Below are 71,798 nucleotides of genomic sequence, written 5' to 3'. Positions count from 1 at the left end.
TTTGAAGGTGTGGCACAGGAACGATAACTTGTGATTGTTGTAGGTCCAGGACGGCTTGTCGTAAGGCTTGATATTTGTGTGGAGGCACCACGGATGGAACAAAATTTCTTGGAGGCAATTTGGTAAAATGAATTCTGTAGCCATTCTGGATAATTTGCAGAACCCAATTGTCTAGGACATGAGTTTCCCAGCATGACAGGAAGTTTGACAATCGACCTCCTACTTTTGATGCTGGGTCGAGGTGGGGGCAGTCAAGTAGAGGTGGGTTTAGTGGTGGTAGGCTTCCTGTGCCTATCCGGTTGTTGCCACTGCGTCTTATTGCGCCTTGCACCTTGGTCTGAGCCGGTGTTACGAAAGTTGGGTGAGCGAAAGGAACGAAAATTGCGGGTAGGAGTGGACCATGTCCGCCTATTGGTGGATCTGTTGGGTTGATCCATGCGCCATCTTTTTCCTGGTGGAAGGAAAATACTCTTCCCACCTGTGACTTCTGTAATGATTTGCTTGAGGTCAGGGCCGAATAAGGACTCACCAGTATAGCACAGTTTCAATAGCTTATTCTTAGAGGCGGTATCCCCTGACCAGTGACGAAGCCAGAGAGCTCGTCTGGCCATCACAGAATTTGCGGAAGATCTTGCTGCTAGCCGAATAATTTCTAACGCTGCATCGGCTAAAAAGGAAAGGGCCGTGTTCAGTCTACTCATGTCCCCTGTTAACTCCTGCGCTGAAGTAGGAGGGTTCTGGGCAATTTCTTGTGCCCAATGTCTAGCTGTACGAGCGAGGCCTGCTGCCGCTGTGGCTGGTCTGAGGATTGCTGCCGTTTGAGAGTATGCTCGTTTGAGGGAAGACTCAAATTTTCTATCCATGGGGTCTTTAAATGCGGACTCTTCAGTTGGTAGTGTAGTTTGTTTGGAGAGTCTAGAAATGGCCGAATCTACCCTAGGAGGCTTATCCCATACTTTGCGCTGTTCCTCAGGAACCGGGTAGGTGTCATAAAAACGTTTTGATAAGGTAAAACGGCGGTCAGGTTGTGACCATTCTGTATCAATAGTTTTAGTGATGGATGTAAAAATAGGAAATGCACGGGATTTCTTTTGATGGACCCCCAGCACCTTATCTGCCTTTGAGACTGTCACAGTTTCATCTTTTATTTCTAAAGTTGCCATCATCTCCCTCAGGAGTTTCTTTGAAATATCAGGTTTAGCAAAAGTAGGCTGTTAAGTGTCTGAATCACTCTGTGAGTCTGAGCTCAACTCCCCTGATTCTGGTGCAATTGAGTCCAAACAGGACATGGCATCTATGTGGGAGGAAGGACCTGCCTCAGAATCTGAAACATCAGGTGGGGAGTCCAGCGCCTTGCGCTTAGTGGTGTGTTGTTGGAAAGTGGGTGGCTGAAGTGCAGTCTTTACCCATTCTAAAAATTCCCCTAGTTGTGGAGGGACTTGTGGTGCTGCACTGCCTGTTGTTGGTGTATGAGGCAAAGAATTATCATTGCTGTGTAATTCCAACAAGGGTGAATTGTTACTTGTGAGCTGTTGAGGAGACAGGATGGGCGGGTCCATGGGGCTGCAGTCAGTACAGTATATGGATTCTGACTTACGAAGAGTATGCTTACATTTCTTGCACTTGGCCCCTTTTACAGGCTTTTTAGCTGGTTTCTTAACAGATTTTGCAGCCTGTATATCCTCTCTCAGTTCTTTTAAAGAATCTGATCTCTCCATAGTATAGAAATATAATGCCTTTACCAGATGTACTCAGATGGAAGCTGGTGAGATGCTGGAATGCTGCTCTTTGTGCGCAGCTTATCTGTGTTGGAACAGAGCCAGAAGGTGGAGAGCACGCTGCGCTCCGTGTAGCTATGCGCTTGTGAAGGGACAAAATGGCGGCGATGACGTCATCGCGCTGCGCCATATACGGAGAGCCGCATGTGTGGGAGCTAGGCGCGCCAACCTAAGACGCACTGAAATGACGTCACTGTCGGAAGGCGCGCTCCGTACGCAGCTTAATCCTAGTAAGGGTGCTGCTAGTTCTGAGGAACGCGTCCTTAAGGAAGGAACCATGCGATTTAAAGTGAGGCATTAACAGGGATTGTGCTGCCTACCTAGAAGGGTACTGGCTGAAGTAGCGCCCTTTGCAAAACCCAGTCCACGTTGCTGCAACTGCCAGCAAGGAGGGACAGGTATTCCTGTGAGGAGATAGCCATACAGACCTCTTGATGCCACTTGCTGCAATATGCTAGCAAGGATGGGGCATAGTGCTGTATGCTGCACAAATCAGTCAAGGAATGCGTGGCACTATTCCACTTCCACAAGAATGGAAAAGGCATGTGCTGTACACCGCACTAAAGCATTCAATGAATATGTGGTCAATATTCCACTTGCTGCGATATGCCAGCAAGGAGGGAACAGGCAAAACGTTGGGAGACAGCATTGCATGCCTCCATCTGTAAAGGAAATTAAAATAAAAAATAGCAGAGAGATTTCTATCCTTCACCTCCAAGGCAGGACAAAAGAACTGAGGAACAGAGGTGGAGCCAGCCTATATATCCTGAGGGAGGGGCCAAGAGACCAATTCTTCTGTCCTGCCTCCAGAGGTGAACCTGGACATAACCCATACGTCTGCACTGACAGGAGGGCCGACTAGAGAAATACCTAGACGATTGTTCATAGAATTTCTCACTGAGGGTTTCCATAAGAGGGTTACGCACTCTAAAGACTCAAGTCTCAGCTCTAGCAGTCTTAACACATACTCGCTGGGCAGAGGATACCACAGTTCAACAATTTTTCAAAGGGGTAACCAGAATCAGACCACCACTCAGTCTCTGCCTACCTGGGACTTACCCTTAGGCAGAAGCACTACAACAACCACCATTTGAGCCCCTCACGACATGTTATCTAAAGTGGCTTTCTACTTTACATCTTTAGTTATAAAGGTGTAAAGTTATAGTAATACATATATATATATATATATATATATATATATATATATATATATATATATATATATATATATATATATATATATATATATATATATATATATATATATATATAGTCAAATACAAGAGTCCTCTGCAGAGTGCAGAGGACTCTTGTATTTGACTATATGTATTTTGTGGTCACACCCTCATTGCACCCCCGCCTAATGGTTTTAAAAAATAGTGGTGAGCACAACTTTCCCTTGTTTGTTGTGAAGGCCCATTCAACCAGGGCACAGAGCACATCCTGGGCGCTTCAAAATTTAGCAACACCAGTACAAATTTGCACAGCTGCCACCTGGGCTTCACCCAACACTTTTGTTAGGTTTTACAAGTTAAATATTTTTGCCTCTCAATCGGCTGTCTTCGGCCGCAAAGTTCTTCAGGCTGCAGTTGCACAGTAATTAATTATTGGACCATACATTATTCTAGTTGCCCACCCAGTTTAAGGGACAGCTTTTTTACGTCCCATAACGTCTGCACTGACAGTAGGGCCGACTAGAGAAAAAGGAATTTTGTACTTGCCGAAAAATCCTTTTCTAGTAGGCCCGAACTGTCAGTGCAGTAAGTCCCACCCAGGCTGATTTTAGTATGGGCCACTGGACCTCTTCATCGCTATCCTTTCTGCTTTTTGTCTCTTGGTCTTCCTTCTACCTATACATATATATAACCGGTACGAGGGGCCAAGAGGCATCAGTCCTTCTGTCCTGCCTCCAGAGGTGATGAAGACAAAACCCTAATGTCTGCACTAACTTATGCACTGACAGTTCGGGCCTACTAGAAAAGGATTTTTTGGTGAGTACAAATTCCTTTTTGGGGTTTACTTCCCCGTTTAAAGTGTTTCATGGCAATTTTCCAATAATGTGATTTATTACGCCTCATTTGAAGTGAGCTGGGGTTTGCCCACTGAGTCAGTGTAATGGGCCCGAAGGCGCAGCAGTAATAGTAGTGGACCAAAGAGGAGACAAAAACCAGGTTCGAGGTACAAAAGGGTTTATCCGGAAGAATAGTCAGGGTACAGGCAAAGATCAATTCAGGCGGCAGACAATGGAGATAAGAAAAACAGGCAAAGGTCGATACACGGATAATCAGAATTAGAAGTCACACCCAGGAACACTAGTCAAAGGAACCTATAATTGGGCAATGAAGAAAGGGGCAATGGGGTTTAAATAGTCCAAGTCTTGGCGCCAAAATATTGACGCGCTGGCGTCAGACGCTGACGCCAGCGTCCTCACGCTGACGTCCTGACGCCGGCGCCCGATTCTGACGCCGGCGTCCGTTCCGTCGCCGACGACCAATCCCAGATCGAGAAGGCGTTGATGTCACAGGACAGCGCCCAACAGGAGCCATGCGGTGGAGCAGAAGGTTGCCATCTTGGACGCCATCTTGGGTGAGTGTTGAAGTTTCCATTACAGTACCCCCTTCCCTAGGGGGGGCCTCAGGACCACCGGGACCAGGACGAGAAGGAAACTGTTTGTGGAACCTGCGGACAAGGATGGGAGCATGAACGTCAGAGTTCTTTACCCAGGAGCATTCCTCAGGACCGAAACCCTTCCATTCAATGAGATATTGGAGAGTACCCCTGGAAATGCGGGAATCCAAGATTCGATTAACTTCGAACTCCAAAGAATCATTGACGACAACAGGAGCTGTGAAAGAAGAAGAGGGAGAGGAGACTGCAGGTTTAAGAAGAGACACATGAAACACATTAGGGATCCTCATCTCAGGCGGAAGAAGAAGACGGACAGCCACAGGATTGATGACCTCGATGATGGGGAAGGGACCGATGAACTTGGGACCAAGTTTAGGAGAGGGAATCTTGAGACGAATATTACGAGTAGACAACAAAACCTTGTCACCAAGAGAGTATGTTGGAGAAGCAATCCTCCTTTTGTCGGCAAATTTCTTCTGGGAAGAAGCACTCTTTTCTAAATTAGCGGCAGTAGCCTGCCAGATGGCCATCATATGAGCTGCTTGATCATTGGCGGCAGGCACGTTGGTAAGTAGGAGGTCCTGAGGAAATGCCAAAGGGTTTAAACCAAAAACACAGAAAAAAGGAGACTTCTGGGAAGAAGAATGCAGGGAATTGTTGTGGGCAAATTCCGCCCATGGAAGAAGGTCTGACCAGTCATCCTGACACAGGGACACATGACAACGTAGGAACTGTTCCAATGCTTGGTTGACACGTTCGGCGGCCCCATTGGACTGAGGATGGTAAGCGGAAGAAAATTGAAGAGAAATGTTCAAAGCTTTACACAGAGACCTCCAAAATTTAGACACAAACTGAGGACCACGATCAGACACAATTTCAGCAGGAAAACCATGGAGACGAAAAATATGTTTAATGAAGAGTTCAGAAAGTTCCGGGGCAGATGGCAGTTTGCGGAGAGGAGTGAAATGAGCCATCTTACTAAATCTGTCAATCACCACCCAGATGACAGTGTGGCCGGAAGAATTTGGAAGATCGACAATAAAGTCCATGGAAATATGAGTCCAAGGTCTAGAAGGAATGGGTAAAGGCAACAAAAAACCCGTAGGGGGGGAATGTCCAGACTTAGAAACGGCACAGGTGGAACATGATGAAACAAAATCTTTAACGTCTTTCCTTAAAGATGGCCACCAGACCAAACGAGACAAAAGTTCGGTAGTCTTTTTAATCCCAGGATGACCGGCCTGTTTAGAATTGTGAGAGTGAGACAAGATGGCAGGACGAAACTCTGGAGGAACAAAAGCTAAACCCAGGGGAGTCTCTTCAGGAGCCGAAGCTTGAGCGGAGAGTAACTGAGGAGCGCAGGAAGGAAACAAAGCTGCGATGATCTTGGAAGAAGGAACGACAGGTTCAGGATCTTCGGAGCAAGAATCTTCAGGAATAAAGCTTCTGGATAATGCGTCGGCCTTCCTGTTCCTGGACCCAGGGCGAAAAGTAATAACAAAATTAAAACGAGAAAAGAAAAGTGCCCACCTGGCTTGCCGGGGATTGAGGCGTTTGAGAGACTGGATAAATTCGAGATTTTTGTGGTCCGTAAAGATCGTTACCGGGACCGAAGAGCCCTCTAATAAGTGTCTCCACTCTTCCAAGGCCAGCTTAACAGCAAGTAGCTCTCGGTTGCCAACGTCATAGTTCTGTTCGGGGGAAGAAAATTTTTTGGAAAAGAAGGCACACGGATGAAGTTTACCGTCAGAAGAAGATCTCTGGGATAAAACTGCACCAGCACCAATGTCCGAGGCATCCACTTCGATGAAAAAGGGTTGAAGAGGTTCGGGGTGTCTAAGGACTGGAGCGGAGGAGAATGCTTCCTTGAGAGATTTGAAGGCTTCCAAAGCTTGAGGGGGCCAGTGCTGAGGTTTGTTTCCACCACGGATCAAGGCAAGAATTGGAGAAAGTCTGGAAGAGAAGTTTTTAATGAACTGTCTATAGTAATTGGCAAAGCCAACAAACCTTTGAACAGCTTTAACACTGGTAGGAAGAGGCCAGTCCAGGATTGCAGAGACCTTGGCCGGATCCATCTTGAAGCCTAGGGAAGAAATAATGTACCCAAGAAAAGGAATAGAAGAGACTTCGAAGGTGCACTTTTCCAACTTGGCGTAAAGGTTTTTTTTCCTCAGTCTGGATAGTACTTCACGTACTTGGTTGCGATGTTCCTGGAGGTTTTTAGAAAAAATAAGAATATCATCCAAATAGACGACCACACACTGCCCCAATAAATCTCGAAAAATGTCATTAACGAATTCCTGGAAGACCGCAGGGGCATTGCAGAGACCAAAAGGCATGACTAGGTACTCATAATGACCATCACGAGTATTAAAAGCGGTCTTCCATTCGTCCCCCTCACGAATCCGAATGAGGTTATAGGCCCCACGAAGATCCAACTTAGTGAAGAGACTGGCACCCCTAAGCTGATCGAACAGTTCAGAAATGAGAGGAAGACGGTACCTGTTTTTAATGGTGATTTTGTTAAGTCCTCTGTAGTCAATGCAGGGCCGCAAACTACCATCTTTCTTTTCGACAAAAAAGAACCCCACTCCTGCAGGGGAGATGGAAGGACGAATAAATCCTTTCTGCAGATTCTCCTGGATATAGGATTTCATTGCGGAAGTCTCCGAGGGAGAAAGTGGATAGGTGCGGCCGCGAGGAGGCATGGAGCCGGATAAAAGTGCAATTGGACAGTCGTATGGGCGATGAGGTGGAAGGTTTTCGGCAGAATTCTTATTAAAGACATCGGCAAATGCTTGGTACACGGAGGGGAGAGAAGAATTTGAAGACACAGAAGAAATTTTGACGACAGGAACAGCAGGTAAACAGTTCCGTACACAAAATGGACTCCACCTGGAAACTTGTGTAGAGGACCAATCGATAACAGGATTGTGGAGACACAGCCAAGGTAGACCTAAAACAACCGGAGTGGAGGGGCAATCAATAAGAAGAAAAGACAGTCTTTCCAGATGCAAAGAGCCCACCTTGAAAGAAAGTTCTTGAGTGGACTGTGAGATGATCGCAGAAGATAAGGGCCGATCGTCGATTGCCAGGACTCGAAGCGGAGTCGTCAAGGATTGGAGAGGAATGAAGTGGTTGGCAGCGAACACACGGTCCATAAAATTTCCTGCGGCTCCGGAATCAAGAAAGGCCTGAGAAGAGATCTCTTTGGAACCAAACTGGATCTGCACTGGGAGGAGGAAACGTTGAGCAGAAGAATGGGGAGAGCGACAAATCCCACCCAGGTAAGTCTCCCCAAACTTACCTAGGCTTTGGCGTTTCCCTGCTTCACTGGGCATTCCTGAGCAAAGTGAGCTTTGCCCCCGCAATAGAGACATAACCCCGCCGCCCTTCTCCGATTCTTCTCCTGTTCGGAAAGACGGGCCCGTCCGATCTGCATCGGTTCCTCTGCTGGTAATGAAGAGGAAGAAGCAGACGTCGCGGGGGTTGGAGAGGACGAGGTGTAAGCAGGGTCGTAGAGTAACGGTCTCTGGAAGCGGGGGGCCAGGATAGGCTGAAATCGGGAACTTCTCTTAGAGCGTTCACGGTCTAATTCGACTTGGAATTCTCGCTGGCGAGTATCCACTTTCACGGCCAAAGCGACCAGGTCCTCCCATCTGGGAGGGATTTCACGGATACCAGATCGTTCTTAATCCGCATGGCTAAACCATTGTAAAAGGCTGCATGGTAACCGTCGTTGTTCCAAGAAGTCTCCGCCACCAGGGTGCGAAATTCAATGGCATACTCGGAGACAGAGCGAACACCTTGCTGCAGTTGAAAAAGCCTAGCGGAGGATGCAGTGGCACGACCTGGAGCATCAAACACGGTGCGAAGCTCTTGGACAAACGCCCTGGCGTTGTCAATCAGCGGATCCTCCTTTTCCCAAAAGGGTGATGCCCACTCCAAAGCTTTTCCCTGCAGACGAGTGATTATATAACCCACCTTTGCTCGTTCAGAAACGAACTGACCAGGAAGCAGGGCAAACTGAATCTCGCATTGGTTGATAAAGCCTCTGCACGCTTCAGGATCACCACTGAAGAGAGGTGGAGCAGGAAGACGAGGTTCGGAAACCTGGAGCGGAATAGGTATGGCCGGAGCAGGCACAACCGGCGGAGCCACGGGAGACAGAGCAGTCAACTTCTCCAGGATCGCCTCGAGGGCCTGGCCAAAATGGGATTGTTGAGCTTCATAAGCTTCATCCGAGAAGCTAACCCACGAATAGCCCCTCCGACATCAAGAGGTGCTTGGGCCTCCTCCGAAGGGTCCATGGCCCAATTATACTGTAATGGGCCCGAAGGCGCAGCAGTAATAGTAGTGGACCAAAGAGGAGACAAAAACCAGGTTTGAGGTACAAAAGGGTTTATCCGGAAGAATAGTCAGGGTACAGGCAAAGATCAATTCAGGCGGCAGACAATGGAGATAAGAAAAACAGGCAAAGGTCGATACACGGATAATCAGAATTAGAAGTCACACCCAGGAACACTAGTCAAAGGAACCTATAATTGGGCAATGAAGAAAGGGGCAATGGGGTTTAAATAGTCCAAGTCTTGGCGCCAAAATATTGACGCGATGGCGTCAGACGCTGACGCCAGCGTCCTCACGCTGACGTCCTGACGCCGGCGCCGGATTCTGACGCCGGCGTCCGTTCCGTCGCCGACGACCAATCCCAGATCGAGAAGGCGTTGATGTCACAGGACAGCGCCCAACAGGAGCCATGCGGTGGAGCAGAAGGTTGCCATCTTGGACGCCATCTTGGGTGAGTGTTGACGTTTCCATTACAGTCAGTAGCTCATCTGAGCAAGGAAAAATCAATTCCTCTGCACCTTCCAATTAAAAAGAAGGTGTGGTTTCCTTTTTAAGGGGAACTATAGACCAGTTATAAGGTTTTTTTCCCACTTATTCCTCTTAAATTATTAAATTAATGCTCTTATTATCAATTAAAAACAGGTATTACTTGGGGATGTATTTCAACACTGGGCAGTCACCCATGGCAGATATTTGCGCTCATGTTTTACCTACAGCCAACTGATGTTGTGGGTTACTGCCCTGGTGAGCAGCATTTGCTAATGTCCTTAATTTTTTTTTCTGACAGTACTTGGTAAAATGGGGAACATGGGCGCCAATTAGGTAAGTTTTGCAAATAACTTTTTCCCTCATTTTCAAGATATAGGCAGTTTTTACAGTGTTAATAGATGAGTTTGAAACAACATGGTTCATAAATAAGGCTAGTGAGAATGTGAATTTTTATTGATTTTAACAAAACACAAAACAACAGTTAACCGTACAGCGTCTGGTAATGTGGCATATGAGTGATGTCGGGTCAAGCTCAGGCTTATACTGACAGAAGGGTCTTGTCACTAAGTGAAGCAAGCAATTATAGATAACATTATAAAGATAAAAGCTGCCGGGAGACCGATATTGCCCACCTCAATGTGGGCATATCGCCAAACAAGTGGATCTCCCTGTGTATGGCCACTAGGGATGCACTGAATCCACTTTTTTGGATTCAGCCGAACCCCCCGAATCCTTTGTGAAAGATTCGGTCGAATAACAAACCGGAACCCTAACTTGCATATGCAAATTAGGGGTGGGTAGGGGAAAAACATTTTTACTTCCTTGTTTTGTGACAAAAAGTCACGCGATTTCCCTCCCCGCATATGCAAATTAGGATTAGGGTTCGGCCGCAAGAAGGGTTCAGCCAAATCCGATTCCTGCTGAAAAAGGCTGAATCTTTGCCGAATCCCGAACCGAATCCTGGATTCGGTGCATCCCTAATGGCCACCTTAAAGCAAGTTACCTCAGGTTTAAAGGGACCAATTACCCATCCACAGAATCACGGTCGCACCAGTCCCCCCCCATATTTTGCTAAACTTGTCATGTGCCACCCTCATTTCATAAGTTCGTATTACAAGGGGAAGAGCTTCATCGATCAGGTGCCTCCAAAAGGTTAGGGAGTGTGAGTTCCTCCCATCCAGTGCATGATCACAGTTTTTTTGGCATAGAACATGACCGTTTGAAACTGAACTCTGTCCGCAATGGTGGGTCGCACCTCATCTATTATTCCCAGAAGGCGAGGTAGCACCTCATCTATTATTCCAAAGAAGAGTGTTGGGTCCACTATCTGTGGCTTGTCCAGTTCATTTGTTAGGGTCTCCACTATTTTGGACCAGAATTCTTGAATGTATGTATGTATGTATAACTTTATTTGTAAAGTGCTTTTAAGGAGCTGCAGTGCTGTACAGTGCATAATATATATATACTGTATATATAAAAGTATACATGGGGAAGACAAATCACATAACAAATATATACAGAATCATATTAGGACAAAGAGCTTAAGTGCTATGTGGTAAGAAACATAGTGGAAAGGAGGTCACTGCCCCATAGAGCTTACAGTCTAAGTGGATGGGAGGCTAACATACAAGCACAAATTGTAGATGAAAAAGTGCACAAGGTAAGGAATAGTCAGTAGGCACAGGGCTAGGCTAATGTTCTAGTACTCCAAAAGGAAGGCTCTTGGTTTTTTCATGAAGAGATTGAGAGAGGATTCCTTACGGAGGAATTCAGGGATGGAATTCCAGATATAAGGAAAGCAACATTGAAGGGTTTGAGAGGAGAGGTGACAGTGGATGTGGATGGTGTGAAGAGAAGGTGGCTCTGAGAAGAGTGGATAAGACGACCAGGAAGATACAGTGAGGCAAGAGAAGAAATGTAGTGAAGGGCTTTGAATGTTAGTTTATATCCTATCCTTTGCTTAACAGGCAGCCACGCTAAGGATTTTAGTTGTGATAGAGCAGGTTCCCTTCTAGGAGAGAGCAGATGGATCCTGGTAGTGGAGTTAAAGACTGATTAGGGGCAGGACCTGGCCATATGGATAAAATTGGCCCCAGGAAATTTGCATCGTAGGCACAGGTCATCCTGCCTCCTGCCAAATTTCTTCAACTTGAGGGGCATTATGTAGGTTTGGTGGTGGAATTTGTATTGTATGAGCCTGTGCTTTATCTATATTAGGAAGTTATAGGCATTGTCTGTAGCTTCCTCCCATTGGTCTTGTTCAAGTCCTGCCTGTGTCCAAAGGGGGTAAGCTCGGTCAAAGGGCGGCTTAACAGTATCCATAATTCCTCTAAAGAGCTTGGATAGGAGTTTGGCTGGGGATGGGGACTAGAAGATATCTTCTAGGTCTACAGTGGCCACCGTAGGGGAGAGATTTTGGAATTGCAATCGTGTCTAAGTTGGAGGTATCTATAGAGTTGCACCTGTTGGCCAGTAACTCTTTCTTGCAATTCTTGGTGTGTGGGAAACTGAGAGTCAGGTATGAGGTCAGAAAGTTTAAATTACATTTTAGTATGATGTAGAGCAGTGGAGTAAAAGGTAGATCGGGATCTACCAGTAGACCTTTAGTTGGTGATCAGTAGATCTCAAGACCAGGACTTGTATTTAGGTCTGATGCTGCCCTTGGCACCGGACCTAAACAAACCCCCCTAGTGACATGCGTGACGTCACTTCCGCCAACCAACCCAGCCCCATAGCCCTCACCCCCACCAGCTCTTTCACTGGATTTCCTATGAAAATCAGTGAAAGAGGCTGTGCAATTTTTCTTTTTCAATTTAAAAAATACATTTATAGGCACCCGAGGGCCGCACCCCATTGTAATTGTAATAAGAGCCTGAAATATAAATAGGAGAGGCCTGAGTCTAAAGATGGGTAATAAAAAGTAGCAATAACAATAACTTTGAAGCCTTACAGAGCATTTTGTTTTTTTAGATGGGGTCAGTGACCCCCATTTGAAAGCTGGAAAGAGTCAGAAGAAGAAGGCAAATAAGTCAAAAATTATAAAAAAGAAAAAATGAATGCCAATTGAAATGTTGCTTATAAATAGCCTTTCTATAATATACTAAAAGTTAATTTAAAGGTGAATCACCTCCAGCATGATATTCTTTACAAAAAGCATGTTGGGAGCAGTATTCCAGCAACATTAGGTTTAGCTACTGAAGGCAATGCTGTAGTAAAGTATTTGCAGCTTTCCAGGGTTGGTGGCCCACCAAGGGGATCCAGCAATGATGTGTAATCCCAGACAGACATCCGTTTGTCATATTACTGTGAGCTGCCATCAGCACTTGTTATCCATAAACTGCAAATAAGCAAGAGGCACATAATATTCTGTATGCTTCTAAGCTCCACTTGCCATCCTTGTTGGGGGACAATTCATCATTATGAGGTAGGGACTGTGATGCCGAACGGTTTTTGGATACTTTTTATTTTTTCACACTTGGAAAAAACAAAAATAAATTAGAAATAAAAACATCCCATCTCTGTGATTTATTTACTGCTGAGCTGAGCTGTAAAGCCCCCCCCCATGACTACGTATCTGCTGATATGAAACGCGTCAGGGATCTGATGTTTTTAACATAGTTGGAATAAAAGCTACCTTTTAACCTGTACGGATAGAAACGGAGTGCTCGTTTATTTTTGAAAATTAAAGGGCCACTACACCCACAAGCATTCTTGCAGGATTACAAAAATAAATATACGTATATCACCAACATGTTTCCCAGGACTTTACAGAGATTATACATCAACCCCCCTGTGGACCTTATACTCAATTAAACAGTTAAACTGCCTGTATGTTTTTGGAAGAGTGAGAGGAAACCAGAGTAACCAGAGATTGCAAGAACTAATATGACTGCTAGCCACGGAGCTTTGCAAGTACTGGTGTTCACCAGTATCATTTTTGGGGGGGTCCATCAGTGACCTAATTTCACTTAGGTTACCAGAAGAAAATAAGGGCATTTATCTAGGCAAAATGTTGTAGTGTCACCACCAGTACATTGTCCAAGAAGACACTGGCACACAGAGGCTAGTAACAGCAGGGTTATACCCTTGCGTGTTTATTCTGCAAACGTGCAACGTTTCGGGGTCAGACCCCTTTGTCAAGCATAGAAAAAATGTGCAAGTGCAAGCAATTTAACACCCCTCACATCATTTTGATTGGTCAATCCCCACATTTACATACATAATTGGCAACACAAAAATTAACCCTTAAAATTCCATGTGTAAAATCACATTTGAGATAATAGAAAGACCACAATATAAATAGTAATGCCAGTAGTGCAAAAATCTTTATAAAAATTTTTTTTTAAAAAATTCAATAGAAAAATTGGTAGAAAAAATGCTGGTTTGTATTCACAAAACCAGATACCTAATAAAAGGCAAAAATCCAAAAATTGATACAAAGGGAAATCCTGAAAAATGTATAAAGTCCAGCACTGTTCCAGTCCTGTTAGTCCAGAGATTTGCAAAACAAAATATAATATAAGCAACGATATATCGGAATCAGAGACAACCTGTTAAGCGCAACAATATATCCAAGTATTTGTCATATCAGTAAATTGAAGCATCATGCAACAGTGTAACAGAAACAAAATTACAAATGGGAGGTTTGAATCTTACCCTACAGATGAAACTAGGTTCTGTCCCTGCAGGGGAATCATGCAGCATAATTATCTGAAAAAAGGTGGAAGATGCATTAGTTAAAAAATCAGAGATAACATGTCATATTGAAATCCTCGTTTAACCCTTTAGGATGCCTGGACTGTAGTAGCCAAATCCAGTAACATTCACGCTGCAATAAAAGCTTTTTAATATCAAATCCTTGTTTGTGTGTTACTTTTTCTAATATTTGCCAACGTAGTTGGGATATTCTATGGCCATTATTAAAAAAATGTTTAGCAAGCAGTGTTTCTTTTTTTGATTTCCCTTTTTCAGCCAACTTCACTATACCACCTTGTTCAGCGGGCAAAGGCTTATAATTACGAATTGTGGATTTCGTAATTATAAGCCTTTGCCCGCTGAACAAGGTGGTATAGTGAAGTTGGCTGAAAAAGGGAAATCAAAAAAAGAAACACTGCTTGCTAAACATTTTCAGAGCAGGCACTGAAATGTTCCTTCTGTAAACGAATTGCTGTGTTTTTCCTAACACTTTTATGTACTGTACAGCGAACAGGAAAATAGAAAAGTACAGTATTAATTCTCTGGGTTTCCAAGAATTGGAAAAACAAGATTGGCCCTATGAGGGTGTTTACTCTGTTGCCCTGATCTGTTTACTCAGCTTCATTCTCGGTTTACTCAAAGGAGATCATCAGTGTAGATTCCAAACCAAGTTAAAGCTGTTCAACTATTCATATTTCTCATGGCTCCCAAGCACCTGCTTGCAGGTCAGCCAAGGTCTTGTGTGTATATAAACCCAAGTCTTCTCTCAGTCTCCAAGCTCCATTTCCTGAGGTCCATCTCTTGGTAACATTGCTCTCCCTCTAACCATGAAGGTCTGGTGTCTTCTCCTGGCTTTGATTGGCTTGTGCCATGGACAGATAAAGCTAGGTACAAAAATGGGCACTCATTATTTCTCTGTTAGAAAGGCAGTGCCAGGCTGGAAAAATGGGGGGTCACTAGGAAACCATAGATGCAGGGACCTCTAACACTCTTCTTCTCATTTCATTCCCCTATCGTCCCTTCTTTTGGCTAAAGCATAAAAGGTAACACACAATTAAAGCCAATTAGTGGCACTTATGAGTCAGGCATATTTTCCCATTGTTCCAGATTATGGATCCCAAGATGTGGAGCTTACAGGGGATGTCTCTGGGAATGAATGGGAACAGTGGGGACTGGCATGAAGTGTCCTCCTGGTTTCAAATAATTAGAGGGTTGGTCTCTACTCTCTGGAATATCACTATTTGTGTCTTTCTCCTGACCCTCTGAATGACGGCTGCCTACTCTCTTTTTCTCTCTCCAGGTACTTATAACCTAGAAAGTGTTCTGAGCGTGTCTGGCTTGTCTGCTGGAGCTTATATGGCCAACCAGTACCACCTTGCCCAGTCTAAGATAATGGTTGGAGCTGCATTTTTTGCTGGAGGTACATTTTTTTTTCAGCAATATTGCTCAGTAAAGCTGTATTTTCTTGTATTTTCTCACAAACTCTTCTAATTGGTGGTAGTGACTCTGTTGCAGGTCCTTATTACTGCGCCCAGGGAAGCATGCTTACCGCCACCAATGCTTGCATGAAATTACCCTCTAGCATTAATGTCAACACCCTGGTCAGTAAAGCCAAGAGTTATGCCACCTCCATGCTCCTCGACCCCGTGTCCAACCTTGCAGGCCAGAAAGTCTTCATCTTCTCCGGCTCCAAAGACACAGTGGTTGTCCCAGGTGAGAGACCCAAGACCATGGGGCATGATCTTCAACTTTCTGGTGACATCTTTTCAGGGGGTTACCTGGGGGTTTGTGGTGTTCAAGATGGATTGGGTCATGGAAACAGGGACACACAACCACATCTGGAAGGCATTTGTGATTACTGAGATCCTAATGGGGACAACCACAATGTTCTCCACCTCACCAGTTGCTGCCTCACATATACTTGCATGGGAAAAGCAATGCCTATGGGAGATACTTCTGCCAGAAGGTGTGTAATGCCAAGCTATCTGCCTGACCCATAGCCCTCCATTCTTTTGACCATGGCCAATTACATTTAGGCACTCGCCACCACCTATGCACTTCCCCCTTATTCCTTTTTGGGTCTGCTAAATGCCCATATGCAATTGTCCTCGTCTGTTATTCCCTGGTCACAAAGAGCTGCCACTGGAATTCCAGTAAGTAAGGGGAAAGGGGAAAGTTCTCCTCTTCATTCTCATACCTTAAGATAAATATTGGTGTTAGAAATCATTCCCCAGTGCCTGAACACAATAATATATAACATTATGGATTAACTATTCCTTTCTATTTCAATTTGCAGGGGTGGTACAGAAGCTGGAAGAGTTTTACACATCTTTTATAACTAGCCCTGGAGCCATCAAAACAGTTTATGACATCCCAGCACAGCATGGCATGGTGGGTTTTGGGTTCACTGAACATATACCACAATAGCTGTTTGTAGCCACTAGGTGTCCTGCCCTATCACTGCCTATGGAGAATGCATTGCCCCACTATTCTTTAACAGCAACTGGGTTTCTATGTGATCCTGCTGCTGATTCGGACCTGACTTTTAATAACTTATTTATGTTATTGGTTTCTTTATTTAGCCAACCGACAGCTATGGCGGCTCCTGCGGCTTAACCAATTTAGATTACATCAACAACTGCGATTACAATGGAGCCTATGAAGCCCTGAACCACATCTACGGAAACCTCCAGGTAATGACTAGTTCTACTTACATACCCAGTGTATCTGTTACAGGTTATATGGAATAAATGGACAGTAGTTTACTAATATACATGAATTCTCATAGCCTGTACAGAGAGATTCCATAAAACAATGCAGTATAGGTATTCCCCTGTACTAAGCACAATTCTGCAGGAACAGCCCCTAAGTTTGCTCATAGCCTGTACAGAAAGATCCCATAAAACTATGGTAGATAGGTATTCCCCTGTAATAAGCACAATTCAAGCCCTAAGTTTGCTCATAGCCTGTACAGAGAGATACCATAAACTATGGCAGCATAGGTATTCCCCTGTACTAAGAACAATTCAGCAGGAACAGTCTCTAAGTTTGCTCATAGTCTGTACAGAGAGATACCATAAAAGTATGGCAGCATAGGTATTCCCCTATACTAAGCACAATTCAGCAGGGAAATATAAGTGCAATGACACACTAATAAAAAAACTTCTCTTCTTTACCTACAGAAGCCAAGCAGTTCTGCAACACTCACTGGGCAGGTAATATTATGGCTGGCACGGACCTACTGTTAAATCTTCCAACATTTATTTAATGTATTTATCAAGCTTTTGGATCTCAATGTATCACTTTAGTTATTCATTTTTGTTTTTTTTATATGTACACAGTTAATACTGTATGACCAGGCTGAATATTTTAACTGGGCTGCTCCTTCCACCTATGGGATAGACACAGCTGGATATGTGTATATTCCTTCATCCTGCCAGTCTGGAGCAAGTAAGTAGACAAATATGGGTGAGCGAAATAACCCCACATGGTTGTTCATAGTATGTACACAGGGCCGCCATTAGAAATCACGGGGCCCCGTACAACAAAATTTTTGGGGCCCCCTGGGCCCCGCCCACACTGACGACCAAGCTCCGCCCCATATCCCGCCCACATCGCAGTTAAAAGACCACACAGACATCAGCGCTAAAAAAGTAACCCCCCCCACACAAGTTGTAAAAAGCTATTGATGGTCAGGGCCCCCTTATAAAAAAAATTGGGGCCCCAAAAAAAAAAAAATTTACATTTTTTTTTTTAAAAACATTGGTGGCAGGGGCCCCCTGTTAAAAAAAACTTGGGGCCTCAACAAAAAAAAATGTAAAAGAAACTAAAAAATAAACAAACATTGGTGGCAGGGGCCCCCTTCTAAGTTAAAAACAAATTGGGGCCCCAAAAAAAAATTTGAAAAAAAAATTAATTTTTTTTTGAAAAAAAAAAAAAACATTGGCGGCAGGGGCCCCCTTATAAGTTAAAAACAAATTGGGGCCCCAAAAAAAAATTTGAAAAAAAATTAATTTTTTTTTGAAAAAAAAAAAAACATTGGCGGCAGGGGCCCCCTTATAAGTTAAAAACAAATTGGGGCCCCAAAAAAAATTTTTTTGAAAAAAAAATTTTTTTGAAAAAAAAAAAAATGGTGGCAGGGGCCCCCTTACAAGTTAAAAACAAATTGGGGCCCCAAAAAAAATTTAAAAAAAAATAATTTTTTTTTGAAAAAAAAAAAAAACTGGTGGCAGGGGCCCCCTTACAAGTTAAAAAAATTTGGGGCCACCAAAAAGAAAATTAATTTTTTTTTAAAAAAAAACCCCAAAAAAAAACAATGGTGGCAAGGGGCCCCTTACGAGTTAAAAAAAAAATTGGGGCCCCAAAAACAAAAGTTTTAAAAAAAAGATTGGTGGCAGGGGCCTATAGAATATTAAAATAATACATTGGTGGCCAGGGGATTAAAAAAAAAAAAAACACAAACTGGTGTTCAGTAGAATTGAACTCATGGCTTCAGTACTTCAACTTCGCCTCCTTTCGTGACTTCGGGTCTTTTCACTGCTTCAGGACTTCGGCTTCGGCTGTTTTCGTGACTTCGGGTCTTTGCGCTGCTTCAGGACTTCGGCTTCAGCTGTTTTCGTGACTTCGGGTCTTTTCGGCGCTTCGTGACTTCGGCTTTTTCCGTGACTTCGGGTCTTTTCGTCGCATCGGCTTCGGCTTTTCGGCACTTCCGCATTCGGCACTGAAGAGGCAAGACGTACGGCTCGGGCGCTCGTAAGGGGGGCCCGGATCTTCAAAAAAATGCAGCGCTGCCGGGCCCCCCTTCATGCCCGGGCCCGGTACGCTTGTCCCCCCTGTCCCCCCCTGATGGCGGCCCTGTATGTACAGATATATGTTATAACACTATGCCTTAAGCAGGCTGTTCAGCAGGAACAGTCCCTATATTTGTGCATAGCCTGTAGAGAGCCAGCATAGGTATGTATTCTATTAAGCACTAAGCACAGTCTGACCAGAGTTGCTCCTGTCATTTTGTTCATAGCCTGTACAGAGAGACACTGCGTTTTTATGGGATCTCTCTATACAGACTATGCACTGATGATCTGATGGGACTGTTCCTGCTGAATTGTGCTTAGGGGAATACGCATGCTGCCATAGTTTTATGGGATCTCTCTGTACAGGCTATGAGCATACATAGGGACTGTGAATTGTGCTTAGTATAGGGGAATACTTATGCTGCTATAGTTTTATGGTATCTCTTTTTACAGACTATGTGCAATCTGATGGGACTGTTCCTGCTGAATTGTACTTAGTACAGAGGAATACCGATGCTGCCATAGTTTTATGGGATCACTCAGTACAGGCTATGAGCAAACTTTGGAGACTGTTCCTGCTGAATTGTGCTTAGTACAGGGGAATACCTATGCTGCCATAGTTTTATGGGATCTCTCTGTACAGGCTATGAAAAAACATAGGGTGTTATTCTTGCTGACACGGACCCTTTATGGCCCTCTTTGGCTAGCCATGTCCCATGCTCGTTGGCCAGTTAGATTATTTCCTCTTTTTGTTTCTTTATTTATTGAATATAAATATTTCTGACTCAATTCTGTCCCATTGCTATTACAGTGTGCAAACTCCACATTGTATTTCATGGATGCCTCCAAGGAAGGTAAGGTCACAGTGTATTTCTTTATCATTTATAGTTGGGGGGGAGGGCAGTTATATTATCCTTTTGGTGAGCCATGTGCTCAGCATATCTAAAAGCCAGACATGTGCAGCTGTATCTATGGATGAATTAACAATACTAATGGTGTTATGTACTACTATACACTGGCCAATAGCCCTTGGTGTCTGCAGTCAGATACTGTATGAGTAGTTATTCAGTGCCTGCTGGGGTCTTAGTAGTGTATAGGCTTCTGGGGGTTTCAGGATACAATTTGGGGGTTCTAAAAAGGCTAAGGGACTTCTACTGATGCAACAGACTGACCTGACTCTTTGTATTCTTATTATTGTGTGTATGGTATTGATTTCCAGTGTCAGGCCTCCTAGTTCCTACCAGTGAACCCAAATCCGAGGGCCCACTCTATGCACCATAAGATATATAAAATGTAATCCACCTTTAACAATGGTAGAAATAAAAGAGCTAATGGGATTTGCCATATATTGGGACCCTCCTGGACACCCCTTGGTCTCCTGCCTTGCCTTGCAAGATGAACGTAATATTTTTATAATTATTTGTCAGATACAGTATGAGTCATATTGCTGAGAATAAAACCGTTTTTGGTTGTTCTGCTTTTTAGAGAGAAAGTTGGGGACCGTTTTGCCAGAAATGCCGGTTACAATCAGGTGGCCGATCTGAATAACTTCATTATTTTGTACCCTCAAGCCAAGTCCAACATGTCCAACCCCAATGGATGCTGGGACTGGTACGTACATTTATGGATTAGAATTGGTGGGGGGTATTACAGGAATGTTGGAAATAATTAAAGTAACTAAAGGATCACTAGGAGAAGCCCCTCAATAGGTGTCAGCAGAGCAGTTGAATAGGAGTACTAGGAGTACTAGTACTAGGAGACTGCCTTTCAGGTCAGTGATTGGTTGGACTTCAGTAACTACTAATGAACCTGCACGGCACGGTTGGTTGTCCAGTTGACCTTCCAATCACATTCTTCACAATAATGGTTGCCCTCTCCGATGGCCTATAAGCCGTCACTCAAACCTGTTAAATTATTTGTGAAATCAGCTACAGGAACTGGGTGCTCTCTTCACACAGGCCAGGTGAGAAATGACTCACAAGAGGCATCAGAATACAATTCACTAAATATTGAGGTACAGTGCACATAGCTGTGAACGTAATAAGGGGTGAAACAACTGCTAGTAAGCAATAGTCACCAATCAGCAGCTCTATTAAAAAATAAAAATTGTTCATTTTGAGTTACTGGACCTGGACCAAACTGTCTATTATGATATGCCCAGTGGACTGTGAGAGAGCAATTGTGTTCCTATAGTATTGGACATCTCTCTCTTCCTTGTACTGGGAATAATGTTTATTCTTTTCATTCTAACAGGTGGGGATTCACTGGAATGTATTACGGTAAGAAGCCTTGAGTTGTATAGGTTACATGTAATCATATATAAGTATACAGGAACGTAATGTTACTGTTTGTTAAATACACACAATCCATGAATAACCTGTGAAAAAAAAAAAAAAAAAAAAAAATATATATATATATATATATATATATATATATATATATATATATATATATATATATATATATATATATATATATAAATATATAAATGGTACCTTTGTACCAACTTAGTGAAGTCACTTGTGTCATTTGACTCAGTGATCACTTATAAAACCAGAGTGATGCTCAGAGTCCCCTGTATAACTTAGCCTGTAGCCTTGTGACTTTATATGGTCATCGAACTCCTGGCTGCATTAAGATCTGTTTCAATGGAACAAACCACTTGTCTACTTCCTAACACCATTGCCTGTTCGTTTACAGCTAACAAGAACGGATATCAGATGACTGGTGTTGAAAGGATGATGCTACGTACCCTGGGCAAATACTAACACAGCTTGGAAAAATCTGTTGTAACTCATTTAAAATGACCCTGTCTTCTAGCAGTGGGGCTTATCTGTAAAATGTGTATATTTTTGTATGTGAATAATATTGTTTATATAATAAGATGTTTGAATTTTACTAATAGTCCCTGTCATGATTCCAAACCATATGCCTTTAAATTATACCTATAATAGAAAGAAAGTGATATGCCAGCTATGCCAGCTGCTAAAGTCACTTTGTTTGAAATTCTACCCATGCCTCTGACTGATGGAGGAATGGCCAACCAAGGAGGGGTGATGAATGAGCTAGTATGGCAAATAGGGGTTCAGGGAGGGCTGATGAAGGACACAGACCACTGGTAGCCTGGGCAGGATCAAAGAAGGCAGGGGTATAGCTATAGAGCAGGGATCCCCAACCTTTTGAACCTGTGAGCAACATTTAGAAGTAAAAGGAGTTGGGGAGCAACACTAGCATGAAAAATGTTCTTGGGGTGCCAAAGAAGTGCTGTGATTGGCCATTTGGTAGCCCCTATGTGGATTGTCAACCTACATTGAGACTCTGTTTGGCAGTACACCTGGTTTTTATACAACCAAAACTTGCCTCCAAGCCTGGCATTCAAAAATAATCACCTGCTTTGAGGCCACTGGGAGCAACATCCAAGGGGTTGGAGAGCAACATGTTGCTCACGAGCTACTGGTTGGGGATCACTGCTATAGAGGAAACAGACTTTACTAGTATGCAATTACATGGGTGCTTAGGAAGTATAGGGGTATCGTTATAGAGGTGGCAAAACCTACTAGTATGCAATTACATGGGTGTTCAGGAGGTATAGGGTTATCATTATAGAGGAAGCAGACCCTACTAGTATGCAATTACATGGGTGCTCATGCGTTATAGGGGTATCATTATAGAGGAAGCAGACCCTACTAGTAGCCAATTACATGGGTGCTCAGGAGGTATAGGGGTATTATTATAGAGGCAGCAGACACTACTAGTATGCAATTACATGGGTGCTCATGCGTTATAGGGGTATCATTATAGAGGAAGCAGACCCTACTAGTAGCCAATTACATGGGTGCTCAGGAGGTATAGGGGTATCATTATAGAGGCAGCAGACACTACTAGTATGCAATTACATGGGTGCTCAAAGGAAGCAGACCCTACTAGTATGCAATTACATGGGTGCTCATGAGGTATAGGGGTATCATTATAGAGGAAGCAGACCCTACTAGTAGCCAATTACATGGGTGCTCAGGAGGTATAGGGGTATCATTATAGAGGAAGCAGACACTACTAGTATGCAATTACATGGGTGCTCAAAGGAAGCAGACCCTACTAGTATGCAATTACATGGGTGCTCATGAGGTATAGGGGTATAATTATAGAGGAAGCAGACCCTACTAGTAGCCAATTACATGGGTGCTCAGGAGGTATAGGGGTATCATTATAGAGGCAGCAGACACTACTAGTATGCAATTACATTGGTGCTCAGGAGGTATAGGGTATCATTATAGAGGAAGCAGACCCTACTAGTAGGTAATTACATGGGTGCTCAGAAGGGTATGGGGTATCATTATAAAGGAAGCAGGCACTACTAGTATGTAATTACATGGGTGCTCAGAAGGGTATAGGGGTATCATTATAGAGGACGCAGACAATACTAGTAGGCAATTACATGGGTGCTCAGAAGGGTATCATTATAGAGGAAGCAGACAGTACTAGTAGGCAATTACATGGGTGCTCAGAAGGGTATGGGGTATCATTATAGAGGAAGCAGACACTACTAGTAGGCAATTACATGGATGCTCAGGAGGTATAGGGTATCATTACAGAGGAAGCAGACACTACTAGTAGGCAATTATATGGGTCATCAGGAGGTATAGGGGTATCATTATAGAGAAAACAGACACTTCTAGTAGGCAAATACAGGGTGCTCAGGAGGTATAGGGGTGTCGTTATAGAGGAAGCAGACCCTACTAGTATGCAATTACATGGGTGCTCATGCGTTATAGGGGTATCATTATAGAGGAAGCAGACCCTACTAGTAGCCAATTACATGGGTGCTCAGGAGGTATAAGGGTATCATTATAGAGGCAGCAGACACTACTAGTATGCAATTACATGGGTGCTCAGGAGGTATAGGGTATCATTATAAGGAAGCAGACACTACTAGTATGCAATTACATGGGTGCTCAAAGGAAGCAGACCCTACTAGTATGCAATTACATGGGTGCTCATGAGGTATAGGGGTATAATTATAGAGGAAACAGACCCTACTAGTAGCCAATTACATGGGTGCTCAGGAGGTATAGGGGTATCATTATAGAGGTGGCAAAATCTACTAGTATGCAATTACATGGGTGTTCAGGAGGTTTAGGGTTATCATTATAGAGGAAGCAGACCCTACTAGTATCTAATTACATGGGTGCTCAGGAGGTATAGGGGTATCATTAAAGAGGAAGCAGACCCTACTAGTAGCCAATTACATGGGTGCTCAGGAGGTATAGGGGTATCATTATAGAGGCAGCAGACACTACTAGTATGCAATTACATGGGTGCTCAGGAGGTATAGGGTATCATTATAGAGGAAGCAGACACTACTAGTATGCAATTACATGGGTGCTCAAAGGAAGCAGACCCTACTAGTATGCAATTACATGGGTGCTCATGAGGTATAGGGGTATCATTATAGAGGAAGCAGACCCTACTAGTAGCCAATTACATGGGTGCTCATGAGGTATAGGGGTATCATTATAGAGGCAGCAGACCCTACTAGTAGTCAATTACATGGGTGCTCAGGAGGTATAGGGTATCATTATAGAGGAAGCAGACACTACTGGTATGCAATTACATGGGTGCTCAGGAGGAATAGGGGTATCATTATAAAGGAAGCAGACCCTACTAGTAGGTAATTACATGGGTGCTCAGAAGGGTATGGGGTATCATTATAAAGGAAGCAGGCACTACTAGTATGTAATAACATGGGTGCTCAGAAGGGTATAGGGGTATCATTATAGAGGACGCAGACAATACTAGTAGGCAATTACATGGGTGCTCAGAAGGGTATCATTATAGAGGAAGCAGACAGTACTAGTAGGCAATTACATGGGTGCTCAGAAGGGTATGGGGTATCATTATAGAGGAAGCAGACACTACTTGTAGGCAATTACATGGATGCTCAGGAGGTATAGGGGTAACATTATAGAGGAAGCAGACCCTACTAGTAGCCAATTACATGGGTGCTCAGGAGGTATAGGGTATCATTATAGAGGAAGCAGACACTACTAGTAGGCAATTACATGGATGCTCAGGAGGTATAGGGCTATCATTACAGAGGAAGCAGACACTACTAGTAGGCAATTATATGGGTGATCAGGAGGTATAGGGGTATCATTATAGAGAAAACAGACACTTCTAGTAGGCAAATACATGGGTGCTCAGGAGGTATAGGGGTATCATTATAGAGGAAGCAGACCCTACTAGTATGCAATTACATGGGTGCTCATGCGTTATAGGGGTATCATTATAGAGGAAGCAGACCCTACTAGTAGCCAATTACATGGGTGCTCAGGAGGTATAAGGGTATCATTATAGAGGCAGCAGACACTACTAGTATGCAATTACATGGGTGCTCAGGAGGTATAGGGTATCATTATAAGGAAGCAGACACTACTAGTATGCAATTACATGGGTGCTCATGAGGTAGAGGGGTATCATTATAGAGGAAGCAGACCCTACTAGTAGCCAATTACATGGGTGCTTAGGAGGTATAGGGGTATCATTATAGAGGCAGCAGGCACTACTAGTATGCAATTACATGGGTGCTCAGGAGGTATAGGGTATCATAGAGGAAGCAGACACTACTAGTAGCCAATTACATGGGTGCTCATGAGGTATAGGGGTATCATTATAGAGGCAGCAGACCCTACTAGTAGCCAATTACATGGGTGCTCAGGAGGTATAGGGTATCATTATAGAGGAAGCAGACACTACTGGTATGCAATTACATGGGTGCTCAGGAGGTATAGGGGTATCATTATAGAGGAAGCAGACCCTACTAGTAGGTAATTACATGGGTGCTCAGAAGGGTATGGGGTATCATTATTAAAGAAGCAGGCACTACTAGTATGTAATTACATGGGTGCTCAGAAGGGTATAGGGGTATCATTTTAGAGGAAGCAGACACTACTAGTAGGCAATTATTTGGATGCTCAGGAGGTATAGGGTATCATTATAGAGGAAGCAGACACTACTAGTAGGCAATTACATGGGTGATCAGGAGGTATAGGGGTATCATTATAGAGGAAACAGACACTTCTAGTAGGCAAATACATGGGTGCTCAGGAGGTATAGGGGTCTCATTATAGAGGAAGCAGACACTACTAGTATGCAGTTACATGGGTGCTCAGAAGGGTAAAGGGGTATCATTATAGAGGAAACAGACACTTCTAGTAGGCAAATACATGGGTGCTCAGGAGGTATAGGGGTATCATTATAGAGGAAGCAGACACTACTAGTATGCAGTTACATGGGTGCTCAGAAGGGTAAAGGGGTATCATTATAGAGGAAGCGGACACTACTAGTAGGCAATTACATGTGTGATCAGGAGGTATAGGGGTATCATTATAGAGGAAGCAGACACTACTAGTATGCAGTTACATGGGTGCTCAGAAGGGTAAAGGGGTTTCATTAAAGAGGAAGCGGACACTACTAGTAGGCAATTACATGTGTGATCAGGAGGTATAGGGGTATCATTATAGAGGAAGCAGACACTACTAGTAGGCAATTACATGGGTGATCAGGAGGTATAGGGGTATCATTATAGAGGAAACAGACACTTCTAGTAGGCAAATACATGGGTGCTCAGGAGGTATAGGGGTATCATTATAGAGGAAGCAGACACTACTAGTAGGCAATTACATGGGTGCTCAGAAGGGTATAGGGGTATAATTATAGAGGAAGCAGATACTACTATTGTGCAATTACGTGGGTGCTCAGGAGGTCTAGGGGTATCATTATAGAGGAAACAGACACTTCTAGTAGGCAAATACATGGGTGCTCAGCAGCTATAGGGGTATCATTATAGAGGAAGCAGACACTACTAGTAGGCAATTACATGGGTGATCAGGAGGTATAGGGATATCATTATAGAGGAAGCAGACACTACTAGTATGCAATTACATCGGTGCTCAGGAGGTGTTGGGTATCATTATGGCAGCGCTTAAGGGGTGATATGATAACTATGTATAAATATATAAGGGGATCATATAATAATCTCTCTAATGCTTTATTTACCATTAGGTCTTTCCAGCTCACACGAGGTCATCCATTCTGATTAGAAGTAGCAAACAATGCCAATTATAGTCTGAAATGGTATACAGGCTACTTGCTATGGACTCTGGAGCAATGAATATGCATTCTTGCTTTCTGAAGGGCTTTTCTTGGTTTAGCAGTGGTCAGAATTCTACTTGCCTGGTGGAAGGAGAATAGTGGTCTGGGGCTATTTCCATGGGGTGGTTCACCTTTAAGTCAACTTTTAGCAGGTTGTAGAATGGCTAATTCTAAGCAACTTTTCAATTGGTCTTCATTATTTATTTTTGATCAGGGTCATAAAGGCCCTGGCCTATGGAGGCAGAATTTCAGGGGTGGCTTGCCGCCCAGCCGCCTTTAAGTTAGTTAGGAGCACTAAAGACACACACAGTAGTCTCCATAGTTGTGCCTGATCCAAAAGTTAAGGATGTGCCCATGCACGCATACACTCACAAAAGAAGGGGAGGGGGATGCGGAAAGGAAGGGTTAGGGGAGGGGAAAGGAGTTGACGAGCAGAGCCAGCCTAGAGGCAACCAGTTTGTAAATCCGTGCCTATTTATTTATTTTCAAATAGGGGTCACTGACCCCATCTAAAAAACAAATGCTCTGTAAGGCTACAAATTTATTGTTATTGCTACTTTTTGTTACCTGTCTTTCTATTCAGGTCTCTCCTATTCATATTCCAGTCTCTTATTCAAATCAATGCATGGCTGCTGGGGGTAATTTGGACCCTAGCAAATTGGAGAACTGCTGAATAAAAAGCGAAATAACTCGAAAACCACAAATAATAAAAAATGAAAACCAATTGTAAATTGTCTCAGAATATCACTTTCTAAATCATAATAAAAGTTAATTTAAAGGCGAACAACTCCTTTAATCCTACTGATGTTTTGGAACAGCTTTGGGTTCCTTTCACCCTCCATGCACAAAGCCAGGTACAGAATGGTTTAGCAGACATGAGAGTGGAAGAAACGTGACCAACCTCCATAGTGCCCTGACCTCAATCCAACTGATCCCCATTCTCTGAGCCAGGCCTGCTAACCAACATCAATGTCCAACTCCACTAATGCTTTAATGGCTAAAAAAGCAAATCCCACAACAATGTTTGAACATCTATTGGGAACCTTCCAGCAACAGGAGGTCCATCTTCATATTCATCACCTTGCTTTGGGAACGAGATGTTGGGCAGACGGGTATCCATGTAGTATAATGTTAGCTCGGTTATATTTACATAATTTATAGCTCTGGTCTGTGTTGCAAACAAGTAGTAGGGAGCACTGTACTTTTCTGAGTTGGTACTCTCCATGAGGTGATAAAACCATGCTTGTTTTGGAAAGAAAAAAAAGGCCCTGCAGTGCAAGACTTCTCCTAAAGAGCAACCTTGTTTAAATAGTTAATCCTTAGTTGTTTTGTTTATATGTTGGGTTATATTTATTTCATGGGCATTTATAGCATGGGAAAAAGCAACAGCTGATACAATACACCTCAAGTTTACTCTTCAATCAGCTCAAACAACTCAGTAGCTATTAAGTCAAGGCTTTTCCTACTAGGAAGATAATCCTTAACCTCTACTCGTAACAGCCACTGTGTTGCAAACAAACTCTCTCATTGGTTAAAATGAGGGGGTGTTGTCTTGTGTTTGCTCTAACAGTGGGCAGTTGCACTTGGGTAAAAGACTTAGTTAATTTCTATACTCAGCAATAGAAAAAGAGATTTGGGGGTTTTATGCTGACAGGCAGAGTATACTTTTGTATGCTGGTGGAAAAACATGGCATTGTGTGCTTATGGAATAAAATAATGGCAGATATAGTAGATGATTTCAAGAAAGGGACGGATGCATTATTAGCAGTACTGCAGCTATACTCATAGTAAGATACTGAATGGTGGCAGCATTGTACTGTAATGCTCAACCGCAGTGATACATCTCATTTCAATATATCAAATGGGTGGAGCATAGTGATGAAGATAAAGCTCAATACATGTCATACTTGTAATGAATAACCTATTATAACAATAATAATGCAGGAATGACTCATAGTATATAAAGATACTCATAGTATAAAAGGGCAGTTTACATTCTCTTTGTGTAGCCCAAGAAACAACATGTACTGTATTATGTATTGAGCACATGACTCACGTGTAGTGGAGGCTCACGATTGGCAGGAGGGCAACCATGTGGAGAGGCTAGAGCAATAACTGGTGGGGGCCATGTGGATCAAGAGGGGGGTACAGACTGAGTTGAGGGGGAAGGGGATTGCACAGGTTCCTAGATAAACCACTGCTTCGAACTTTAGCAGGGTGACTATTACCCTAATGTTTCTATATATCTGTAACTTTGTTATGAGCTAAGGGGGCCTAGCGTGAAGGCCAGTTAGGGGGAGATTTGGGGTTAGTGTTTATTTGTGTCCTGGGTACCCCTGGAACTGTAGCAGGATGGCTGTTACTCCAATGTTTCTATATATCTGTAACCTTGTTATGGGCTAAGGGGGCCCAGCCTGAAGGCCAGTTAGGGTGAGATTTGGGGTGAGTGCTTATTTGTGCCCTGGGTACCCCTGGAACTATAACAGGGTGACTATTACCTCAATGTTTCTATATATCTGTAACCTTGGTAAGCTAAGGGGGCCCAGTCTGAAGGCCAGTTAGGGTGAGATTTGGTTGGGGATGCTCATCTACTGACTTGGATAATCCAATAACTATGGTAGTGAGATGGCTAAAGCCATGCTTGAGGCATTCGTAACCTTGTTTCATGCTGAAAAGAGCCCAAACTTTGTTGTACAGGCCTCTCTTAGTGTTGGAAGGTCTTCTCTTAAATGTCATAGAGAATGTGAACTTACCAATTTCCACCACGCTTACCGAAAGGCTTTACCTTGCACCTCCAGGATCACCAGACAAATGTGCTGAAGCAAGCAGGTAGAACATGTGAGTCCCTGGATATGGAGGATAATTTGGGTTCTTAGTTGTAAGAGAGGTTGCGCTGGTAAAGATGCCAAAGATACAAAAGTTGAATAGAAAAACCTAAGCCATAGCTAAGCCAACCTAAGCTCATAGGCATACCTATGAGCTTCAGAGGGGGAAAGAAGCATCTTTATATATAGGGGGTTACAGTTTCTATTTGTCAGTTATGGTTAAATTCTGTCCTATCAGCCATCAGGAGGCAGAAATAACCTAAAATTTAGCCATTTCCCATTAAGCTTCACCACCCTTTAGGAGGTGCTTATGATGATAAATGTTCCTTCATCCAACCAGCATAACTGTCTGCCAAAACATTGGCGTTCCATGACTTGGAACCCCTTCTAATCTAAGGGGAACAGAATTCCCTCTTTAACCATTGAAAATAATCCAAAGTTTATTTATTTCGATGCATAGTGGTGAGATGTGGCACTGTTACTGCAGGTGACAAAGCTATTAATAATGTCTTGTGATTGCAGAATCTAAATGAAGCAGATATAGGAGACCTCTTATTTTATTTAGCTAGACAAGGTGCACAACATAATATTTTTGGAAAACAAAAAACAAACAAAATGTCCTGCAGTACAACACTACCCCTTTAAGGAAACTGTTTAAAATAATCTGATACGATGGTTGTTTTTATTTGATCAATATTCTTAGCAAAGGGAAAAAACAGCAGCTGCTAAAACACACCATTGATTTATTCTACAATCTGTTCAAACACCACCTTATCTGGCAAATAAAGCCAAGGCTTTTCCTTACAGGTATATAATGCAAAGCTGGCAGTGAGAGCCAGGAGGACGGTGTTGCTGTGTACAGTTCTCTGTGTTGGAATCAAGTTCTTGTCCTGGTTAAAATGAAGGGGTGCTTTCTTATCCTCGCTTTGATTGGTTACTGCAGTGCGCAGTCACGTTTGGGTAAGAGAAGTTCTCATTTTATGTTTGGCAACAGTAATAGGGAATTAAAATAGGGTACACGTGGGTGCACATGGCATACAATTGTTTGTCTATGTGAATGAGAAACTGTCTATGCTGCAAATTATTTAATAAATCAGCAAGGGTTTGCCATGCTAGTACCTGTGTGCCAGTGAATTTGTTTGATCGGTTGTTACAAGGTGGGACACCAATTCCTCCATTGCTGTGCACCAGGGATCATCACATTTGAAGGCCAGGGTGTGCGAGTGCAACTCGATTGCTTTCCAATGAGAAACTGTACCCATAAGCTGTTGTTTCAGGAAAGGGGCGGATGGTGCCTTTTTTTTAGAAAGTGAGGAAATAGAATTAAAACTGAAGCCTAAAGAGTTCGGTGGTATATTAGTTGGTTGTGTATATGGACTTGTCTTTGATAACTTTATATATATTCTAATAAACTTTTCCAACCTTTAGGCATACCTCCCAACAATTTGGAAGTAAAAAGAGGGACGAAATTTTTTTTCACACGTAGAACAACAAAATTATTTGACCACGCCCCTTTCTGTGGCCACACCCCCTAATTACCATGTTCATTTTACAAAATCTGGCAGGTTATGAAAGTTTGAAAATATTTCTCCTTATCTAAACTGTTTTTTTGTGTCTCATAATTGTTAAGAAGTATCTTATACTTTGTAACAATTAACCTGTTAGCTGTTCTGAGCTCTCTGCTAAAAGCCAATTAAGTGAGAAACTTTGTTTCTTTTTCTGGTTGTTCAGTGCAGAGAAAATAGGGACTTTCCAGTACAAATGAGGGACTGCAGGTTGAGCTGTCAAAAGAGGGACTGTCCCTCCAAAAAAGGGACAGTTGGGAAATATGCTTTAGGACAGGCCCGGACTGGCAATCTGTGGGTTCTGGCAAATGCCAGAGGGGCTGCTATAAGGTCCCATAGAAAGTCAGTATTTAGTGGGCTGGTGGGGGCTGTTTGGGTCTCTACGTGGGCTGATTGGGCCTCTGTGTACCTGAAATGCCAGGGCCTATTTAAATTCTCAGTCAGAATCTGCTTTAGGAGGTGCTTGTGTTAATAAACTTGCTACCAAGCACTTGAAAGTTCTACCAAAATTAAGAAAACCCATGTGAATTTACAGGTGGTGACTTTTAGGGGCATGGTTGAAAGGGGTTGCTCCCCTTCACATTAACTTTTAGTATGATATAGAGAGTGATATTCTGAGAAAATTTGCAATTGGTTTAAAATTTTTATTATTTGTGGTTTTTGACTTATTTAGCAGCTCTGTGGTTTGCCATTTTGGCAATATTGTTGCCAGGGCCCTAATTACCATAGCAACTATACATTGATTTGTATAAGAGTCTGGTATGTGAATAGGAGAAACACTGAATAGAAAATGGAGCAATAAAAAGTAACAACAACAATAAATGATAAAGTATTATTAAAGGGGTGGTTTACCTTTAAGTTAACTTTTAGTATGTTATAGAATAGCCAATTCTAAGCAACTTTTTATTTGGTCTCCATTATTAATTTGTTATAATTTTTTAATTATCTAATTTTTCTTCTGACTCTTTCATGTGTTCAAAGTGGGGGGGCACTGACCCCAGCTAAAAAAACAAATGTTCTGTAAAGCTACAGATTTATTGTTATCTGTACTTTTTATTACTCATTTTTATATTCAGGTCTATTTATATTCCAGTCTTTTTTTCAAATCAGTGCATGGTTGCTAGGGTAATTTGGACCCTAGAAATCAGATTACTGAAATTGTAAACTGGAGAGCTATTGAATGAACAGCTAAATAACTCAAAAACTACAAATAATAAAAAATGAAAATTTGTGATTATCTGTGTAAATAATTAAAGGGCACGTCCGCCCCAAAAATAAAACGATACCTAATGAAAGAAAATGTCATTCTTAGAAACTTTCCAATATACTGTACATTCATTAAAACTTTCCAGTGGTTTTAAAGTTATTAGTAAATATAATTGCTACTGATAGCTGTATCTGTCTGGCCATTTCTATTCTCTGCTCTGATGGCTCTACCTTTGATACAGTGTAACAGAAGCAACTAAATAACAGACCTGGCTTTGCAGGTGAACTGACTTGCAACATTGTTTCAAAAGTCAGCGTCACCAGTGGAGAAATGAAGAGACAGATCCTACTTTCAACAGCAATTTCACACATAACTTAATGTCCATGGAACATTTTTAATGAATGTATATTATAAAATTGCTTAGAATTACATATTTTTCCCATTAGACAACATTTTATACACACACATATACATACCCTTCAAATCATTTAGTGCTTAAAACGAACATTTAAAGTTCTGGAAGAGGGAATAGGCAAAAATCATGAACAATGAGAAAATGCGCCCTCTTCTGGAAATTAAAACTCAGGAATGTGGCTAATAATGACTGCTGAGAGTATGAAGAACTAATGTATGTAAAATGCATATACTACACATAATGCATTCCTGTCTGCAGGATCCTACAACCTTGACAGCTTTATCAGTGTCTCTGGCTTGTCTTCGGGAGCATATATGGCCAACCAGTTTCACGTGTCTCATTCCGGGAAGGTGATTGGAGCAGCCATGTTTGCTGGAGGTATTACATTTTTCTTTTTAGCTAAATTCCAGATGACAACTATAATTTTGTTTGTAGAAAATTGGTGATAAATGGCCTAAGTACCTTCCTTTATTTTCCTTTTGCCTCTAATGAAAATATGAAGATAAATGGAAAATTCTTCCCCCTTAAAGTATAATAGGGTTGTTCTTTTAACCTGGGGACCTTGGCAATCCAGAAGGCTTGGAATTTTACCAATCTCAGACATTTCATTAAATTGTACACATTTTACAAATTGTACAAATATTACAATTTGTTATTCTTACAAAAAATGCAAATGAATAATTTTATGCATTTTACAAAATGTACAAATTTAACAAATTGCAAATCTTACAATATTTTACAAAATGTAATTGTTGCCAATGTCATACATTCTCCAACAATATCAAATTGTACAAAAATGTGCAAATCTTACAAATTACACATTTTCCAAAAATTACAGATTGCATATTTTTACCCAGTTTAAAGATTTACAATGACTTAACATCATAGAAGGACGTAGAAAAGCTACATACACTCCCATGTGGATTATGTCGATTAAAGTATTAATGGAAAAACACACAGACTGCAGGGTGCAATACACACATTGCTGACATGCCATCAAACATGTGTCATTCTGTGTGGAATGGTGTATGTTGTTTTATGGTCTTCAATTTGTGGAGGTGGTGGTCAGTGAGGAAAATGAATTCATTAAAGGGACAGTATGCAGTCATACTCTCCATGAGCAAAATTAGTATGGTTTGAATACTGCATATCCCTTTAATTAAATAATTCTACATTACTATATTTTATTAAAGCACTGATCATTGATTTTACCTTTACTTAAAGTCCGTCACCAAAAATTGCTCTAAGGGGAGTAGGGTCAAATGTTAATGAACGTGATTTTAGGAAGAAATATTATTAACTATACATATTCATATAATCCACTAACCTTACTAGTAGACTTTCCCTTTTCCTTCTTTTGACTTCTATTTGAATGTTGTTACAGGCCCATTTTACTGTGCTTTGGGGAACTCGCTGACGGCCACTGGCACTTGTATGAAGTATCCTTCCAGCATAAGTGTCCTCTCTCTAAAGAGTTTCACTCAGGCTTATGCCAATACAGGCCAGATTGACCCTGTGTCCAGTCTTGCACGTAGTAAGGTCTTCATCTTCTCTGGCTCCCTGGATTCAGTTCTAGTCCCAGGTAAGTAACATACCTACACATAGTTACATAGTAACAGTGAATTAGGTTAAAAAAAAAGACATGTCCATCAAGTGCAACCTTTTAACTCTATTTTAACCTGCCTAACTGCTTGTTGATCCAGAGGAAGGGAAATTTGCCTCAGAGAGGGAAAAAATTCCTTCCTGGCAATCGGACTAGTTCCTAGATCAACTTGTACTATGAGCTATCTTCCATAACCCTGTATTCCCTCACTAGCTAAACACCATCCAACCCCTTTGTAAAGTTATCTTATGTATTAACCAGTACAACTGGTTCAGGGAGAGAACACATCTTCACAGCTCTCACTGTAAAAAAACGCTTCATCAATAGAGATTGAGAGATCCATGCTCTGGTTAATGGTCACTCTACTGGTTTGTCTTGCTAAAATATCTACTTTGTTAAAAAAAAAACATTCAAAAACCTTCATCAATAGAGATTGAGAGATCCATGCTCTGTTTAATGGTCACGCTCCTGTTTTGTCTTGCCAAAATATCTACTTAGTTAAAAAAACCTTCATCAATAGAGATTGAGAGATCCATGCTCTGGTTAATGGTCACTCTCCTGGTTTGTCTTGCTAAAATATCTACTTAGTTAAAAAAAACCTTCATCAATAGAGATTGAGTCAACCATGCTCTGGTTAATGGTCACTCTCCTGGTTTGTCTTGCTAAAATATCTACTTAGTTAAAAAAAACATTCAAAAATCTTCATATTAATTGATCAGATGGCAGCTTTCAATATCAAAATTGCAAAAACAGACCAGTAAATGCTAATTGGTTGGCTGCTATGGGTCAAATGGCTAATGGTCTCTTTGTGTGAGTGACCATCTGGGGAAATCTGGTTGGTTGCTTGAGACTATGGTCAAGGGAGATCACTGGTCAATGGCGAATAGGTGAAGTAAACCAAATTCATCCATTCTCTATGAGGGCCCTTCATGGTTCTTGGGTAGATTTGTGGTTTTACCTGCTTGAACCCTTGAGAAAACCCAATCCACAACAGCTTTATCTGCAACCTGACCCATCACTCTCCGGAAAAACCCATAAGTGGAGTCATTAAAACATCACACAATGGTGGGAGGAAGGCACAAATGAAGGCAGAGAAGTCTATCGTTTGACCATAACCCTGTACCTTTGTATTTTGAGTAAAAAGCGAATTATTGTCACTCTCTAACCCCCACGTGTTCCTTATCCTAGGGGTGTCAAAGAAGCTAGAAGAGTACTACAAAGCCTACATTACTAGTACAGGGGCCATCAAAACTGTCTATAATATACCAGCTGAGCATGGCATGGTGAGTACAACACCTGGGTCACCCTATCAGTCCCCCTGGGCATTGTAATAATCCCAATTCACACCATGTTTCCTAGAACATTTTTTTCCATAGAATTATGGAGCAATTTGGTCAAAGGCCCGTATAGTACAGTATATAGAGTGTATACTGTATGTACACACTTGTAGGTCAAATCACACTGCACTGAGAATGGCAGATGTGTTAAGGGGATTATGGCATTATATACACCTTGGACCTTAGACCATGGTCCAAGGGGAGAGGAGAGACATGTAGGCACCCCTCCCCTTCCATTATCTGCCCATCCCCTGACTTGCACCTTATCCACATTTTAGCAGTAAAACCCCACATCTGGTGTTCTTAGTAATCATACAACTTTGTATTCCAGCCAACTGATAGCTATGGAGGGGCTTGTGGAACCAAAACCCATGACTATATCAACAATTGTAACTACAATGGCGCCTATGAGGCTCTGAACCACATCTACGGAGGTCTTCAGGTAGGTGTCATACTGGATATATGCAGGGCTGATTTTCCCTTTATTCCTATTTGATCCCTCATAATGTCCTACTATTTTCTTTGCAGAGGCCAAGCTCATCAGCCACCACAACCGGACAGGTAATTAAAGGGAAAGTAACAGGGCATGAATAGTTTGCTTACTGAGAGATAATTCAATGGAGTGGAGCTTAGAATCTAATCACACACACAAGGCTTAGTTAGACACACAAAAACAGACCCCATGGTATGTGAATAACCGACCCCTCTCTATTTTATATTTCCAGCTGATACTGTTTGACCAATCAGAATATTTCAATTTGGCCCTTCCCATCACATACGGCATGGATACGGCTGGTTATGTCTATATTCCATCCTCCTGTCAAACCGGTGCAAGTAAGTCAAGCTTTAATATAAGTCTATGGAGTATTATACTCATCCAGTTATGGGTGTTCCTGCCATATGGATAGAGCGTCTGCAGGCGTGGTTGGGTTACACCCCTACCAAGGTGCCTATTTATACTGGCAATAAATCAACAACCAAGAAAAGAAATTACAGACCCTGCAAGAAGCAGGACAGATGTTGCAAGAGGGTCCCAGAGTATAGGGAATCCAGTTAGAATTCTGAGTAATTCCCAGTTCCATTATGTGTTAAATAGATTTAATAGATTGTCCTCTATGTATGGAATATAGTAAAACCTCTGCTTGTGTCCAACCTGTTGCATAATGCATTTCATACTGATATTTTCGATTCTGGTTTCAGGGTGCAGGCTCCATATTGCATTTCATGGCTGTGTCCAAGGAAGGTAAATCCACCTTTATTGACTCAAATGATCTAATGCAACAAGTTCTATCTTGCCTTAAACACACACTATTGTTTATCTTCAGTAATTATGAGTTGGAATCTGCAATTTACTTTATTTTATTCTTCTTCATGCTTTGCAGAGAGGCTGTTGGGGACAAATTTGTCCGAAATGCAGGATACAATCAAGTCGCAGATCTCAATAACCTGATAATTCTGTACCCTCAGGCCAGATCCAATGCACTAAATCCTAATGGATGCTGGGACTGGTAAATTCTCTTTCATTTCATCTGTTACTCAACCTATAGTAGCAATAGGATAATAGTCTCTGGGAAGGGAGTGTGGCTGTGGGATAGCAGGTATAGTAGGGAGAGATTGTGCATATAGTAGCAGTGGGATAATAGTCTCTGGGAAGGGAGTGTGGCTGTGGGATAACAGGTATCGTAACGAGAGATGGTGCCTATAGTAACAGTGTGATAATAGTCTCTGGGAAGGGACTGTGGCTGTGGGATAGCAGGCATAGTAGGGAGAGATGGTGCCTATAGTAACCGTGGGATAATAGTCTCTGGGAAAGGACTGTGGTTGTGGGATAGCAGGTATGGTAGGGAGAGATGGTGCTTATAGTAACCGTGGGATAATAGTCTCTGGGAAGGGACTGTGACTGTGGGATAGCAGGTATAGTAACGAGAGATGGTGCCTATAGTAACAGTGTGATAATAGTCTCTGGGAAGGGACTGTGGCTGTGGGATAGCAGGCATAGTAGGGAGAGATGGTGCCTATAGTAACCGTGGGATAATAGTCTCTGGGAAAGGACTGTGGTTGTGGGATAGCAGGTATGGTAGGGAGAGATGGTGCTTATAGTAACCGTGGGATAATAGTCTCTGGGAAGGGACTGTGACTGTGGGATAGCAGGTATAGTAGGGATAGATGGTGCCTATAGTAACAGTGGGATAATAGTCTCTGTGAAGGGAGTGTGGCAGTTGGATAGCAGGTATAGTAAGGAGAGATGGTGACTATAGTAACAGTGGGATAATAGTCTTTGGGAGGGGTGTGTGACTGTGGAAGAGCAGGTACTGTATAGTAGGGAGCGATGGTGCCTATAGTAGCAGTGAGGATAATAGTTTTTAAATCTTATTTTATCTTATTCTCTCCCAGGTGGGGTTACACAGGAATTGCTTATGGTAAGATAATGTTTTTGTTTTGTTTTATTTCTTTGCCATAACTGATAAAATAGCTATAGTCCTCAAATGGGTTGTTCACCTTTACATTAACTTTTAGTATGATGTAACAATCTGCATTTTGTTTTATTCAGCCTTTTATTCAGCAGCTTTCCAGATTGAAATGTCAGAAATCTGGTTGCTAGGATCCAAAAAGTAGCAATAGCAAGAAATGTGTAGCCTTACAGAGCATTTGTTTTTTAGATGGTGTCAGTGACCCTCATTTGAAAGCTGGAAAGATTCAGAAGAAAGCAAAAAATTAAACAACTATAAAAAAAAGTACGCAGGCCAATTGAAAAGTTGCTTAAAATTAGCTATGTTATGACATACGAAAAGTTAACTGAAAACCACCCTTCATTGTATACTGGGTTTATTGTCTTTAAATGCATATGAAAGTTCAATTAGGGGATTAGGTAGAGGCCCTGGCCTAGCCACTCGCCAGTAATATACAATTTGAAAAAGATTGTATATCTTGTCTGCTGCAAATGCGGGGGTTCCCAATCTTTATTCCATGGTGCACTTGACACTTCACAGTGATCAAACGTTTCGGAACCTCAGTGACAATCAAACAGAGAAGCTGTGCAACATTTATAGACAAACCAATTGTGACCCCTAGTGGTGGTCCACAATTATTATGTAAAAGAAGAAAAATTTAACCATTTGTGTCCATTTGTTTGATCACTGTGAAGTGTCAAGTGCACCATGGAATAAAGATTGGTAACCCCCCATTTGCAGCAGACAAGGTATTGGCGTCAATCTTTTTCAAATTATTGTCTTTAAATGGCAGTACAATAAAGCCAGACAAAGACAAGTATTTATCTGACTTTACAAAGCCTGTTATTTTATCTTTTATATGTTAAAAATTATTTTTAAGGGCAGGTTCTGCATTTGATAGTACTGTGTACTTGTTATCAGCTCTGCTGGAGGCACCCGCCTTGTATCTGTTTTCCCCACAAAGCCTCTGTTTATAAAATATATTTTTCCTACTTTGTACAGTAACACTGTATCTTTCTGGATTTCCCTTTAGCTACCAAGAATTCCTTCCAAGTGTCCGGCGTGGAGAGAATGCTGCTCAGGACCATGGGACAATACTAATGTTACTGATGCCCTGGGGATCATCAGAAATTCATGGAGTCACTGTTACATATTGTACTTGTAAATATTGTAAAAAATAAAGTTTGCTTACAGATAATACAAATCTGGCATCATTTAAAATGTAACATTCTTAAGGGACACTCATGAAAAAAGGTTGTAGTTACAGTATACGTAAAGTAGGGTAACGTAGAAGTTACTGAGGCGTTTTGTGACCATATAAAGGCAAAAGGCTACAGGGTGAGTTATACAGGGAACTCTGTGTATCACTCATGTATTATAAGGGATAATGTAGCCCCTACTGTAAATGATAAGGATATTAGAAGTCTCTGAGGGGTTCTGTGACCATATAAAGGCACAAGGCTGCAGGTTGAGTTATACAGGGAACTCTGTGTATCACTCATGGATTATAAGGGATAATGTACCCCCTACTGGAAATTATTAGGATATTAGAAGTCACTGACCATATAAAGGCACAGGGCTGCAGGCTGACTTATGCAGTATATAATGTACTCCTTTCTGTATGGATATTAAAAGTCACGAGGACCATATAAATGAACAAGTCTGAGTAATTGTATTCAGGATATGGAACTCCGAGCTGACTTCTAAAAGCCTCATATTTTACAATAGGGGAAATATTATTTTATATAACAAGGAAGTTTCAGGGAGTAGTGTGACACAAATGACATCACTAAGCATTGGCTGTAAGGATATTATACACAAAAGCCATGAATATCTTGTAAATGATATCCTTATAAACGGTGAGTTCTGATGTCATCAGTTATAAATGGTGAGTTCTGATGTCATTTCTGTCACATGACTCACTGAAACTTGTTTATTATAATTAATAAAGTACACCCAGTTGCAAAATATGAGGATATTAGAAGTTACCTCAGAGTTCCATGACCTGTGTTATATGGTCATGAAACTCCTCTGTAATTTATAATATCCTTACAATTTACAAGAGGGGGTACTTTATTCACTATATAATCCAGGGGCATGCACATGCACATCAGAAGTTCTAGGTGTCATTTTTCTTTAACAAGGATTTCGGAATTCATGAAACTTCAGCTCATGAGAAATATTTCTTCCTGCAGTGTCAGTGCGAGGAATGCAAATGATTCCCCTAGGGAGATAGTATCACTTCTTTTTTTTTTTTTTTAAGCTATATTTGGTAATTTAATGATGTGATTTGCAGTGACAGCAAGAAGCAGCATGGCTATATACTGTATCTATTTATCTATCTATCTAATCTAGTTTACATAGTGGGCAAATTTTTATTAACGGGAACGGAGCAATGAGGATTGGTAAACAGGATCTATATCTATATCTATATCTATATCTATATATATATATATATATATATATATATAGATAGATTTGTAGAAAAAGGGTAGACAGACCAAGACTAATCCTAGAGAATTTACAATATACATCTGATGAGATATTCTGTGCTCTCAAAAACTATGTGCTCACACCTGAAGAAAATGCAGACACCCAGCCTGCCACCTGTTGTTGAACTTGAATTTTAAAGCAACCCCCACTTTCCAGACTGGGCTGCAGAGGATGCTGGGATTTGCAGTTGTATAAACTGCCAGCACTGTCCCTCCCCCGAATGGCGCACAGCGAGCAGTTTCCAGCTGTCGTGCAACCTTTTAGCTGCTAGCCCCACGCTCAGTGCCAACTGCCAAGCTCACTGGCTCCCTTCTGCCTGCACTGAGGATGCGCGCTGCCTGCACTGAGGATGCGCGCTCAGGGGGCGGCTGCTGTTTATGTGCAGCTGTGGGAGTGAGCGGAGAGAGAGGATCGCGTTCTGCAAGGAGACTGCCTTGAGACTGCACGGGCAGCTGCTCAGAAAGAGAAAGAGAGAGAGAGAGAGAGAGAGAGAGAGAGAGAGGCTAGTACAGCAGGACTTGCAGAGCCTGAGATTCCAAAAGACAGCTGTAACAGGGAGAGACTGCAGCACTATGCATTACAGAGCGACTGCAGCTGAAGATGGGAGCGCAGAGAGCGATTGCTGATGTATAGCAGATCTACTGGAACACAGGGAGACTGCTGATGTAGAGAGAACGCACAGGTAGGGCAGGGTGCTAAAGAAACTGTCTGACAAGACACCCGACAAAAAAACTCTACTGCTATATGAGGGAGATGCTAGAGACATTCCTCGTGTTTGGAGGAGACTGCCCAGGTATATCTGGGAGCTGGCACAGAGACAGCACTGACAGACCCAGCCACAACATGTTAGTGACTGCTGGATAAGGGAGTTGCTTTAAGGAAGAGACTGCCCAGGTAAGGGGAACTGTCAGAGAGACACCAGTGACAGACAGTGAGCATTTAAAAGCAGAAAGTAAAGACGGAAACTGCTGATGCAGAAGAGACTGCAGGCAAGGGTGCAGGGAGTCTGCAGGAAGATGGATTAATTCTGTGCTCTGTTAACTAACAACCATATTGATAATGTACATCTAGCTTCGAGATTCAGCATTGAGCTGACTCGGGGTTGTTAAAGTGAAGGAAGGCTGCAGGCAGGGGCCATGGAAAGGGGAGACTGAGCCTTACAGTTGTATACATTGAGTTTAGGGACCTCACATACATGGAGAGAACAGCACCCACTGATACCTTTCACAGTCACTACTACCACTGTGTGAGTGGGGTAAAGGGATTCCCAGCTCATCCCCCAGACAATATGATGTGGCTGTAGGGAGCATGAGCAGCGGGGGACAGACCATTGCTAGAAAATCAGGGGCCAGAGGTGTAGGGCAGAGCATCTCTAAACAGGTTCCAAGAGCTAAAGTTCCTAGAGACGCAGGGAATGGAGCAAGAAGAAGCTGCCTCAGAGTCAGTGACAGAGGTTTCTTTGCTGGACAGAAGATGTTTAAGCAGGAACTGCCCAAAGGCACATCTGATGCCCCAGGGGAGATGATAGTCACAGGGGTACCCAGCAACAAAGCTAATGGTGCAGGGTATAGCAAACTAAGGCCTCAAGCAAACAACATAGGTATCTGCTCAGGAGAGAAGAACTTCAGTCAACCACCAAAGGACACACCAAATATCATAAATCAGAATGGCACCAGAGCTTTTCCCAAGGGTACATCCAATGGTTCTGTTCAGAGAATCATCAGAGAGACGGGTACATCTAATGGTACAGGCCAGGCACTCACAACCAATGGGGCAGTCCAAGAAGTCCAGAGAGATAAGGGCACATTTAATGTACCAGCCCATGGAATTATTGGTGACACACCCAAGAGCCTAGTTAATGGCCTATCTGGAGTTTGGCCTCACAGTTCCAACCACAGAGTCATTCCCAGAAGACATGGAGACAACCAGCAAGTTTCTTTGGCCTATGGAACAAGCCTTGGGCACTGGACGCTCGCCTTGCCTGTTGTCTTGGCCACCCTTTGTTTTGCCAGGTCAATTTTAGGAGAATTTGTCCATGATGATGTTTGGGCGATTCTCAACAATCCAGATAGCCGGGGGGAGACACCACTGAGTACCATCTTCCAAAATGACTTCTGGGGCAAAGCCATGAATGCCAACACCAGCCACAAGTCCTATCGCCCTCTGTGTGTGCTCAGCTTCAGGTATGTGACACAACTTTGGGGTATTTGGGGGGGGCAGTATTAATATATTTAATGTGTATCAGGAACCTACCATAAGGTATAATTAAAGGAACAATTTTGTATTTAAGTCTTGTTACAACAGATGGGTCTCTCTTATCTGTATTCTCCTTCCCTAGACTTATATAAGTCTGACCAGCTTCAAGGTCTTAAGCTGGCCATAGATGCAAAGATCCGATCGTGCGAATCATCGTACCATCCGGACTTTCCCATCTCCCGACCCGCCACTAACCATTCAGATCAAAGTCTTACCAGTCAGATTAGTTAAAGAACAGATCAGCAATGTTTTGCCCCTGACAGCAATCGTACGATATCTATGTCCAACCAAAGCTAGTGACAGTCTCCCACTAAAAATTGTACGATTGGCAATACACGCAGAGATATTATCGGCAGCCGACAGAAATTTTCTAACCTGTCCGATCGACCAAATGGAAAATGTCGGGACTCTCCACACACGGTTCGAAAATCGTACGAATCCTCGATTCGTACCATCAGATCTTTGCGTCTATGGCCAGCTTTATTAGGGTGTTATATGAAGGGCTAGATGCAAGTACTTTGCATATGGGGCTCTAAGGTCTGCAAGTTTGTGGCCCTTAATGCTCTTGCCCTTGAGCTGAGCCCTTAATAAATGCACTGGGCTTACTCTGTGCAAGGGCATTTGCTACTCTTTGCTCTGCTGGTGGGGGGCCCCAACTTTTAGTTGCACACGGGGTGATTATGTGTGTATTTGTTTGCGTGTGCATTTATCCAGTGCTTTATTTATTAAACCACATATTGCAGAACTACAACTTCCAGCATGGACCCCATGTTGAAGGATTATGGGAGTTGTGGTCTTGCAGCATCTGGGTTTAGAATGAATGATCCCATCGGTTTTCTGTCACTTGTCCTCTCCAGAATCAACGTCTTTCTTGGAGGCCTGAATGCAATTTATTTTCATGCCGCCAATATCATCTTACACGCAGCCGTCAGCTCGCTGCTCATGTACACCTGCGTCACGGCTGTGTTTGAAGATAAGAGACTGGCGTTGGCCGCTGCTTTGCTCTTCTCAGCTCACCCCGTCCACACGGAGGCTGTAAGGATCCTATATGTTATTTGCATGTTGTGCCCGGTGCTACGTATCCCAGCATGCTCCCTGCTAGTTGGTATTTTAGGAGGAACCAACTGGGCCACAGCAGATGGCAGTACGTAACATTATCATTAATTAGAGCAATAGAAACATTAAGGTTGTTATACCTCCCAGGCTGTATGTGTGTGTATATATATATATATATATATATATATATATATATATATATATATATATATATATATATATATTCCCAGGACAGTAATCCTGAATTGGGGGCTATTCAACTGCAACTCGCAGAACCCTCTGGTAGGATGTTGTAGCTTAGCAACTACTTTTGTGCGGCATCACTGCTCCAAGGCACAGGGCAGGTATCTGAGCTCCAGCTTGGGGTTGTATTAGTAGGCTTCATAATCATACGCCACAGCGGAGAAACTGGGGGAATTTTCCCATGCATCATGTAGTTGCCTAGCAACCAGAATCCCTGCAATCCTGTATAGTGAATAATGGGCTGATACCTTTCACAAGCCATCGACCCACCTTAGTCACGCATCTCCTAACATATACATTTTCCTTCCCCTCTAGGTAGCTGGGATCGTGGGCAGAGCTGACGTTCTCTCCTGTTTTCTCTTCCTTCTAACTTTCCTCTCCTACATTAGGTAAGTGGCCTCACCCCAAGGCAATGGAATCTTCTTTGTGTGGGGGAACCCCCTGTTATTATTAATCTATATGTAATTGGTATGGAAAGCTGTACCTTGTCTTGTTGTTGCTATTTACCGCACTGCTGGTTCTCACTCCTGAAAGAATGTAGCAGAATCCAGGCTGCTATCAGGTAGAACTGCCTTATATATTGCCTATCTTTGGAACTGTTCAAGTGATTTCCCCCCCCCCCCCCCAGCCACTTCAATTGGGCTGTCCCAAGCTGTGGGGACCATCAGTTTTGTATTAATCCACAAGATAAAGCCATGCCACAAAGAGGTGCAGTGCCAACTGCATATATTATACTTATACTCATGGCACACATACTGCTCTGCACCACCATTCTTGTCTGACAGTTTTTCATGTGTAACAATGTACAGCCAGAAGCAGCAGTGTCAGTGCAAAGTCAGCAGAGCACTGTGGGAGTGTATTATAAGGAATATATTAGAATCCCACTGCAGTGTGTGTGTGTGTCTCTTGCAGGAGTGTGGATGTCGGGCAGTCTCGCCACAGCTTTCCCCCCACTTCATCTCCTCTGTTCTTGCTGCTGAGCCTGATTCTCGGTACCTGCGCTGTTTTGGTGAAGGAGACGGGGATCACGGTTTTTGGGGTGTGCCTGGCCTACGACTTCCTGTTCCTGTGCCCAACCAGATGCAAAAGGTCTGTACATGTTTATTCATACGCATGGGCAAGAGTTGCCACATTGCCATATTGTTTTCCTTAGACAGCACAGCAGTGGTTGCCAGACTTTTTCAGTTAAAGCCCACCTTTGGAGTTCTAACCTTTGCTGCCCGAAATCTCTTCCTAAGTGACCTTCATAGAAGTAGAATGTTAGGTATATTGAGGACAGCAATTGAACCCCTTCCACTGATACAGTTGTGGGAGCTGCCATACTGTTTGCTTCTGTCAAACTAAGGATGTATGGCCTTTATGCATTCCTGCTTTGTCAGATGATCTTTTCCTCTGCTATACCATAGTATGTAGGCACCTTTCTATTGTACAGCGCTGCGGCATATGCTGGCACTAACCGGTGACATCAATCTGAGCCACTAACCGAGCTGTCTGTACCAGTGAATGTGTAAAGGCTGCTTATTATTATTAGAATGAACCAGTGTTAAAGGGGACCTGTCACCCAGACATAAAAAGCTGTAAAACAAAAGTCCTTTTCAAATTAAACATAAAATCCAAATTCTTTTTTTATAAAAGCATTCATAGCTGTTGTAAACTAATTTAAAAATCTCATCTGTCAATCAAATATTGCCTGCCCCTCCTCTAGAGGAGAAACAGGCAATTACTTTCACTTTCCATTCATCACTTACTAGATGTCACTGCACTCCCCTCATTCCCCCAGCTTTCTTCAACATCTATTGTGTAACCAGTCGACATGAGGTCCCCCATTCTGGTGCACAAACAAGATTCTGAGATGATGCAAGGCTTGTCTTAAAGGACAAGGAAAGGCAAAAAAATAAAATCCCATTTTTACTTTCTTTAATGAAAAATATACCTATCTCCAATAAACCTGACTGTATGCAGTGAAATTCTCCCTTCATTTATTGCTGTGGATAGGAATTGTCAGACGGTCCCTAACTGCTGAGCAGGGAAACAATCCTACTTATGAACAGCAGGGGGAGCCCCCGCCTTACTTACCAGCCATGCAGAATTCAAACAGCTTTGTTTATGACGATCCCTAAGCAGCCCAGACCACACTGAGCATGTGCAGGGTCAGGCAAAGATGTTTAACAAAGTTACAAGATGACAGCCCCCTGTGGCCAACTTTGAAAGCACAAATCATTTGTTTGATTAGGCTTTGTGGTGCAGTAAGTTCATGCTTATGTTTAGTATACAAAATACAGCATTTCTAGCCTTATTCTATTTTAGACTTTCCTTGTCCTTTAATAACTGTGTCCACAAAATGGCTCCTGCCATGTTGCTATAGTTATGAGTTTCCAGACCGAAAGAAACAAGATTCAAATAATTTATATATTGTAATTAAAGTTGATTTTGCTTGACTAATGTGATAAAATAGGATTTGGAAAATGTTTTTCAGGTGATTGGTCCCCTTCAAGTACATTGCTACTCACAACACCACCACACTGTGTTTGTTAAATATTGTTCCCCAAGTTCTGTTCTACATTCAGACTCTTGAAACTCTCCCTTTCTGTGACCCACAGATGCCCTTCTCCAGACCACCCCGCAAGCCGCTGGTATGTGGCCGGTCCCTTCCTGAAGAGAGCGGCTCTGGTTTCCTTCTATGTAAGTGGAATGCAGAATATTGCTGTCAGCTCCGAGCCCAGTTCTGTGCAGCCTCTGTCTGTCTCATTATAGTGCAGCACTGGGGTTTGGAAGGATTATTGGCACAAGGCACACCCCACCGATACCAAGCACTGTGGGTAGTTCATCTGACACTGACGCAATGTATAATACACTTGCAGGCTCCTTCACCCAACAACTGTTTTTCTGCCTATTGAAAGGAATTCTAAGCAACTTCCCGATATATGTTCATTTCTCATTCTGACTGCTTCTGTGGTTATGTGAAAATGTTACTGCTGTACTGAAAGCAGTGTCCATCTGGCTGTTTATATTCTCTGCACTGCTGTCTCGCAGTGGTGTAACTACCGGGGGAGCAGGGGGTGCGATTGGGCCAGGGCCCCCTCAGGGCCCCCCGGCAGTTTGCGCGCCGCTAATTCCGGCCAGTTCTGGGCATATGGAGGGGGGCGGGGGGCCCGGCTGCGTGTCCTGCGTCCCTCTAGTTACGTTGTTACTGTCTCTGACTTCTAAAATGTAGCGGAATTCAACTGCTTAACAGTGCTGGAGCAGAGCTGACTGCAACAATGTTTCAAGAGTCAGAACCAGAAAACAGAAAGGCAAAAGCAAATACTCCTTTCAAAAGCAATTACATTTACAAACAGGGCAGCCATCAACAATTTTCTGGGCCTCCTGGTCCCTGCCCATCCCAGCTCAGCCCCCAAGCCCCACCCCAACAAAGGCCACATAGGTGCTAAAACAGTAAAATGGTTTTGGTGGTTAGGGCCCTCCTATAAGTTAAAAAAAAAGATTGATGGCCAAGGACCCCATTAAAGTTGGTGACCAGGGGTTAAAAAAAAAAGACCACTGGTGTTCAGTTGAACTTACCTTTAAAGGCCTTGTTCGTTCTCCTCCTCTTTGGATCCATTTGGTGGCTTACGGCTCCAATTGGCGACTTTCAGTGACGTCCGCTGGCTTTCTGCAGCTTCGGTGACTCAAAGGAGGCCTGATTAATCTGGGAACTGCAGCATGGCCATGACCAGTACAGTTGTGCCCCCCTGATGGCTGCCCAGTTTACACATAACTTTGAAACCACTGAAAATAAAAATGGATGTATTTTTGGGTAGAAATCCCCTATAAATATTCTCTTTCCTCCCTGTCCTATAGATAGACAAATAGACAGGCAAACAAATAATGCTTTATTGGGCTATAGAGATCTCCTTAATGCTCCATACACAACCAGTCAGATTATTATTGGCTGAATTCACCCTTATTGATTCTCCCTATAGGAAATAAGAGTAAAATATCAATGTATCAGGGCTCATTCATTCAGCTCTATAGGAAACCATAATAATGGAACATGTTACCCTCAGTAGGAGCCACTTACACTGCCCTGGGAATGGAAACTGAATAAATAAACGTTTGTCTCCCGGCAGGTCTCCTTGGTTTTATATTTCCGCCTGCGAATCATGGGAGGCTCCATGCCATTGTTCTCGGAACAAGACAATCCGGCTTCCTTCTCACCTTACCTTCTCACCAGGTACCGAGTAGAAAAGTCCCTGGCCGGGTGCCAGTTTGTTTCTTATTGGCAATAAGGTTACAGGGTTACACGGTGATGGAGGGTTCAGGTTTCTTCCACAACCCTGTCATTAATGGAGGCAAATGAATGTCCAGCTGAGCGGCTGCCAATTCAGCTTTACATAAGGGAATAGTAATTAGTTGCTATAGGTTACTCAGTACTCAGTTACTGTAATGGTGCAACTTTACATATCTGTTTGTAAGCTCTTAGTTGCGTGCAGATAACACAGAAGCACCTGAACCTGGCATCACCCAGCACCACTCATGTCTGCCCAGGACAGTAATATCAACTGACTGATATATACTCTTGGGCAGAGACTGACTAATTTATAAGTTTGGGCAGAGACTGATTAGTATATACTCCCGGCCAGAGACTGACTAGTATATACTCCCAGCAGAGACTGATTCATATATACTCCCGGCCAGAGACTGACTAGTATATACGCCCGGGCAGAGACTCAGTAGTATTTATTCCTAGGCAGAGATGGACTAGTATATACTCCCGAGCAGAGACTGACTAGTATATACTTCCGGGCAGAGACTGACTAATATATACTCTCGGGCAGAGACTTACTAGTATGTACTCCCAGGCAGAGACTAATATATACTCCTGAGCAGAGACTGACTATTATATACTCCCGGGCAGAGACTGAATGGTATATACTCCCAGGCAGAGACTGACTAGTATATACTCCCGGGCAGAGACTGAATAGTATATACTCCCGGGCAGAGACTGAATAGTATATACTCCCGGGCAGAGACTGACTAGTATATACTCCCGGGCAGAGACTGACTAGTATATACTCCTGGCAGCACTCACAGAGTTAGTACATAAGTAATAGAGCAAGACGAAATGTTAAAATAGGTGTCTGAAGCCGCAGGGGAAACAGTGACCGAGGCTCAACTAGCTCATCAGCTATTTTTATATCGCCCCTGGGTGACAATCCCTGAACAGGAAACCAGGACGAGGGCAGGTTTATATCAAGGGTTAATTACTGGGGAAATCCATAATGACGTTTTATGAGAAACGTGTCTGTTTCCGGCTGCAGCCGACATGGCAATTATAACTTCCCTGCAGAATATTCACATGGTCCAATATCAACAACACAGATTATGGCATTATATGTGCATGGGCATTACCATGGGTTTGGTAGAATATACCGGTAGAATATACAGATCTAATCCTTCTTTCCATCTCAGTATTCTGTCTCAATACAAAACGTAGCCTGGGTTGTTACTGTGTGTGTGCATTTTAGGAACAGTTTTTTAAAAATCACATCCCATGGAAGCACAGTTTACTATTTAGTTTTTTTCTGGCACAAAAACATACATGTTTTGATCAAGACTTTTTCATAAATGCCTATTAATAGAATGTTGGGTGTAGGAGAGGTTGGTGAGGTTGGATGGGGCAGAAGAAGTGATGACAGGTAGGAGACCATAGAAGGTGGGATGGGAGGCAGAAAGGAGAAGACAGAGCATGAGATGAAGGAACAGGTAGGAGACATATGGGAGGATAGAAGGTGGGACAATATGGCAGGTAGTTGGGGTCAGAGACTGGGTAAGGATGGGAGGGGGGGGAGGTGGAGAACTAATTGGGGGCCCCCTGACAGAAAGATGACAATGGCTGATTCCAGTCATTCACCTCTGGGCTTGTTCTTGAGAAAAGTTTTCAAGGAAGGAAACAATTTAATTCAGCAAATGGAAAAGTTAACGAGCTGATCCGAGCTTTCTCAGCACCAAAGCTATTCCCTCAACCCTTATCCTTTTATGGGATATGGATAGAAACATGTATTATTTTTTCATGCAGTTTAGGGAAAAGGAGCTAAAGACAAATTTGCAATTATTGTTTATTATTTGAAGGTTAAAGGAAATTATATCTGAGCTGCTGTTTCACTCCATTGTTCCTTAGGTGCCAAGAGATTTTTTCCATCAGGCCTGTCCTGTTTATCTCCAGTTTTCAGCATCTTGTATGTGTATATATATATATATATATATATATATATATATATATATATATATATATATATATATATATATATATATATATATATATATATATATATATATATATTGTGTGTATCTTTGTATTTATTCACATGAACTGGAGCTGCCATGTTGCTGAGAGATGTCACTAAAATCAGGGGTCTCTCTGATGTTGTGGTGAATATCACATGGTACATGTTACACTTACCTGCCAGTCACATGTATCTCTCATGGAACTCACTGTGTCTGTGAATTTCTGTTTTAGGTTCCTGACCTACTCGTACCTCCTGGCTTTCAACGCCTGGCTTCTACTGGCCCCCATCACTCTGTGCTATGATTGGCAGGTTGGAAGTATCCCACTAATCCATTCTATATGGGATGTAAGAAATTTAGCGACTTTGCTGTTGGTGGGCATCCTAGGATTGCTGGCCTTACACTGCTTGGCATCTGTAAAGGTATCAATCCCCTCCTTCCTTTTCTGTTTGCTGTCCCGTCTTTCCACTTTTCTGCTTCTCCTCTCCACCCTCTGTTTCTTCCACTCTCCTTTACCAACCCATTGTCACCATTTTTCTTTTCTTCTTCCTTCTCTTACTCCTGCTTTTCTTTACAATCCCAGTACCTTTCCTTCATGTCTCTCTTCTACAATACCTAATCTGTTCTCTTACTTCCACTACTCTAACTCTCCTCTCCTCTTCATCCTACTACCATACCTCTCCTTTCTTTTCTATTACCCTGCATCTACTTTTCATCTTCCTCTTTCCACTTACTACCCTTCCCCTCATCTTCCACTACCTACCTCTAATTTTCCTTCCTCTCACTTCCACTACTCTACCTCGTCTTCTGTCCTTTCTCCTAAAATACCAATCTTCTCATTTTTACTACCCTTTCCACCACCCTACATCTTCCCTCCTCTCCTTTTCACCACCCTACCTCTTCTGTTATCCACTCTGCTTTCCTTAATGCTGGTTTTTACTCCACTACCCTACATCTTTTCTACTATCATTTTCACAGTGTTCTTCTCTCATATTACCCTACTTCCCTAACTCTTCACTTACCTTCTCCTCTAATTTCCAACTACCTACCTATTCTCTCATCTCGCCTCTACTACCCTGCCCTTTCCTTTCTCATCTCCTCACTTTTTCACTACCTCTTCTCTTTCCTTGTCTCCTCTCACCAGCCTACCTCTTCATTTGCTGTACCCAACCTTTTCTGTTCTCTTGTCTCCTTTCCACTACCTGCCTCTTCTCTTATTGTCTTCTCTTACTTCCACTGCCCCACCCAACCCTTCCCTTTCTCCTCTCCTTTCCTTAACTCTCTTCCCCACTCTGCTCCACCACCCTACCTCTTTCCTTCTATCTTGTCTTACCACTATCATTTCCTCCCATCTAACTTTGCTTTATTAAACTTTGTCTTCTCACATTCTTACCTTTCATCTCCGACTTTCTCATCCCCTTTACTCCTATCCAACCTTTCTCTCCTAATCTCCATTCTTGTATTAAAGTAAATGATTGGACTTGGTGAATGTAAGTTTTTCATACCTCAGCTACTATGTTGCCTCTAAATGGCACAGATTGTACTAGAACTAGTGAACCTTTGATTTCTAGTTGTTGCTGTTCTATGGCCCCAGGGAGATAACCTGATTCTCTGCAATCATTTTCTCAAAATATTGCATAAAACTACATTTTGTATTGGGCAGAGTTGCTTGCAAAATAGAACTGAAATGATTTGACCACAAGGTCCACTTACTCTCCCTAGCACCCTTCCACTTTAGGGCAGAAGAAGAAACAGGGATGCCCAAGCCCCAAACAGCCAAAGGCTTTTCTCCCATTCAGGAACAAATACAAAGAGTGTATTTTGAAGAAACTGTCCCTTTAAGCTGCAAATGACTGTTGTACATGTGGCTAATACTACAGCACTATTAAAAGAAACTTTTTTTTGCCTTCTGCAGAAATGCCACTTTTGAGAATGTGCAGAAACCTGTCAGATTGGGGAGGGTTTGGGGTTAAACCTGGTATCTCCCCCTTCTCTCTCCAGTTCTAGGTCAATAATAAAAGAATTCATGGCAGCTATTCATTACTGCTCGCTCATGGCTTCTGACACTTTAATAACAGAGTTATATACCTTAGGGCCATTGTTTATATGAAATAATAAATGCTGTGTACTGAATTCAGATGCCTGCTTTCTCTCGGGGCCGAGGGGCCCCTTTTCAGCAAATTTGTAGAACATTAGATTGTGTTCAGCTTTGTCTGCAGTCAGGAACTCCATCCCATGCAAAAAAGCATTCTGACTGCAAGAGAAATGGGAATCTCCCCCAAACTAGAACATATTTCCCCCTCATTGTTTCTGATCTCCTCTCCCATGGGGGCTTATCAAAGTTTAAAAATACAGTTCAGATTATGTCAGCAGCCAAATATTGATTTGTCAGTTAAGTTCATCCTTCATCTGACTATCACATGTTATCACCCTTATAGGGGTGTGTAAGTGTCTCTATAGGTGTAATTCAGTTGCTGACATGTCTCTGTGCCCCCCACACTGACTGTAGGGCCCGTGCCCACCCCTAGATATTAATATAGACTTATTCTTTATTTGTCAGTTCCTCTCAGAGCTGATTCTTGTGAAAGGGTCCCCACCCATCCTCTTCCACTCTATCTCTATACTGTATATATATAAAAATCTGATATTAATATTGGGTACAGGAAGGTGCATGCATTTATATATATATGGAAACCCAGCAGCTTTATTTTGGTCCTGATTGTTTCTATGACATGCCTGAGATTAGAATCAGGTCAGTAGTGAGTAGTCAGTAGTGAGTAGAACCCTTCCTGTCCTACCAGTAAACATTTCTCCAAAGGCAGCACAATATTTTCTTGGATTTGTGAAAGCATTAAAAGGGGAAGATCATCTTTTAGTATGTTATAGAATGGCCTATGGGATCACTGACCCCGGCAGCAAAAACGATTGCTCTGTGAGGCTACAATTTTATTGTTAATAATTATAAAAATACACCTGAAACAACTAGCGATCCTTGATACCTTGAACGGGAGTTACTTAAAGCTCCACAGGGAGACAACATAGCTGTGAATTGTAGCATGTACTGTAAGTGAGTTACATGTTAGGTGCTCCTGTTTTTTAATACTGATGTGCATGTGTAACCTGCAATATTTTTGGTGGGTCTGCAGAGTAGACACAAATGTTTTTCTTTTTAATTTAATTAGAGCAACAACTCTTATAAGAGCTGCACCTGCAATATGTATGGAAAAAAACAGGGGAAGAAGATTAGACCTTGGCTGGATTCTAAACCCACACCCATATTTCTATTCCTGGTGGGGGCAGAGCAGTGGGCATGGCTGGAGCGTAATTGGGCTTGGTCAAGGCCATAACTGCATGTGGAAAGGGTGAGCTTTTAGCAAGGCCAAAAATCTTCAGATTTTAGTTCCCATAATGGTGAAATCTCAACATCAATACGAGCTCATCTTATCAGCTGTACCAACACCTCCACTTGTGTATTGAATCCCCAGTCCACTCACCAAGATGCTTTCTTTCCCAGCAGAGGGCGCCAAACAGAGAAGTCCTGGTGGGGCTGTTGTTCCTGCTCTTCCCATTCATACCTGCTTCTAACCTGTTCTTCAGGGTGGGCTTTGTGGTTGCTGAACGAATTCTCTACATGCCCAGGTATGTCTTCCCTACTCAGGTACTGAGCTTCTGGACAATGACTATAGAACTGATTGTTCAAATGCATGGAAAGTGCAATGTTTTGTGTGTGTGTGTGTGGGGGGGGGGGGGGGTATCCCGGACTTAAAGGAACAGTAACACCAAAATATTAAAGCATTTTAATATAAATAAAATATAATGTACTGTTGCCCTGCATTGGGAAAAGATATGTGTTTTCTTTAGAAAGACTAGCATAGTTTATATTGTACAGGGTGCATCTGTTATCTGCTATGTAACATGTGCTTGGAATGGCTGCTCCCATGGCTACACAGCAGCTTGTTTATATAAACTATAGTAGTACTTATCTGTTATCTACTGTGTAGGGCAACAGTACATTATATTTTAATTACTTTAGAACACTTCCATTTTTTGGTGTTACTGTTCCTTTAAGTGATATGAGGTTTTTTTAGTTGGTCTGACAATGTAACTTTATTGCATTTCATCAACAAGATATGAGCAGTTTTTACACTGATAAAATAATGGCGTTGAAACAACAGTGCCACCTGCTGTCCATTTCACCAGAGAGGATTACAAAATTAAAGGGAACTCCGGCTTCAAAAGCAAAATTTGATAAAGAGGCCCACATTACAGATAAACCCCTAATATACCCATCACAGTTACCTGTTTCTTCATAAAGTATGAATAAATGCTATTTTCTATGCTGCAATCCAGCTGTTTGCACTTTCTGCATCATTTGAAATCCTGGCAGGGAAGGAGGGACTAAACACTGATGTTACAAATGGTAACAACTTCTCCACAGCTTACAGACATCATGCAGGAACTACATAACCCACAATGCATTGCACTGTTTCTTATTGAAATCATGTGTGCAGGGAATTGTGGCGTTTGGAGGATGCAGGCTAAGCACAGATGGCTGCCAAAACAAAGTAACAGTAGTCAGCCAGCTCAGCAAGAGAGCAGGGGGCTAGGCTTAGGGAACTGTTCCAAACCATTAAAAATCATGAAAAGTCTGCATATTTTGTAATTGATGTATATTGCAAAGTTGCTTGAAATTAGGTTTACTTTTCAAAAAGCCTAAGTTATGTTTGTGTGGAGTTCACCTTTAAGTTAAACGGGAAAAGCAAAGTTCTGCTCAGAAAATACAGTTAGCAAGAAGAGAATCTTTATTTATCGTTTCTCTGCTCGGTTTGAAGCAGAACAACATCACAAGAGGTTCCTTCTCTCACTAACTTAATTTTCTAATGAATGTGTCCTATTGGCCGAAATGAACAGCAGGAGGTGACGTTGTTTCAAATTCATTATTAGCAGTGTAAAAACTGCACATGTCTTGTGACTGCATTGCTATACTCTACAGCAGTCCTCCACCTGGAGGGGCCTGGGGCAGGCGGGGGGGGATTAGGGGGACATTTGGGAAGAATCCTTTTTTACTCTCCTGCCTACACCTGAAAGCCTGATAGGAAGGTCGGTTAGGGTGAAATTTGGGGTAAATATGTAATTTCATGCCTTAGATATTTTTAGCTGATACCCCAAATGTGGTGCAAAAATTATACCAGGCATTTCTTCTACTGGGATTTGTATCTGCAACATTTCCCTTATAAACTGTACTTACCATAAGTCCTTAATTGAATTGCTGACACAGGTATGGGACTTGTTAACCAGGATGCTCAGGACCTGGGGTTTTCCAATTTACTCGTTTTTCCGTAAGGTCTCTAACTCATGAGCGTTTTTACCTGCGCTCCCCTGCGTTCCGTTTTTCGGCGTTCAGCCGCAGGGGAGCGCAGGAATAGACGCATTTCATTATTTCAAATGGGGCTGTACTCACACAGGCGCGTGTAGGCGCCGAACGCAGGAAAAATGCAGCATGTTGCGTCTCAACCTGCGTTCGGCGCCTACATGCGCCTGTGTGAGTACAGCCCCATTTGAAATAATGAAATGCGTCTATTCCTGCGCTCCCCTGCGGCTGAACGCCGAAAAACGGAACGCAGGGGAGCGCAGGTAAAAACGCTCATGAGTAAGAGCCCTAATTCAGATCTCCATACATTAATTCTACTAAAAAGTCATTAAAGGGGTTGTTCACCTTCCAAAAACTTTTTGTTCCCCAGAAATAAAGACTTTTTTCAATTTCTTTCCATTACTTATTTTTTAAGTTTTTTCCAAAATCTAAGTTTAAAGGTGAATATTCGTGTCTCTGGTGTTTGAGTGTGGCAGCTCAGTAATTCAGGTGCAGACTCTGAACTGTTACAATTTTGCAACATTGAGTTGATACATTTCTCAGCAGCATCTCTGGAGTATTAGCAACAATTGTATCAATTCTAACAGCTGCCTGTAATGAAAACCAGAGATTCTGCTCAGCAGGGGCAAAGATAAGAAAAAATGTATCAACTAAATGTATCCATTTAGAACAATTTACTGGATCGGCGACCCCCCTCCTCCCAGAGCTGCTTCAGAAGGAGAGAAATGACACTTTACACTTCAATATTAGAAAAACCGTCACACATAGAAAATAGAAAGTCATTGGAAAAAGTCGTTATTTCTGGTGATCTATCTGAAACCAACTAGTTGTTTGAAGGTGAAGAACCCCTTTAATTAAACTCAATTAGGTTGTTTTGCCTCCAATAAGGATTAATTATATCTTAGCTGGGATCAAGTACAAGCTATTGAATTATTATTACAGAGCAAAAGGAAATAATTTTTAAAATTCTTAATAATTTGATCAAAATTGAGTCTATGGTAGACGGCCTTCCTGTAATGCAGAGATTTCTGGATAATGGGTTTCCATATAACTGATCCTATACCAGGTATCTTATTCTTGGGGGGGGGATGTCTCTGCATACTGAGACTCAGAGACCCCCACATTCTTGATCACCCCGCACCACCACAGCCAAGTCTCTGTGAGGAGAAGCAGAAAATGTCAAGTTCACTGAACTAAAGTGATTACTGGAGGAACCGCTGTGTTATTTTTAGATAATTAAGCCAAATCATTCCTTTTCACTGATTATTTCCTTTAAATCTCTGTACGAGGCGCAGGGGTGACAGGCGAATGTGTCCCAGCTCTGGTTTGAGAGTGCAGCCAAGCTAAACTTCCTTTAATAGATGATGGACAAACGTGTTTTGGATATAAATCAGCAAGGGATTAGTTTCCCTTTCTTGCATGGGCGGAGGCCCTATTTCTGCTGCCAGATCTCCGGCAAGAATGTTCAACAGGATAATCAGTGAGTAAGAAGCAATGAGGTTCATTGCCCTGAGCCTCTCACTCTCTGGTTTAATGTGCAGGTCTGTGGCCCTTCAACTCCCTGCAGCCTTATTGGGGCCAGAGGTGTAACAATTGTAATGCAGGCAATTTGGATCTACATACCTTAAGTCTACTAGAATATTAAATAAACCCAATAGGCTGGTTTTGCTTTCAAAAAGGATTAATTATATATTAGTTGGGAACAAGTACAAGTTACTGTTTTATTATTACAGAGAAAAGGGAAATCATTTAAAAAATGTGGATTGTTTTGATAAAATGGAGTGTATAGGCGATAGCCTAACCATAATTCTGGATAACAGGTTTCCAGATGAGTATACCTCACAACTGTACCTTATTTTCTACGGGACAGGCCAGATTTTGACAGCTCAAAACGCAGTCCTGGGTTTGTTACTGAAATGTCCCGACTTTCTCTTTGATCTCCTGCACTGAACAGCCAGAAAAAGATACAACGTTTCTAACTTAAAGGGCATGTAAAGACAAAAAAAACGAAAAAGAAACCTATCTCTAATATACTTTAATTAAAAAAATTAAACCGTTCTTATAAGAAACCTGACTGTATGCAGGGAAATTCTCCCTTCATTTACTGCTGTGGATAGGAATTGTCAAACAGTCCCTAACTGCTCTGCAGGGAAACAATCATACTTATGAACAGCAGGGGGAGCCCCCGCCTTACTTCCCAGCCATGCAGAACTCAAGCTGTAGAGCAGTCGTCGACTGTAGAGATTTGTATTGGATTCTATCTTTGCCTTTACATCCCCTTTACTGTTTCCAACTCCAGTTGCAGGGACAAAGATCATTGAGCCAGATTTAAACAGATAAACTGGGATTTTATATGGAGAATTATTTTACTGCAGCCACTGGTTCTGGAGAGTTGGAGAAAGTTTCTGTTAAACAATATAAAAACTATAAAATTCACATTAGATGACAACATGACAACACAGGACCCAGTGCAGTCTGCCTATTCTGATTATTAATCAGTCTTGCTGTATCAGCTTCTGGCAGATATTAGACTTGTGCTGTTTTGATAATTTATGATGATCCATAAGCAGCCCAGACCACACTGAGCATGTGCACAGCCTTGGTCTTGCAAAGATGTTTAACAAAGTTACAAGATGGTGACCCCCTGTGGACAACTTTGAAAGCATTTGTTTGATAGGCTTGTGGTGCAGTAAGTTCATGTTTATGTTTAATATACAAAATACAGCATTTCCAGCCTTAGTCTATTTTAGACGTTACTTCCCCTTTAATTGGCTTTTGGCAGAGAGCCCAGAATATTCAGAAGCTGCACTTAGATACTTTTGTAACAATTTAAGATGAGCAAAGAAACAATTGTAACAATTTAAGATAAGCAGGGGTGTGTGTGGCCATAGAATTGGCATGGTCATAGAATTCTCACGCACTGTGCGCAGCTAGTAAAGCTAAATAATAGAAATCTTATCCATTAATTCCCCACGTTCCAATTGCAATTTTTGGAAAGGTTTTTCTGGCCGAATTTACAAATGATTTTTATAAACCAGATGCTGTGCAAGGAACAGCTGCCAATAAAGTGAATAAAATGAATTTTCTGAGAAGCACTAGATGGAGACAGATGTTTTGTTTCAGAGAAGATGTGGTTACTCTTCCAGAAGACTCATCACAGGAAATGGAACAGTCTATTCCAGGCAGGGAGGGAATATCTCGCTCTCTGATAGCATCTGTCATGTTCTCCAATACATAACATCACACGTTTTCCGCATGGGAAACATTAACTGGGGATGTTACTTTTATCTTCTCAGCGTCACTGTTGACGTTATCCAAATAAATTCTCTCCACATGTGGTCCACAAACTGTTGGCTTTCAGAAGACTTCAGAGAAAGCCCTCCCCCTCTCCCAAACATAACCTATATGCAAATCATTCAAGAAAATGATAAACATCAATGATCTGCATTGTTTCACAGTATTTGCAGTGTTTATAGTTTTGCTGCCTTGCTTTCCCTAGCATGGGGTTCTGCATTTTGTGTGTACATGGTCTGAAGGTTCTACAGTCTCACATGAGCCAACGCCGGTCCCTTACCTTGATGCTCTGCTTCCTGGTTCTTCTGCTCCTCTTCTCCTGTAAATCTGTATCCCAGAGTGAGTGCTGGAGATCACGAGAAGCTCTCTTCAGGTATGTGGACAACACTCATCTCTCTGATGTAGCTTCTCCTCCTTCTGTTGGTCCTGTAACATTTTATTTGTCACAGATCCGGTGTCCAGACCCTGCCACACAATGCTAAAGTGCACTACAACTTTGCCAACTTCTTGAAGGACCAAAGCCGCAAAAATGAAGCCATTATGCACTACAAGACTGTGCTGAGGTATGGACAACCCTAGCTGAGATATTTCAGAGATAGGTTGAATTTACTAAATGATCGAGAGAACAGTAGGATAATTCAGATCTAGTGCTACACATGGTCTTGTATTGAGGTTGATTTTTTTTTTTTTTCAAGAATGTCCTTTCTGTGATGCCCTTTCTCCCATCTCCTTTCAACCCTTTGCCTGATATGTGCTCTCAATGTATCTTCTCCCTTCAAACCAAGCTACCTTTATGTTTTGTTACAAATAGACTGTACCCAAAACACCCCAGTGCTCTCAATAACCTCGGCACCCTGACCGCTAACACGACTGAGGCTGAGGAATACTACCGTAAGGCCCTGATAATCAGCCCACAGCACAGCAGGGCCCTCTTCAACTTGGGCAACCTTATGAGGTGAGTGTTGCATACACATATACATACTCACATACACATAGTCAAATCATTGTAATTCAAGTAAATCAACCTCATTCCGCTGATATTGCTCTTTTGTATAAAAGACCCCCAACATCAGCAATTTTTACTCCTGCTGAGTCCTTCAAAGATGTGCCACATGATGCTTGGCCAACCCGCAGATGGCAGCTTTAGGAGATGTGACAGTGACCAATGGGCCTTTGCATTATTTCTGCATAGGGACCTATGCTGACTGTGTCAGCCCCGACATATAAATTAGAAAAAAACTGACTTTACACCCTATCAGTCTGGTTACAGCAGATATAAATTACCCATTTTTTAGGAATAAAGTATTTAAATAAGATATATTGTCTCCTTTCAAGCAAAAATAAGTATGCAGTTTCCCATATGGATGTGTCTCATTCCAATCTGCATATCAGAGATTCCAGTACTCCTACTCTTCTACAGAAAAGTACATTGCTCCCAAGCCTCCCATAACAATAAGAATCGTTCCATAGAGAAGCCAACTCCTCCCACATGCCTTCTCATTGCAGGACTCAAGGTCAGAATAATGAAGCAGAACTGCTGCTCAGGGAGTCCTTGCTTCATGGTCCATACTTTGGAGATGCTTATTCCAGCCTTGGGTCTTTGCTGGCTGATCAGGTATGTCTCTAGCACAGATGCACCATAAGTCTCTGGAAGAACTCATGAATCAATACCTATTTCCTTATGAATGGAATGTTCTCCAGAATGCAAGACCCCCTCCCAGTATGACTAACCAGTTATTTTTGAAGTAGACTCTCCAACTCCTTGTTTATCTCTAGCCTGCTGGCAGTATGGGAAAGTATTTTGAGCATTCAGTGGCCATACTCAGCAGCCCATAACAAACCGTTGAGTTGCTAAAAGAAAACTTGAGGACATAAGGACATGTTTACTAACATTGGAGATAAATATCTGCAGACATTTCTGGAGATCAATCTGCAATTAGATTGAAACAGCCACCTATAATTAAGAAAACAAAAGCAAAGATCTGATTGGTTGCTATGGGCAACATCTCCAGAAATATCTCCAGATATGTATCTCCAATGTTAGTAAACAAGACTAAAAGTTCCCTATTTCTCATGTTCGTTGAAGTCTTCTGCACCTCTTAAGACCCACCAGATAAGATGACATTCGTTGCTGGTTCTCACAACCATCTGATTGTGTTGAACACCATTGGTCAGATGGTGGAAACAGGATTGAGCCAATATAGTCCTTAGCTGGTAACCCTGATCCTGAGGCCACCAGGCAGGTTATGGTACCCTGGCAGGATAGTCCGACTTGGATCAGCCAATTTCTCAGCTTCTTTTTCTCCTTTCTACTCACTAGAAGCGGTATGAGGAAGCTGAGGATGTGTATCAGGCTGGAATCAAAAGCTGTCCTGAGAACTCGGACTTGCAGAACAACTATGGAGTATTCTTGGTAGATATGGGTAAGTTTTGTAATATCAGGCCTTCCACACGCATGGCCAAATTACAGGTGGACGGTGATCAAACTGTGCGTGGAAAAGGGTCATGGCACCCGAACCACAGATAGGAATTAACACAGCAGGGAAACTTGATTAGTTCAGCAGGATGGGGTTTTCTAATAGATTTTTTGCAAATAGGCTCAGGTTCAAACAGCCTTCCAACCCCATTAGTAACTGCCAGCAATGAGTTTTGGTACTCTATGCAATAATAACACTTTTGTTTTCTACTTCAGAATTTCCCATTTCTGACTCAGGAGGGACTTCTATTTTTTTAGAAGGGTTGAAATGAAGTGCTAAATCTCAGTGTGTGTTGTTAATTTAACACTTTTAGGTCATTTCCATATCTGTAATGCAATACATCTGTGAATCACCCACCCAGCTGTTTGCCTCTGCAAAGCAAAAGAGTGACTGGTCCTGGTGACATGATGGCCACCTCTACCTACATTGCCATCTCCTGTCTCAATCCATTCTCTTTTGTGGCTTCATCTCTAAAGTTGTCTGGAAAGAACTCTGCCTCAGCCTCAGCGGTGGGATTTGACTTTAGTATTGAAGAGGCTAAAAAACTCTGCTTAAGCCTCTTCAATACTAAAGTCAAATCACATCTCTTGGATCTTCAGTCCAAATCAGCAGCTTATCTGCCCATGTATGGGGCACTGCGATGGGCCTACTTGACCAATATCCTGCTGGAAAATGTCCAGATATCTATTGGACAGTTTTCAATTAGGGATGCGCAGAAAGATTCAGCTGAATACCAAACTGAATCCGAATCCTAATTTGAATATACAAATTAGGTGTGGGACAGGGAAAACATTTTTTACTTCCTTGTTTTGTGACTAAAAATTAATGCGATTTCCCTCTCCATCCCGAATTTGCATATGCAAATTAGGATTCAGTTCGGCCGGGCAGAATCCGAATCCGGCTGAAAAAGGCCGAATCCTGAACCAAATCCTGGATTCGGTGCATCCCTAGTTTAAATATCTTGTTGTGGCCATGATCACCTTGGCTCATTGATGTGGTCCTCTTTCCACTGAACTGTATTCCCCATTGTTGTGATCCGATCTCAAGGTGGGCATATCGGGGAAAGATCCGCCCATTTGACATCCTCACCAAAACAAGTGGATCTTTCAGTATATGGCCAGCTTAACTCTATTCTGACAATATAATGAAACTGGAGCCCCCTTCTGTTTGGTCAAACAGAATGCAGAACATTTTACAAATGCTTTTCTTCTAGCCTTAGGCTAGGAGAGACATCACTTGCATCAGGAGTTAAACTGCTCAGAAGAACACTCTGAGCAAATTTTATAACAAGTTATTTTGGTAGGAAAATGTCCCTTCAGTGTTTGAACATGATGGTCTACATTAGATAACCTAAGCAGATACAAGCCATACTGTACTTTCTCTTTTATGGTTTGTGTTCAGGGCCCTTCTTAGCTCATGACATGGATAAAGGTACAGAAAAATATTTGTGTATTGGTCTGATCTATTCTAATGAAATAGGTTTTCTTTAAAACATTATTCACCAGATCACATGAAATGTTATGTTTCTTGTAGAAAAACAACAAAAAGCCGTGTCTCATTACCTCCGTGCCCTGCAGCTTCGACCTGACCACCACGTGGCCATGCTGAACTTAGGACGTCTCTACCGTTCACTTGGGCAGAACAAGGAGGCTGAGTTGTGGTACAGAAAGTAAGAGAACATTGGGATTGAGGGTGTTCTTACAAAAGGCAGGTAAAATGATTACTTATAATACATGAATGAAACACAGAGTTTCTTCTATAACTCAGCCTGCAGCCTTGTGCCTTTATATGGTCACAGAACCTCTCAGTGACTTCTAATGTCCTTATTATTTACAGTAGGGGCTACATTATCCCTTATAATACTCATTACTCCTCACTAAATTCTTATATTCTTATTATTTTCAGGGCTCTGCAGATCTCTCGTGAGGTGGATGTTATCTCACCCCTTGGAGCCCTACTTTATAATACAGGGCAATACGAGGAGGCCAGGCGCCTCTATCAGGAGGCTGTGGGACTTCACCCCAGGAATATGCACATACGATTATCACTGGTGAGCATACAGTATGGTCATAGGTGCAGTATAAGATTTCGCAGTGTAATACAGATGTGAGACTCTATAGATACTTGTATGTTACATCTGTTAGTACAAATGTGAAAACAACCCGATATCTAGTAATCCTCTCAGCTCGTGGGCTAAACTCCACCCATGCCCATAAGTGTCAGGATTTTGAATAATACCAGTTAAGACCGGGTATGATTCTGTATGGGGTTTCCTACTTAGCAGCAATGTGCATGGCATGTTTATGTGTTTGAGATAAGTTTCCATTGTCCTTTCTAAGAATGCTCTTGTATTCCCCCTTTAATACAGGCTCAGGTATTGGCTGTTTTGGGTCAAACCCATGAGGCTGAAGCTCTGGTCCAAGTGATTGTAGCCGAGGTTCCAGACTGTATTGAATGTTTCCGGCTTCTGTCAGCCATTCACAGTAAGAGAGAAAACTTTGTAAAGGTGGGCATCTCCTGCTCTTCTGCCTACTATTCTGCCAACTGTACTTGCTTGCTTTCTGGTTGATCACAGTTTGGCCCATGAAATGCCTACAATTCCACAACATCACAATGAACAAGTGAAGCAAGAATTTTGCCATTGTGACCCAACACCATATTAGCATTGGGTGACTTGTCAACTGGTTGTCTCCATCAGCATAACTGATTCTAGGACTGTATAACTTCCCAACCATTCCCTCCACAACCTCTCCTATGCCATGTCCTCCGTTTAGGATCACACATACCCTCCATGTGAATGTTTTACAATATTAATGATTAACAATTATGTTATATAGCTCAACGAACCAGCCCCTTGACTGATAACCCTCCCTGTGTTTCTGCCTTCTTTAAAAACATAGACCACCTCTATAACCCCTTCGGTTTGTCCTTAGGCCCTGGAATTGATTGATGTTGCTCTGCAGATGAAATCAAATGATGCAAAACTGTTGTCTGAGCTTCATTTTACAAGAGGCAACCAACTGAGGGAACTTAACCAACTGGAGGAAGCCTTCCAGGTACATGGTGATATCCTATATATATCAAACTTACCATTCCATCAAGTGATGTGCATCTAGAAGAGTTCCAGATATTGTTGAACTTCAGGTTAAAATGGACCATGCTTAAACTGATTGGTGCAACATATGGACCTACATACAACATGGACCTACCTAAATTGTTAATTGAGCTTCATTTTAGGCTACCAACTGGAGCAAGCCTTCCAGGTACCAGGTGATATCCTGTATAACCAGTAGGTGTTCATAAACTGTATATCTGATATAGTTCCAGCAGTAATGAGCATCTAGGGGACCTCCATATAAATGTGAACTCCAGTTTAAAATAGGCCATGCTGGAACTGGTCAGTACAACATATGGATCTCAATGCAATATGACGTAACTGTGAAATTTGAAATCTCATGTATTTCTTTGCAGAGTTATAAGCAAGTGGCTGAACTAAATCCTAACCAAGCTCAGGCCTGGATGAATATGGGAGGAATCAGACACATGCAGGTAAGAAAGAAAGAAAGCAGAGGTCTTTGTGTCAAGATGCAAGGTGGTCAACTTCACCTCAGGTTCTCATGTGCAGTGTGAAAGGGGAAATGTGAAGGTAAAAAAGCTAACTTATAATAACCTGGTGGTCCTAAAACATCTCTTCAAGTGTTCACAGGCCTAGGCATAAACAGATCTTATCCATGCTTACAATTTAGTTTGATTGCCTCTTTAATAATAGGTGTTCATAAACTGTATATGTAGCAATATGTGTAACACAATCACAAGGTGTGGAACAAGCAGACTGACAGTATCCCCTTTTAAGCCTTTTGTTTTTTTATAGGGTGACTACACGTCTGCTCGGGCCTTTTATCAGAAGGCAGCTGTTCTGGACCCAGACAGTAAGTTGCTGAAAGAAAATCTGGCCAAGCTACAGCGGATAGAAAATAGATTGCAAGGAGCAAAGGCAAAAGTTCACTCAAAGGATAAGCAAAGAGTGTCTTTAAAGTCAGAGACAGAAGAAGACATTGGAACCAAGAAGACTAAAGTCAGGGCAAAAAAATATGTTGAGAAATCTCAAAGGGCAGAAAGAAGATCACCTGAAGAATTGTGAAAAGCTGGAAAGCCTGGATGAACTTCTTAATTAATGTGCTAGAATGGCCTCATGGAGCTCTAAAGAAACGTAGCAGCGATGTGGTGTACATCTGGAGAAAGGTTGGTGGTGCATGAATGAACTGTGGAGAAATGTTGAAGGACCCTGGTGGAACTCTGGAGAAATATGGCAGGAACTCTGGAGAAGTGTGGAGGAACTTTTTGGATTTTTTTTAGAAAAATAGAAAAATGGTGAGAGCTAGACCGACGTTTGGAGAAATATATATGAAGCTTGAAGGATTAATACTAAATGATGACCAACCTAAAAGTCTTGTTGAGTGGACTGTACCAAACAGACACTCTAGGACTGAGGGGGTACCTACTGGAGATCACAATCCAAAAAAAAAGAAAAATGTTGACAAAACATGCATTATGGTATCAAAACTATGTTTGTTGCCTGTACAGTGAACTTCCTAATGTTTAGCGATCTATGATAGTGTCTAAAAATCAAAAATCTTTGCAGTCAGGTATCAAGCGCAGTTGAATCACATCTAGGGTTTGCATATCAGAGATTCCAAGGATCTGGGCATATCTATATCTTTGAACCAAAGCCTGGATTCATTTGTTCGTATTTTTTTAGGCACATATCAAACCAATGATGGACAAAATGCACAAATTTAAAATATATAGTAGTATATTATCATGTAAATATTGGGAGAGATATCATAAAAGAAACAGGCTATGAAACATATATCCAGATATTAAGGAATTATCAAATTGGGTTATCTCAGCTGGCACATCGGTTTTATGGTGTTTTCTTGGAGGGTTGACTATAGTCCTTTCTCCAGATGGAGCAAGATGGTGCTCCTACCTCCCTTCTTCACCCAGCACCAGATCCATGTGGAGCCTCCAGGTGCCACCTACTATATGTTAAAACAATGTGGTGGCTTTTGGTGGGTCTAACACCTGCTTAGGTGAGAAATCACATATATCAGAGCTGCCCAACCGTACTATTCCCAGCACAAACTGATTTTGGGTCCCACAAAACTTGTTTTGCTCCAGGCCTCACCACAGCCAAAGAAAGTCCTGCCAGCAGACCTACCTGTAATAATGACCGCCCCGACTGTACCTTGTTGTGACTTTTTATTCCTATGGGTGGTCTAGAGACGGGGGATTCCAGCCTTTCTGCTCTAAGGGTTTACTCATTATAACAGTAAGGCGATGGTCCATCTCAAGAAATGTGCTAACATACATACACACATGGAGCTGGCGTGCAACTGAACTTGATGGTCGATTTCCATGTCAGAACGTTGCCTGTGCTGGGTAATGTATACACAGAGACATCTGCTCTTGATCATGGTGTTTGAACAGGCACGTGCAATTGGCAGCATGGCAAAGCTCTCCCCTGTAACCCTATAGCCCAACTGTATACTTGCCTATTTGCTTCTAATGCATAAATTCCACAGCCCTCTGATTCTTTGTAAGGGGGGGGGTGGTGACACTGGGAATTTAGGAATGTTTATATTATTTGTTCATTTATATTGGGAGAGGTTTTTAGTCAGAGATTTTGGGTTATCTCAGTCTGTTACCCTCTGTCCTTTAGCAAAGCAGGGGCTGTTGGGATGGATAAATAGCCTGGAAGGAAAAATCGCTGGTAAAGTAAACATTTCCCTAATGAAATGTGCATTAATATTCATATGATAAATGTTATTCGCTGCAAACATTTTATCAAATCTATATATATATATATATATATATATATATATATATATATATATATATATATATATATATATATATAAATCTCATGATTAAATTCTATTTAGTAGGGTGCTGAGTTGTGATATAGGAGAACAAAGAGGATTTCAGACCACTGAATCTCTTCTTGTGAGTTGGAGCCAGTATCACATGACAGGAAGAAAGTAGATAGACCCATGCACCAATTTCCTTAAAGAGGTTACCACCTACAGAAAATTAGTGTACCATTTTCCCAAAAGAGGTTCCCAACAGTGGCGTAACTAGATGTTACTGGGCCCCACAGCAAATTTATTTTAAGGCCCCCAACATATCCAGAGGTTGTCAAGTTTTACCAATATATATTAATATTGCTCAGTAATTAGGTCCTCATGGGGACCCTATACCTCCTGGGCCCACCTGAAGCCGCAGGGTCTGCTTCCTCTGTAGGTACGCCCTTGGTTACCACCTACACAAATAAATGTACCATGTTCCCTAAAGAGATTCCCACCTACACAAGTAGATAGACCATGTGCATCATCCTTAAGGATGTTCCCACCTAGAGCAGTAAGTGTACTATTTTCCCTAAAGAGGTTCCCACCTACACAAATAAGTTTATAGGCCCATGCCTACCGTCTTCCTTAAGGAGGTTCCCTATAGCAAATAATTAGATAGACTAGTGATGGGTGAATTTGTCCCATTTTGCTTTGCCAAAAAATTCTCTAATTTACCCCAAAAATTTGTGAAACGTGAAAAATTTGAGTAATGCATTGAAGTCAATAGGTGTAGAAATTATTTTGACGGGCGTAAATTTTGACGCCAGCGACAATTTTTATATGTGCTCCTATTTTATCCAAATGCATGAAAGTCAATGGACGTCTGAATCATTTTGACGTGCTACAATTTTTATGTGCGTGACTATTCTGACGGGCGCTAAATTGTTTTTGACACTGAGAATTTTCTTGAACTTATTGATGGCAAAACTGAGATAGATCTGTGTGTACCATCTTCACTAAGGAGGTTCCCACCTACAGCAAATAAATAGATAGACTTATGTGTACCATCTTCCCTAAGGAGCTTCCCACCTAGAGCAAATATGTAATTTTCCCTATTATATTACTAATATAATGAATCTGAAGCAACAGTGCCACCTGCTGTTCATTTCATCTTCTGGACACAGTCAGTAGAAAATTAAGTTTGTGGGAATAGGAAAGTCACGTCATATTCATAAAATAAAATTAGTGAGCAAAGAATAGGCATCTCCTCTATCATCCTTTCTCCCTCCTGTGTCTGCCCCCCCCAGATGACTTTGGTGCTCCAGGTATGCCTCAACTAAGGTCTTACTTAGGTAGCAGGTGGGCCAACGTTCAAATGGCAGTGGGGGGCGTGCCATTGTGGTATAGTCTGTGAGAAGGAGGAAGCCGGTCTTACTGTTCCTCCAGTTCTGTCCCATCCTGGCCAAACTCCCTGGTCTCCCTTAGGAGACAGATTTAGAGTTGGGGGTTAACCTTGATGGGTGGCAGTACTCCTGCCCCTGGTATCATCCGGTTGTTAGCGCTAATGGCTGACCGAAGGCTCTTTGTGTTAGGTCTACCTGGAGACCCATGGGTCCAACCTCCTGTGGACAGTATGCTTGAAAAGCTAGGTCTTCCAGTGACGCCCTCTTTTGTTTGTAATCACGTGTCCTGCCTCCTGGAGGATGGAGCTTTATCCTATAGGTCTCCTGTGTTTCCCATAGATGTAAGAGAAATTAGTTAGTGAGCAGAGAAGAGTCACCTAAGTTTACAAGATCCCTTTCTTAGCAACTTTTCAAACGACCGTGGGCAGTCAACAGGTGGTGCTGTTGTTTTAAAGTCATTATATTAGCAGTGTAAAAACTCATAATATCTAGAAAATGAAATAATGTAAATTGAAGAAATGCATAGAAGAGTACTCTAAGCAATTTATATTATTTTTCTTTTAATAATCCATTCCTGGCTGCAGGTGCCAGCATGCACTAACATGTTGTAGCATTCTGGGAGTCATAGTTTGACAACAGGTGGTTAACCCATAGCCCAGCATCACTGTACATCCCATGCTTGAGGCAATAAATGGGAAAGTTGGGAAGTTATTGGTGTGCAGAAATACTATTTATATTTTTAGTAAACTGCAGAATATTTTGGCTTGATATTTATATAAATTCCTATGCACATGGCAGCTTTGTATTTCATTCTGCATAGCTAACATATAACGTAGATCAGCAACTGGACATATTTTTTTTTACATATCTATATATTTATGAAAGAGACCTGTGCATCTTTAGTGATTTATTACTGCAATGTAAATAACTGGATTTACAGTGCTTAAAGGACAAGTAACCCACTATGAAAAACTTTGGTCATATACAGTAGAAAGGTGTATACATCAAATGATAAAAACTGATCAATTCAAGAGGGTCCTGCCCAGTGCCCAATAGAACTAACAATCTAAAATGAGCCAGCACTCCCCATGGAGGTGTATAGGCAGTAAAGCCAAAATAAAGCAATAGTCACGTGATCTATATTCATTCCAGATTTTCAGAGAAAATATATTTTGCTCCTTTTGTATACAATGCATTGAAAATGAATGTCTGTCTACAATTCTGCATGGATGTCCTACTCCTCGTGCAAGCACAGCATTAGGGCTTCGCTTTATGGCAGTGCTGCCTCAATGCTATTCTGTTGGCTGATCTCCAAGCTATGCAACGGGCCCTGTTCCGCAAGACACTTGTGTTTGAAATTATAAACCTTCTCAGGAACTTGCCGGAGATAAAAAAAATAAAAACTCACAACATGGGAAAATGTATTTCTAACACAACTAATGGAAACCATTGCGGGTTTGGTGGAAGTTGGCCCGGCGAGCGAAACAGGAGAACGATGTACTGCTTGGCAGTGCCCGGGAGGTAGAAATTAATTATGCGACTTCAACAGTTGTTGCATTTTGAGAAGTGCAAATGTTTGGCCATCGGATCTCTGGGAAAACAAAAGATTTCTGGGAGGAGGGTTTGGGTTGCTGCTGCTGTGGTGATGTATATGAGATGTGAATAAGTGTATGTGATGCGGTTTGTTATATTAAAGGGCCTGAGACCCAGAACATGGTGTTTATGGTTTTACTCTCCCTTATATTGAATTTTAGTATTGGCATTGGATTTTTATCGTAGGTAATTAAGTTATTGACCAATGGCATAACTAAATATTACTGGGCCCCACAGCAAATTATTTTTCAGGCCACAAAAATGTCTACCAGTTCATCTGTTTAAACAATATTTATTGAACATATATATTAATTAGGACCTTGTGGGGCCCCCATATCTCCTGACGCCTCTGCTATTGACCTACAGAACCACCATGCACCTTTCTTGGTTGAAGAAGAAGGAAAGCTACATATATAATATATTGCCAATATATTAGTCACAATAGTGCAAGCTAGAACACTATATTTATTCTGCAGAATACTTTACCTTACCTGAGTAAACAGCTCTAAAAGCTCTCTATTTATTTAGGATAGCAGCTGCCATGTTAGCTTGGTATGACATCACTTCCTGCATGAGTCTCTACCTGCTCACTCAAAGCTCTGGGCTCAGATTACAGCAGGGAGGGTGTAAAGGGAGGAGGAGAGGAAGTGAGGAGCAAACTGAACATGCCGTGCCCTGGAGGTTTAAGATAAAAACAGGAAGTCTGATACAGAAGCCCATGTGCACACAATAGAGGGAAAGAAATGCAGTGTTTCTTTTGACAGAGGACTCAGAGCAGCATTACTTTGAGGGTTTACTGGTGTATTTGTATAGACCTTTCTGATAAAGCTTTCTTAATTTTAGCCTTTCCTTCTCCTTTAAAAAGCAGACCTTTGATTGTCTATGTACATCCAGCTATGCTTCTGGAGTGTACCATTAGGACAACCCTCCACCTCTAATACCCCCTATAGTAATACCCCCTTTATGGCAGTAACAGTAGGACCAATAACATATATCTGCTGCAAAATGAAGAGCCAATTCACCAAAAGAGTGTCGGAGTTTAGAACCAAGCAGGTGGTGGTGGTGGTGGTTATTGTAACAAAACCATCAATTATAATGCGCAAACGAGAGAAACCTCAATGCTATAATGTACCTTCATCCTAACAACAGATGGCGCTATATTGCTATGTTCAGCAAGCTCAGCAAAAGAAGGCCAAATAAATCCTACCAGTAATAC

At 42.1% G+C, this 71,798-nt stretch overlaps 3 protein-coding genes across 5 annotated transcripts; all 3 read left to right on the top strand.

The window, feature by feature from the left end:
• Positions 1 to 14,707: 14,707 nt before the first annotated feature.
• On the top strand, positions 14,708 to 21,625 carry LOC108710747. Its single transcript, XM_041586015.1, has 11 exons — positions 14,708 to 14,825; positions 15,238 to 15,357; positions 15,453 to 15,650; positions 16,234 to 16,328; positions 16,520 to 16,630; positions 17,120 to 17,152; positions 17,279 to 17,387; positions 19,539 to 19,581; positions 20,213 to 20,338; positions 20,981 to 21,006; positions 21,428 to 21,625. The coding sequence occupies exons 1-11, from the start codon at positions 14,765 to 14,767 to the stop codon at positions 21,493 to 21,495; spliced, it is 990 nt and encodes a 329-aa protein (XP_041441949.1). The 5' UTR covers positions 14,708 to 14,764; the 3' UTR covers positions 21,496 to 21,625.
• An 8,902-nt stretch (positions 21,626 to 30,527) lies between these two features.
• On the top strand, positions 30,528 to 39,480 carry LOC121401407. Its single transcript, XM_041586014.1, has 11 exons — positions 30,528 to 30,663; positions 33,149 to 33,268; positions 34,275 to 34,472; positions 35,682 to 35,776; positions 36,162 to 36,272; positions 36,359 to 36,391; positions 36,556 to 36,664; positions 37,031 to 37,073; positions 37,213 to 37,338; positions 38,225 to 38,250; positions 39,314 to 39,480. The coding sequence occupies exons 1-11, from the start codon at positions 30,603 to 30,605 to the stop codon at positions 39,379 to 39,381; spliced, it is 990 nt and encodes a 329-aa protein (XP_041441948.1). The 5' UTR covers positions 30,528 to 30,602; the 3' UTR covers positions 39,382 to 39,480.
• Positions 39,481 to 41,135: 1,655 nt separating this feature from the next.
• Positions 41,136 to 70,701, top strand: tmtc1.L (transmembrane and tetratricopeptide repeat containing 1 L homeolog). 3 transcript variants are annotated; one of them, XM_041586013.1, is made up of 19 exons: positions 41,137 to 42,956; positions 43,887 to 44,064; positions 44,644 to 44,717; positions 45,241 to 45,417; positions 46,929 to 47,010; positions 48,438 to 48,541; positions 50,828 to 51,017; positions 54,113 to 54,234; positions 59,466 to 59,633; positions 59,710 to 59,823; positions 60,072 to 60,215; positions 60,767 to 60,875; positions 61,581 to 61,683; positions 63,271 to 63,406; positions 63,643 to 63,787; positions 64,106 to 64,243; positions 64,671 to 64,793; positions 65,209 to 65,286; positions 65,609 to 70,701. In XM_041586013.1, the coding sequence occupies exons 1-19, from the start codon at positions 42,082 to 42,084 to the stop codon at positions 65,876 to 65,878; spliced, it is 3,330 nt and encodes a 1,109-aa protein (XP_041441947.1). In that variant the 5' UTR covers positions 41,137 to 42,081; the 3' UTR covers positions 65,879 to 70,701. The 3 variants fall into 3 exon arrangements, 2 of the variants coding, with proteins under 2 accessions (XP_041441947.1, XP_018107395.1); XM_018251906.2 differs by having other exon boundaries at positions 54,110 to 54,234; XR_005966213.1 differs by lacking the exon at positions 65,609 to 70,701 and having other exon boundaries at positions 41,136 to 42,956; positions 54,110 to 54,234; positions 64,106 to 64,220.
• Positions 70,702 to 71,798: the final 1,097 nt, after the last annotated feature.

This window comes from Xenopus laevis, chromosome 3L (assembly GCF_017654675.1).
Source record: "Xenopus laevis strain J_2021 chromosome 3L, Xenopus_laevis_v10.1, whole genome shotgun sequence".
In the NCBI taxonomy this organism is placed as follows: domain Eukaryota; kingdom Metazoa; phylum Chordata; class Amphibia; order Anura; family Pipidae; genus Xenopus; species Xenopus laevis.
Note: the sequence above shows the minus strand (reverse complement) of the source record. Positions and strands in the feature narration are given on the sequence as shown.

Coding starts and splice junctions, on each gene's coding strand:
- LOC108710747 (XM_041586015.1), top strand. CDS start 14,765: ATGAAGGTCTGGTGTCTTCTCCTGGCTTTGATTGGCTTGTGCCATGGA. Junction 17,153..17,278: donor CTGCAACACTCACTGGGCAG/GTAATATTATGG, acceptor ATATGTACACAG/TTAATACTGTATGACCAGGC. Junction 21,007..21,427: donor ATTCACTGGAATGTATTACG/GTAAGAAGCCTT, acceptor GTTCGTTTACAG/CTAACAAGAACGGATATCAG.
- LOC121401407 (XM_041586014.1), top strand. CDS start 30,603: ATGAAGGGGTGCTTTCTTATCCTCGCTTTGATTGGTTACTGCAGTGCG. Junction 36,392..36,555: donor CAGCCACCACAACCGGACAG/GTAATTAAAGGG, acceptor TTATATTTCCAG/CTGATACTGTTTGACCAATC. Junction 38,251..39,313: donor TTACACAGGAATTGCTTATG/GTAAGATAATGT, acceptor ATTTCCCTTTAG/CTACCAAGAATTCCTTCCAA.
- tmtc1.L (XM_018251906.2), top strand. CDS start 42,082: ATGAGCAGCGGGGGACAGACCATTGCTAGAAAATCAGGGGCCAGAGGT. Junction 59,634..59,709: donor TCACGAGAAGCTCTCTTCAG/GTATGTGGACAA, acceptor TATTTGTCACAG/ATCCGGTGTCCAGACCCTGC. Junction 65,287..65,608: donor GAGGAATCAGACACATGCAG/GTAAGAAAGAAA, acceptor GTTTTTTTATAG/GGTGACTACACGTCTGCTCG.